This window comes from Emys orbicularis, chromosome 7 (genome assembly GCF_028017835.1).
Source record: "Emys orbicularis isolate rEmyOrb1 chromosome 7, rEmyOrb1.hap1, whole genome shotgun sequence".
In the NCBI taxonomy this organism is placed as follows: Eukaryota; Metazoa; Chordata; order Testudines; family Emydidae; genus Emys; species Emys orbicularis.
In genome coordinates, this window is record NC_088689.1 from 11,831,606 (window position 1) to 11,899,492 (window position 67,887).

Consider the following 67,887-nt stretch of genomic DNA (forward strand, 5'->3'; position numbering starts at 1 on the left):
GGATATATATGTATGTATGTGAGAAAAATTTAAATCTTCCATTATTGTATGTTATTATAGCCATGTTGGTTCCAGAATGTTAGAGAGACAAAGTGAGTGAGGTAATATCTGTTATTGGACTGACTTCTTTTGGTGAGAGAGAGAAATTTTTGAACTTACACAAAGATCTTGTTCAGGTCTGGGAAACTAGTTAGTTTGAAGTCTGAAGAAGAGCTCCATGTAAGCTAGAAAGCTTTTTTCTCTCACCAACAGAAGTTGGTCCAATAAAAGATATTACCTCACCAAACTTGTCTCTAGAAAAAGCAAAAGTGTTATTTTTCAGTTTTCAGGATATCTTCAAATTGGATTATAACTTCAATGGAATAACATAAATATTTTGGTTTCAGATTTTTAGTGCTGCCTTTCCAACATACTGGTTTTGGTCCACATTGACAGGATTACAAAGCATCTTGAAAGCATGGTATGAGGACTTTTCACTAGAAACGTATTTTTATTTTTGATCTTAGCTGCAGTTTATGGACAGATTTTAAAGTCACTTTTTAATAATTACGATAAAAAATGTAACAGCGGTGGTTGAATACATGTAGTATCGGATTGATGCAGGATCCAAAAAACCATAGTTACTGCTAGGGTATGTCTACACTGCCCACCGGGATCGATTTATCGCATCTAGTCTCGGCGCGATAAATCGATCCCCGAGCGCTCTCCCGTCGACTCCTGTACTCCACTGCCGCGAGAGGCGCAGGCAGAGTCGACGGGGGAGTGGCAGCAGTCGACTCACCGCTGAAGTTGCATAATTTAGCTCAATCCCCCCTTTCTCCTGCCCCCCCCCCAGTGTAGACCAGGCCCTAGCCTATGAAACATCATGCAACATAGCAGACTGATAATTAGCCCCAAATGTATTTGGTGTAATGACTGGGGGGTTTATTAGGTTTTTTAGTTACAGAAGTGTTTAAAAAAATGATAGCACTCCTTGAAGGACACTTGTATTCTAGTTCTCTGTTTTATTCTGTGTGCATAGATGGAAGGAAATCAATCCGGTCCTGTGCCCGCACAGAAGGATGAAGACCAAGGTGGAGATCAAGGTGATACGGTGGATGCAAGGCCAGACAGAAGTTTCAGACTCTCCTTGTTTGAAAAGTAAGCTTAGTTTTATTTTATTTTTACATTTCAGTCTATTTGCAATGGAATGAATCCCAGACCATTTATGCCCCAAAAGTGAACAAATACTGCTAGAAAAAATCTTAAATATGCCATAAAAACTTTAAGTCAGGATTTAGAAAATTAAATTCTGTCAGTGCTGCTTATGAATTTATACACCTCATGTCCATTGAAAGTATTTCTCTATCCAGACAGTGCATGACTGTATGGGAAGGAGAAACTGACCACGATGCATGATGCTGATTCTTCACTTTTACTGTACTCCCATGATTTCAAAGATGAAAATCTTGGAAATTCCTAGTTGGCTTAATTTTAGGTTTTATTAAATAATAATAATTCTTTGTGGTTATTTTTCAAACATGGATGGTTACAGTGTTGTTTTTAAATCCATATGTGTCCTGGCTTTCTTTCTTTCTTGAACAGAGAGTCTGATCAAAGGGTTAAAGCACAAGCCTATGAGTCAGATGATCTGAGTTTTCTTCTTGCCACAGACACAGTGTGAGCTTAGGCAAGTCCATTAATTTCTCTGCCTCCATTTTCTTATTTCTAAAATGAGTGTTTTGTGAGGCTCAGTCAATCAGCATAAAGCACTTTGAGGTTCTCTAATGGAAGACCCAATAGAAAGGCTAAGTATTATAATCAATTTCCTAAATATTTTGAGTACAGCATTATTATTATTATAACCACAACCTCACAATTTCTGCAGATATAAAATGGAGGATGTAACATTTCACTTCCAGAACCTGACAAAACTTTTTTTAAAAGGCTTATTCATTTAAAATTAATTAAACTTGTTTTAACAGCATAATAGCTTGTGTGTTCTAAGGGGAAATAGTCGATTTCCATCCTTATGCTAAATTGCTTACAGTTTACCTCTTGTTAATGAAGACCATTGTGTGTTGAGAAATTATCTGAGCAGTCTGACTGGCTACTGTACCAGGCATCCATTCTTTGGGAATACCTTGAATCTACAAATTGAAACTATATCACTCTTTAAAAGTATTTCTGGACATTTGTTGTACCTTAAAGCCAGGGTCTCAAAGTTAAAGGTCACATACAGTAAGTCAGAGCAGGGCATAGAATCCAAGTGTCTTGTCTGCCAGGACCATGCTCTAGTCTACAAGCTAACATTACAACACCTCAGTATGAGATATTTCCTGGTGGCTAATTTTGGTTGTATTTAATGGTCGTTGGCTTTGTTCTTACCATCAACTTTTCCTACCAGGTGGTCAGTACTTTCAAGGAAATATTTGTTATGCACTCAGTTTATTATTGCTAAAGTACATATGTGGGCACGAAAGGAAAACAGTTAACTTGGTGCTGTTAACAAGGCACCTCTTTGTTCTAAAGTAGAAGGGAACAGAACTGTGATACACCATAGAAAGTGAATTGCGAGCCATGCAGAAGGGAAAAGAACTTTGCAGCTCCTGTTAACCCCTCTGTGGCTGCAGCTTGGGGATTCAGTTCCATGCAGCCCTAGAGTCGAGAAAGGAAGTAGTTGAAAATCTATGCCAGTATGGTGTATTTCTCTCAGTGCAGTAAAACGTATGATGCAGACCACAGCATAAATTGTTGCCAATCTGATAAGAAATAATTTCCATTCTGTGGCTTTTCCACAGCAAATCTGTGATGCTGTCAATCCAGTTGTGGACCTCTGCCTTAGACACATGGCCAAGTGGCCCAGGGTCAGCTATTGAATTGCAACATGGCAATTTTTCTCTTCTTTTCTTCCAGTTAGGGGGATTTAATTCTGTATGTTTCATCTCTTTGAAAAGCTTTCTAGATTTATTACCATTTTAGGAAACAAGCTGATTTGTTAAAAATCACCTGCTTTTTTGTTTTGTTTCATTACCACTAGATGGCAGGCTAATATCGTTTTTGTTGGTTAAAAAAAATCACCAGAGTGTGATCACTCTGTCATATAGAGAATCACAGTTGTATGAGCAATTGATATGGTTTTTATTTTGCTGAGCAGAAATCGCAAGGTACTGCATGGCAAGCTTGATGACAATAAAAGTGTGAAAAGTTAATGGTTAAGAGAAAATTTGGCTGATAATTTGAAAAATGTATGTGCATTCTTCATGTGACCTTTGGAAACAAAAATACGTATCACATTTTTCTCATCTGCTTTGTGTGATATTGTAATACTTTTATATGCCTTTATCTCTTTGTAAAAAATTCTCATTTCTCCACAGGATGCTTTAATATCTTATCTTTCATGCACTTAAGCCTCACTTGGAATTTCAAAGATGTTACCCCAAATAGTAACAAGGCATTTTAAAATTTATGTTGTCTTCTTCCGCCCTCCACATAATTGCTCTGTCCGTTGCATGTCATATGAAAATATATGTGTTGTGGGTATTGGAGAAGCACAGGAGCCATCATTTCTTTTAAGCATCCAGAGGCCAGAATTCAACACAAAGGGTAAAATTCTGGCCCCACTGAAGTCAAGCAAGAGTTTAACCATTAACTTCAATGGGGCTAGGATTCCATCCACAATGTATTTTTAAAAACAACAGAATGCCCCTACAGTGTGGCAGAGTAGAGCTTGCTTTGTTAGCATCCGTGGTTGTATTTCTAGTGCACTTGGCTAAAGTGAAGCATTCGCGGGCAGTAGCTGTAAGAATTTGGATACCAGTACAACTATTATTGAATTGTATAGAACTGTTTGTCCTCAGGTTACTTTACCTTTTGCCCACTGCTCTTCTTTATCTCTTTTACACTTAGTATTCCCCTTCTCAGGGCATGTCTATACTATAAACGTAAGTTGACCGGTGTGGGGAGAGGAGAGCCCGGAGGGGGGTGGGGGTCAGCTGGGTTCCAGGCGGGGAGATCCACACCTGGAATCCAGTTGGCTGCCGTGCTCCCGGTGGGGAGCCGAGAGCCCAGGATGGCAACTGGACTCCTGGTGAGGAGATCCGTGTCCAGTGTCTGGTTGGCTGCCACGTTCCTGGCGGGGTCCCGAGAAGCCTGGTGCGGCTGCTGGTGGGAAGCGGGAAGCTGAGAGCTATGGGTCAGCCAGGCTTCCAGTGGGGACATCCACACCCAGAGTCTGGTCAGCTGCCGTGCTCCCAATGGGGAGCTGAGAGCCTGGGTGGCAGCCTGGCTTGGAGCGGAGACCGGGCAGCAGCCCGGCTGGGGAGCCGGCTCCAGGGGAACCATGATATTGACAAGAATGACTGCCAGTAGGTGTAAGTAAGGCAGTGTCTGCAGGGACACTGTGTTGCCCTCGCTACACCAACATAAACCCTATGCCTCTAGTGGTGGTGGAGTTATTATGTCAGTGTAGCAGGGCACTTACATGTGCAGCAACAAGGCTGTAGTGTGTATACTGACATAGTTAGGTCTACCTAAGGCATCTTACACTTTAGTGTAGATCAGACCTCAGTTGGAAAGCGTTATCTAGTATATAAATAAGTATCTATTTAAGAATTCTTAAGTTACTGTAACAGCTTCCAGGCTTAGACCCCCTCAAGTGCACCCCTTAAGTCAGGGCGGGCAAACTACGGCCCACGGGCCGGATCCGGCCCACCAGCCGTTTTAATCCGGCCCTCGAGGTCCTGTTGGGGTGCGAGGTCTGGGGCTTGCTCCACTCCGGCGCTCCAGCCAGGGAGCAGGGTTGGGGGCTGCTCCATGCAGCTCCTGGAAGCAGTAGCATGCCCCCCCCCCCTCCGGCTCCTACGCGGGAACTGCAGCCAATGGGAGCTACAGCGGACAGGGCAGCATGCAGAGCAGCATGCCTGGCTGCGCCTCCGCCTAGGAGCTGGAGAAGAGACATGCCACTGCTTCCGGGAGCCACTTGAGATAAGCACTGCCTGGAGCCTGCACCCCTGAGCCTCGCCCCCTGCCCCAGCCTTGACCCCCCTCCCACCCTCCGAACCCCTCGATCCCAGCCCAGAGCACCCTCCTGCACCCGCAACTCCTCATCCCCAGCCCCACCCCATACCACACCCCTAGCCAGAGCCTGCACCCCTTCCCTCACCCCAGCCCCAGCCCTGATCCCCCTCCCACCTTCTAAACCCCTCGGTCCCAGTCTGGAGCACCCTCCTACACCCCAAACTCCTCATCCCCAGACCTCCCCCCCGCCCCCCCAGCCAGAGCCCTCACTCCCCCCCCCCCGCACCCTACTCCCCTGCCCTAGCCCGGAGCCCCCTCTTGCACCCTGAACTCCTCATTTTTGGCCCCATCCCGGACCCACACCCCCAACCAGAGCCCTCACCCCCACTCGCACCCTAACCCCAATTTTGTGAGCATTCATGGCCCACCATACAATTTCTATTCCCAGATGTGGCCCTCGAGCCAAAAAGTTTGCCCACCCCTGCCTTAGGTGACAGGCCTAGCTTCATGCAATTAACTCTGTATGGAGTTACATGCTTCTACCATCTTAGACAGGTGCTCCAGGCTGCAGCCTCCTGTTTCTCAACCACGTTAACAACACAGGCACAATTCAATTTTGGCACCTGTAAGCTTTTCCCTTTGGGCGCCTGTGACAGTATACGTTTGCTGCGATGTACAAATAGCATCTTTGGAACAAAGCATTATTTATTCATTCCTCAAAGGTGCAAAGGGTAAAAACAATAAAAGGTCCCTAACTTACACCGTAAGTTTTTCTTGAGATGGAGTTAGCTGAGCTGATTGGGTCTCTGTAATATTGCTACAGTATTTCTATAAAGTAGTTAATTTTGCCTTCAATAAGGAATCAAAGCACAAAACTATAACAATTTGAGCGCTCTAATTTTAATTAAACTGAGAACGCTTATTTTAATCAATTTGAAAGTCGCTTTACCAGAAACATCATCCATCTGTGTTTTGCTCTTCAGCGGTTATGACATCCTCAGTTAAATAGAATATACACAAATTTTACATGAGCTTTTTTCTGTTTTGCAAACTGAAATGCAGATGAAAAAGACTTACAAGTATATAGACCTTTTTCATATTTCCTGTTTCTCCTGGGGCTATAGAGCATCAGGTTATGAGAACCATGGACTGAAATTATAGAATGACAGAATTGTAGGACTGGAAGGGACCTCAAGAGTTTATCTAGTCCAGTCCCCTGCACTCATGGCAGGACTAAGCATTATCTAGACCATCCCTGACAGGTAATCTTTCACCACCCATGTCTCTGTGTATCAAATTTTTTAAAAACAAAGAGCCACATCTTTAGCTAGTGCAAAGTCTGCATAGCTTTATTGAAGTGAATGGACCCCAATAAACACCAGCTAAGGATCTACATTAAAATGTCAACAAAAATTCCCTTTTTTTTTTTCTTTTCTTTTTGGAAGCGGCGGTTAGGAGTGGGAATTGTGGCGTTAGTGGTGCTATTTTTTTTTCTTCATGTATTTGCACTGAATACATCTGCTGCGTGACTCTCATGCTGGAACTAGAATGGTAGGTTGGTAGAGCACTTTGTTCAATGAGACCTGAATCATTTGAAGAATATACGTGTACATGGATTAATAACCTGTTACAATGACAGCTTTGGAGATGTAGAGGGATGGGGAATTTAAGGCTGACAAGAGACGCTCTTTTGTTGTTCTCTTTCATCCTCCTGGGAGTTATTTTCCACCCACCTTTGATTACCAGCAGTTTCCTTTTATTTGTTTGACAAGATACATCACAGGTAAGCATTTCAGGATGAATTGTTTCTCAGAGTGCGCACATGTTTGGTTTCCCCTCACTTCCACATACATTTTTATAAGTTGCCCACCCTGTATTGTGCAGGCCACTTGAAATGCTGACCTTTGGGAAAAGAGGCCCCTTAATACGGAACAGCATTGCCTTATTTACAGAAAAGCAAGTAGGGTTGTCGGCAATTGTGAAATTAGTCACTCATGAAGTCTAAGTGCTCCTGCCTTGTCCTAGTGTTGAAATCCTAATGATGAGCTGAATGACACCTCATTTGTTTCAGCAGCACCTTTGTACATTTTTTTACTGCAATGTGTAGTTAAACTGTGAGCTTTGCTGCCACCGAATATTACAGATTATTTAAAAAAAAATAAACATGTATATGAAAAGTATTTCCTGTGTCCTCACAACAGCCAGGATAAAAATTGCCAGGCTGTCAGGCTTCCTGCTACAGTTAATAGCTGATTGATCTCTCACTATCTGGAACCATAGACTGATTGTGTCCAGATACAATGGTGATGGACACAATGTGGGTAGATCAGGAAGATATTTTATCCACATTGTATTGAGAGGAAGGATGGGCTTGTGATTATGGCATTGGACTAGGAACTTGGGAAATCTGGATTCAATTCCCAGTTCTGCCTCAGGCTTCCTTTTTGTCCTTTGGCAAGTCACTTACTATCCCTGTGTCTTAGTACCCTAGCTGTCAAATGAAGATAATGATCCTTCCTTTTCACCCATTCTTTCTCTGTCTTGTCTAGTTCAATTGTAAGCTCCCTCAGGTAGGGGCTCTCTTTCTTTGTGTTTCTAGTGTACCAAGCACAATGAGGGTCTTGCAGGTTTGGGGCTTGCAGGTGCTATTATAATATAAACAGTATGTAACAATGATAAAAATCATATGTGCTTTCTGTCTGAAGCATTTGGCGTTTCATCAGTTTGAGAGAGGATTACTGGACTAGGTGGTTTTTGCTGGTTATGGCAATTCCTGTGTGAATAATAAAAGTATACTTTGGAAGATTTTTTCTAATATAATACACCAGGAATTTTTCACTTCTAATTAGTCTTTATCTTTCTGATTTTGTGTGTGTGTGTGTGTGTGTGTGTGTGTGTGAGAGAGAGAGAGAGAGAGAGAGAGAGAGAATCTAGAACTCAATCACTAGAGAAGGCCTGCAGCCAAGCTGGTGTTGGCATAAAGTTCATTAAACCCAATCGGTACTTGTTCTTTCCTCTTGGAGACATTTGCATATGGTACATGGTGTAAATGCTCAGCTATCTTGGAACTTTATTTTAGCAATCACAGCAGCAGGTAGGATTTGCACCTCTCAGGTACGAAAAACCAGGACATCCAGGATAAAAAACCAGGACATCCATAAAAACCAACACTTGGCAGTGTGTACTGAGCACCCTTACAGATATCTTACAGGACAGCTACTTCCAAAAAGTGATCCTAGGAAAACCTGGATAGGTGGCAAACCTAGCAGCGGATCAAGTATCAGGTTTGCTTTTAATTATAGTAATTTGTCTGTCTCTTTGCAAGGAAGCCAAGATAATAAAAATATTTCAAAGTTTAGGGGAAAGCAAATCACACATGTCATTTATTATTTTTTCCATTTTTACATAACCAACCAACAACAAAAAAATGGAAAAATGCAAACAAAATTAATAGGCTTTGGAATACATAAAGAGTAAATCTATGGGAATTATTTCTAAGATACAGAGTGCTAAGGGTTTGTTGTTCTTTTTTAACTGTCTGTTCGCTTGGGTTAAAAGTTTTCAGAAATGCTCTTTATCCTGCTGTGGTGGGTAAGAGTTTGTTAAAAGGTAAAGTTGTGCTCTTCCACCTCACTTTCCTTTCCTAAACTCCTGCACCAGAGCACTGATAGAATCATAGTGATGAGATGTTTTCTGCCTGTCAGCAAAGGTGGATCAGGCCTGCATGACCTCAGCAGCTTGCTAGGCCATAGCCATGGGGGTTTGAATAGCCCCACAGAAAAGTCCAGCGTAACCCACTGCTGACATAGGCGAACCTTTGGGCCTGAACGCAGAGCATCCTGCTTCACTGTCCATTATAGCCCTGAGCATGGTGGGCTCCTAACATTTCTAAAGAAGATTAAACTTGCTCTTGGACACGAGGGTGAAACTATTTTCAGATGCAGAGTGGAGTGATATTTGATGATGAGCCAAGGTACTGTACAGTGACATATCTCTCCTTCCTCCTCTGTTGCTGCCTTTGTGGGAGTGTCATGAATGAATTCCCTAAAATAATTCAGACATAGTGTTCTCCCCAGCTAAAGGTCACTCTGAGGGCACAGTACTCTCGCCATTTCATATGCAAAGGTATTCTGGAAAAGTGTACTTTTTGCTTTGCTTTGTTTAGTTTTATTATTAGTTTTATTAGGATAATGTTGATATAAAAATGTCTCTTTTTAGTTTATATTAATACCTGTGGTGGTGGTGTTATATAACATAATTAGAAATTATCTGTGTGTATTATGCAGCCGAAAATCTAATCCTGAGGGATCTCAATTTTCACAACTCCGATGGGAGGTTCATACATACAGGACTTGCAGAATGGAACTGTCTCCTGAAAAGTTATCTGTACTCTTTTGTGTTTGTAAAGCCCTTAGTGACTTTTAGGTGGTATATAAATCATATCATATCACACAAAAAATACATGAGTTACCACACAACAGAGTGTCAGGCAGAGTAGCAGAAATGTAAACCAAGGGTCAGAGAATAGAGCTTGCACTTTATTGGCTCTGTTTAATTGTGAATATTACACTGCAGTGCTATCGTGTAAGTGTATGAATAGAGATTTGCAGAAGACAACGTGCTGTGTACAAAAGAACAGGAGACTGCTGCCTGACTTTTTTTTTTATTTTTTAACTGTTGCTAAATGTTTACACAATACTTGTCAGATACAGCCTGTTATGTCCAACATTTGTACTAACATGAAACTGAATGAGCCCCACTATGCTTCCTATAGTGAATAAAACTTCAAAGAAAGAATTAATTTTGAATACTATTGACTGTGACTCAAGCTAATACGTAGTTATAAAAGAACAAGGTATTTGTTATTTAGATTTTATAAACTGCCCATCTCAAACTCTAGGTGCATCTACAAGATGGAAAACATGCCAGAAGTTACACACTAAGGTTCTGATCCTGAAAACAGCTGTACTTGGCAGACCCCTCCATTCCACAGAGAGCCATTGACTTCAGGGGCTTTGCATGTGGGGGAAGCCTTTGTGGAGCAGCTTGCAGGATCAGGGCCTAAGCCATTGGATGGCTTAGGAGAATCTAGGCCCTTTGTTGCTTAACTCCCTCTTTTAATTCAGTCTAGGTGGGTAGCAGAAAGTAACTTCCTTTGAAAACTTTTAAGTGGCCTTTGTGCAGTGAGTTACAGTCACAGTATAGTTCCAAAGTTTTCCTAAAAAACACCACTGGAACTGATTGTCAGTCTTAGCAAAGAAGCTGAGAACTGAATGGTCACTATGGCTAATCCTGCAGACTCTTATGCACAAGCCTAACTTTACGGTCACAAATAGCTCCATTGATTTCAGTGGGCCCCCCACAATACTAAAGTTAAGCACTTGCATAAGTGTTTGCCATATTGGGGCTTAAGCCTGAAGTACACTTGCCCTCTTCTCTCTCCTTCCCACAGTTGACGCTCAAAATTGAGGCACATTGGTGAAGTAGCTTGCAAAGAAGTGGGGCACTGCCTGTGCCTTACTTTTTGTTGATAAATGTTCATTTTGAACTCTGATATTATCAGTTTGGAACTTTTCACCATCATTAAATATTTTTTTTAAACACAGATACACTTCGTTATCAGGAATAATTATTCAGAACTCCTTTTATGTGGTACAGTATTGCTCTCTGACTTGCTGTTCTTAGGTTCAGAATCTCTTATACAAAGCATTCCCTTGCAATGTCTGTGTCAATCTTAATAGTTGCCAGGTGCTTGGGGAGGAATTCAGATGCACAGTGTTGTCAGGACTAGAGCTGAGAGGATTTTTTTTAGCAATTAGTATATTCACCCCAAAATTGTATTTTTTGGTTGAATTAAACTATTTGAGAATGTGTGTAAAATTCAGCTAATAATTTAAGCCAAATAAAAAATGAAAAAAGAAAAGAAAAACTCTAAACAGTTTTTTGTCATTTTTTGAAACAAAACATTTTTAATTTCCTTCAAAACAACAGTTCATTTAGAAATTAAGCTAATTTGTTTTTAAAAAATTTGTAGAAAGTGTAAAACCACCCAAAGATATAATGAAACTAAATGGAAAAAAATATTTCAGATTGAACAAAATGTTTACTTTGACCTAAAACAGTTTTTGGTTGATTTCAGTGAGGAAAAACAAAAAAATTCAGTTTTGATTCAACTGTAAATGACGGGGGTTGGGGGTGGGGGGGCTTGGGTTTTTTTCCCCAGATTTTTTTTCAATTCAGCCACCCAATCAAATAATTATTCACTCAGCTCCAGTCAGGACCTACATTCCCTTTTCTTTTCTCTTCTGGAGGAAGGGTTTCTGTTCTGGTGAAAAGGTTCTTATGGTAATATTTGAAAGTCCCGTCACTTTCTGATCAGAGTAGTTTTCTAAAGCATGGTTTAGAAGTCTTCCAAGGTTGGTTATTTTATTAGTGAAAATCCTTCAACGCTGGTAGTAATTTCAGTTAATTCAGGCAAATAAGCAGGTCCCCCTAGGCAAATTGGTAGTGTAAAACATTTGTTTAAATTCCATTTATCTTCCCTGTGTTTTTAAAGGTTAATTGTTTCTTTGTCATCAGGGGTTGGTTACTTGAATTGTTAAACTACTGGCCAGTTTTTCTTTCAGCCATTTCCTAAAGTGGTATGGCAGTAAAGCCTGACCTCTGTTAAACAAGATGGAACAATGATTAGATTTTATAAATGTTTACAGTTGAACATTTCAGCAGAGTAAAAATACTTAGGGCTTACATAGCATTCTTCAAAGCACTTGAGAGGAAGTTAAGATTCATCCCCATTTTACAGATGAGAAACCTGAGAAACAGAGAGATGAGGTGAATTGTCAAGAACATAGTGACTCAATAGCAGAGATGGGAATGAACCCCAAGCTTCCAATTCCCAGTCCAATGTCTTATCCACAGTACCATCCTGCCTTTCTATAACTAGCAGTTATAGTGATTTCAGTTCCACATTCCAGTGTCTTGACTTCTTACATGAAGAGCCTGACCCTGAATACTTTATGCACAAACTTCATTGTCAATCCCAATGCCAATATTAAAATCTGGTGTTCAAGTCAGTTTCAACCTGTGTAGTTGGGGAAGGCACTCACCAAATATGCCTACTCCTTAACCCACCTAATATATCCTTTCTGTTTAAAGACTAGTAACACAAATGATTCTTTGCACAAATAAAATACTGGGCATTTGGACATTCAAGCATTGGCATGTTCCTTCCACCCCAAAAAAGGTATTTCTCTGCCTACCTAATATAGAGTTCAGGGGAAAAGGGGACAGCATAATTATCTATTATTTGTAGGCTGCTCTGAGTGTACGTGCCACTTTACTCAAGTAGATGTATCAAAGAACAAAGTCTCTGCTTCAGAGAATTTATAACCTAAAAAGTACCAGTCAGGTACAAACAAAGAGTGGCTTGTGTCTGTTATTGCAGATAGGCTTCCAGTACAGGTACTTGTAAGACATGATTTGAAATAGGAGAGAGAAGGGTAACTGGGGGTGTTAGATTAGGAAATCTGAAGAAGAGGAAGGAGTAAAAGAGAGCGGTTAGGAGTGAATCTTGAGTAGAATGTAGGAATGCCATGAAAACCCTATAATAACAAACCAAAGCATGGTCATAAGAACGCAACAGATAGAAACTGACCACGAAAATTGTATCACTTAAGTTGATGCTTAAAAACAAATATGATACCAGAGACAGCTATTTTTAGAAGTGCTTTGATAATGAACATTTCCTCCAGACCACTTCAGAGGCATAGAGCAACACATTTTCCATGCTGAGGAAAGCTCCAAAGTCCTTACAAGGTTCTGTTGAGATTTTAAACTAATACTGTTTCTGGCTCACCCATCCAACTTACAATATTGTGACATAATGGGCAATATTCTCAAACACAGGTTAGTAGTTAGATGTCAGGATCACATCACTATTATTCATCCATCCCTTGCTGGCTCTTAGTAGAAAGGCTAAGATGTGACGGGTTGGGTCACAGAAACTCCCTTTGGGCCTTCCACCTGATGTGCTGGGACTACCTCTGAGCCCGTTTTCCCTGCCAGCTTGGGACTTCAGTATCTTGTCTTGTTTGAGTCAGACACGTTTGCCTGCTGCAAACACAGATCCAAGTCTGAACCATGTCCCCCACAAGTTGCAGGCTTAACTGAAAACAGCTTAAGAAGTGCTCCTGTCTCCAGCACTCAGATACCCAGCTCCCAATGGGATCCAAACCCCAAATAAATCCGTTTTACTCTGTATAAAGCTTATACAGGGTAAACTCATAAATTGTTCGCCCTCTATAACATTGATAGAGAGATATGCATAGCTGTTTGCCCCCTCCAGGTATTAATACTTACTCTGGGTTAATTAATAAGTAAAAAGCGATTTTATTAAATACAAAAAGTAAGATTTAAGTGGTTCCAAGTAATAACAGACAGAACAAAGTAAATTACCAAACAAGATAAATAAAACATGCAAGTCTAAGCCTAATACAGTAGAAAACTAAATGCAGGTAAATCTCACCCTCAGAGATGTTCCAATAAGCTTCTTTGACAGACTAGCCGTCTTCTAGTCTGGGCCCAGTCCTTTTGCCTGGTACAGTCCTCGTTCCAGCTCAGGTGGTAGCTAGGGGATTTCTCAGGACTGCAGCCTCCTTTGTTCTGTTCCACCCCCTTATATATCTTTTGCACAAGGCAGGAATCCTTTGTCCCTCTCTGGGTTCCCACCTCTCCTTCTAAATGGAAAAGCCCCAGGTTAAAGATGGATTCCAGTTCAGGTGATGTGATCACATGTCACTGTAAGACTTCATTACCCACTTCCAGCACACAGGTATACAGGAAGACTTACAAGTATACAGAGCCATTTACAACCAGTTGTCCTGGTTAATGGGAGCCATCAAGATTCCAAGCCACCATTAATGGCCCACACTTTGCATAATTACAATAGGACCTCAGAGTTATATTTCAGATTCCTAGTTTCAGATACAAGAGTGGTACATTTATACAAATAGGATGAACACACTCAGTAGATTATAAGCTTTTTAATGATACCTTACAAGAGATCTTTTGCATGAAGCATATTCCAGTTACATTATGATCACACTCATTAGCATATTTTCATAACATCATATGGAGTGCACCGTCACAATTCTCAAACACAGATTAGTAGTTGGTAGATGGATGTCAGCATCACATCACTACTATTCATCCATCCCTTGCTGGCTCTTAGTAGAAAGGCAAAGACTGAATGGGCCATAGCAGAATTGGCTTCTGACACTTAGGAGCATGAGATAATCATGATCAGAAGTATAGGATAGTTTATACTCTATAAATAGAAGTCTTCAGTTTCTAGAACAGGCAATAAATTCTCTTCAATAGAATTTTATGATCAGTCATACAAATGAATGACTGTCCTTGCAAAGCATATGAAGGCAGCAGTGCCCAAACTTTTCCTGTCATGCCCCCACCCCCTTACCAGTAATGGAATCTGTCCATGCCCCCCCTCCCATTACCGCACAGTTGTCTCAGCAGTGGCTGAAAGCAGAACTGGGGGCAGAACGGGGGATGAGGGAGGAGCTGGGACTAGAGGAGGAACTTGCCTGGGGTGGAGAGGGAATGAGGGCAGAGTTGGGCTGGAGCTGGGCTGGGGACAGAGTAGAGCTGGGTGGCACTCCTTCCCCCCCTCTCCATCCATCAATAAATCCCCCAAAGCCCCTAACCTTGTGGGGGGAGGGGACTTTCTAAGCCTCCTCCCTGCTTTCAAAACCAAAGTGTAGTTTACTGCATAGTGTCACTTTACAATTCATTTTTGATTAAGGGCATCCAGTTTCCTCTTTAAAAAAAATTCCCTTTCACACAAGAGTGGAACCTTGCAATTTGTAATTTTGTCTTTATTCTCCTACTTCTCTGTATAGCCAGACTGACTATTCTCTTCCAGGCAGAGATGTTGTTTCCTTTATATATAAATCACCACTGAGCTTATTCCTCACAAGGGAAAGAAGCGCATGGTTTTCAAAAGATCCCAAATGGAAATGGATCATTGTCAGACTTTTTTTTTAATCCCCGCTAACTTTCAGCAGCAGTAATGGGATTGGTTTAGCTACAGGTTGCGTGGGTGAGATCACATTTTTTTCCTGCCGATACTTATCGTCTCTTCTTGCTCTAGAATTTCCCGGTTTATGTTGCTTTTCCAAGAAGTGGCCTTGCTTACCTGAACAAAGTGCTATTACAGACTCTGGCCTCTCGGGCACAATGTTCAACATTGCTGGAAGCTGCGGAGTTAAATCGCTTTTGCAATGTGCTGGATATCCTTATTAATAAGGTCCACCACTCATTGGGTCCAGTTTGATAATCATGTTGAGATGGCAATATCTTTTGTGGAAATATACACTGCTACAGTTACAGAGTCTGATCTGATGTCTTACATGCACGGAGCTCCCACAAAATCAACTGGAGTTCAATGCACAGAGGCTTGTAGAATCAAGCCTACAGTATGGATTGGAGTAAATAAATGAGCTGGGGTTACAAAAGGAAAGACTAGAGCACTCAAGGGGGATAACAGTCCATGCACTGAGCTTATTGCACATCTTGTGGATTCTGAGAATGGTAAATGTAGTGCAGTGGAAGTGGGGGAAGGGGGCAGTGAGCTCCCAAGGAAAGAAGCCCTCCAACCCGAAGAGAAGAAGACAGGAATGCTGAGAGACTCCATTCTCAGCAAAAGAGCTTTTCCCCCTTAAAAGCAGTCTTTAAACATGTTTAACTATTAAATGGTAAAAATGTTTTCTAGCGGTTTAAACCCATGGGCTCAAATCCCCAGGTCTTTACTCACTGGAGTAAGAATTTGATCCACAGTGAAGCAAGATGGAAATTACTTTATGTCCTCTCCGTGAATCTCTAGGGTCACAAAGTTCAGCAACAGGGTGGTGAATAGGATGAGACAGGCAAGCAGAAATACTAATTGTTTTTATCAACGTTGCGCTCATTTCAAAAATAGTAATCATTATCCCAGGGTAGACAGAGAGTAAGTCCAGCCTTTGTAAGGTAAGACTCTCAGACACAATACTACTGTCAAGCCTAAGCCAGGACTTAGTGTGCACATTCTGGTTTTCATTCTGTGGACAAACTGATGTTGCCAAAGGGGAATTCAATTTTGCTGGACTCTTGATCTGACCAAAAGGAGGAGGAGGAGCTCAGTGCCTGAGAGGACAGAGAGGCACAGTAATATTCCTGTCTAATATTCCACACTAATATTCCTGTGGGACTGGGCTGACTGACCAATGGAGGGTGACCAATAGTGGCGCAACACAGAAGAATTATGGCATAATTTAGATGTAAAAGCTGAGACCACAACCGTAAAATACCGTTGATCTTTTAATCCAGACAAAGTTGAATCAAAAAAATGGGGAAATTGGAGATTTTGGATTTCAATGATGCAATATGAAAAATAGAAACTGAAACTGAATGTTCCTATTCAATCTTTTTTGCAATAGGAAAATGAGGAGACATCCATTGAAACTGACAGGCAAACAATATAAAAGTAGTAAAAAGAAACGCATATTTACACAACTGATAATTAACCTGCCGAATGCCTGACGCAATAAATTATTGTGACCAGGGAGGTTAGTAAAAACAAACAACAAAAAAGACATTTATATGGCTAATGAGAACATCCTCAGTTAAACAAGTTAAAGGATAAAAATGTTTATACATTTATAAAGCTTCATGCTTCCAGTCATAAACCAACTTCTTACTTACTAGTTTTAGGTAGGAACGTCCCCTATGGGCAAATTCTTATATAATTGTCCATTATGTGCATTTTCTTCTACCTTTTTCTTATATATCTGGTATTGGGCTCTCTAAGATAGTAGATTTTTATCTTCTGCTGCTAGAAAGACCATTGATCTAGTCCAGTATGGCAATTTGTATTTTCCATTTGGGCATGCGGAGACATAGGGTGATCCAAAAGTTGGAGTCAAATAACAGATTGCGTGCTATCTGGGTTGAAGATCCAATATGTACATACACCACAAGTTTGCTTCCTTAGTGATTTGTCAGGCATTGGCTTGGACCATTACCAGGAGAAATTTGCTAGAATTACTTTGTTGACTGCCAGTAAGTACACTGTGGGTCTGATCCTGAGAGGTACTGAGTGGCTGTCTCGTCCCTGCAGTTTCCATTGAAGTCAACAGAACTTGCAGGTCCTGCGCTCTTCATGTCACACAGGAACAACAGAGAAATAGAATAGATTCTTGCGTGCCTGGAGAAGGTCTCATACTATGATAGGGATCAGCTAAAATATTTGATGGGGACTATATAGCTGGGTTTCGGGAAGAGTACAGGTTTTTATATGCAGTTGGGAAGACAATGGGTTACTGGATGCCGTGAGAAAGTGTGTCAAGGAATGTTCATGGGATGGGTGCATCCTGTAAATTAACAATAATTGTGTGCTGATACCACTCAAGGATGTTGTATTGCGTGTAGCAACAATGCTTCTTTATTTAGGAAACCAGTTAAAATATTTTTTCTGCTAAAACCGAAAGTTGCATAAGCCTGAAACCATTATGGGTTGAGGAAGCTGTATACTGTGCATTTACCTGGATATTAATTTTTAAATGCTCTGTTCTTATTTTGAAATTCCCTTTCCTTGCATCTTTGCCAGATCTTGTGTATTACTGCAGGATCAGATTACAGATGGGAAAGATAATTTTAGAATAAAATAAAAATTGAAGCCGTACTTGAAAGTCCAATTTAATAGTACTATATTGTGGAGCTAAATGTGGATAACTCTTTCTGTAACCTCCACTTAGGGCAAAGTTGAATAATTGCCTTGAGTGTTCTGATTGCTTCCAAAGCCCACAAACAATCTGAAGGGATGAGAGTATCAAGCAGGTAAATGGCTGACTACCAGAAAGTTTAATATTAAATGCTTTTGAGAGTCTCCATAACTAGAGACTATTCAGGAGCCTTAGTAATCTAAGCAAAAGAGGAAATATGATGTAAGTACAGTACCATAATAAATGGTGCAGACAGGGCCAGCTCTAGGATTTTTGCCGCCCCAAGCAAAAAAATTTTTGGCCGCCCCCCCTTTTTTTTGGTGGCCTCCTGGCCCCAACCCCGCCCCAACTCCACCCCTTCCGAACCCCTTCCCCAAATCCCCAGCCCCGCCTCCTCCCCTGGCGTGCCGCATTCCCCCCCCCCTTGCTTCCTGCAGGCCCTCCCGCCCTAGCTCACCTCTGCTCCGCCTGCTCCCCCGGGCGCGCCACTGCTCTGCTTCTCCCCCCTCCCTCTCAGGCGAGGGAGGGGGGAGAAGCGGAGCGGCGGCGCGTTCAGGGGAGCAGGTGGAGCAGAGGTGAGCTAGGGTGGGGGGCGCAGGAAGTAAGGGGGGGTAGATGAACTGCTCCCTGCTCCAGCTCACCTCTGCTCCACTACCGCCGCCTCTCCCGAGCGCCCGCTGCTCGGCTTCTCCTCCCTCCCAGCCTTGCTGCGCGAAACAGCTGTTTCGCGCGCGGCAAGCCTGGGAGGGAGGGGGGAGAAGCAGAGCGGCGGCTGCGCGCTCAGGGGAGCAGGCAGAGCGGAGGCGAGCTGGGGCGGCGGGGGCACTTTTTCCCTATGCCCCGGAGTCAGCGCCTATGATGTCTGGCGCCAGAATGCCGCCCCTAGAAATGTGCCTCCCCAAGCACCTGCTTGTTTTGCTGGTGCCTGGAGCCGGCCCTGGGTGCAGAGAACATCTCCTAGGTGCACCTATTTACTTTGGCCCTTATCAGCAGAACAAGAGGACACTTAAAGTTAAAAGACAACCATTTAAAAATGGAAAAGATATTGCTTATAAAAATGACAAATAGCATTGAGAAGAGCAGCCTGGTCTCTTGCTTAGCCTGTCCCTAATAGTAGAGCAAGAGGGTACTCAAAGCTAAAATTGGGAGGGGAAAGAAAATCAATTTTTTATAGACAACAATTAATCAACTTGAGCTCTCACTGCTGCAGGATATGGTTGAGGCAAATAACTTAGTAATTTTCTACAACGGCTTAGATATAGGAATAAGAATAGCAATAGTAGTTAGGTTAATTAGGCTAAAATTGCAAGGATATAGGCCCATCATCCACTTGTATTAAAAAGAAATTTCCCCCTATAATATAGTGTTATATTGTTACTTGTGTTGAGGACAGGAGATATCCCTTCCTCTGGGGCATCCAGCAACAGACACTGTTGGAGACAGGATACTGGACTAGATAAACCCAAGAGATCTGCTGATTCTCTGCCCCCGTCCTGACCATCGCTTCAGATGTTGCATATGATCCAAAGTTCATTGAAGTCACTGGAAAGACTCCTATTGGCCTCCAGAGGGGGTTAAATCAGGCTCTTTGTGGACTGTTGTCATCTGACTTTTGTTTTATAAGCAGAGTAGAGGCTATAGGTAGTTTGCATTGCTGCAGTCCCTGTGTAGGAGACCTTGCCAGCACCAGATGCCTACTGCCAGGGCCCTGCCAGCAGACTGATCAGGCCCCATTGTCTCTACCTATAGTAAAATCAGGGCCTGAAATAGCAGCTAACTTCCCATACATTTCCCCCACCTAAAATTAGCTAGAGGAACAACATTACTGCCGTGTTTTTGTTTGTTTTAAAACTTCACTTACAGTAAAAACTGTGAGTAATCTTCCTGTCATCTCTCTATAGAAAAGGTCCTTTTGACTCTAATGCAATTGAAGTCTCTCATAACGCAGGAGGAAGCACAGTATGTAATTACATGAAAGAAGTGTATTTTTATCTTTCTAAAATTTTGTTGCATTATAAGAAAATCATAAAAAGAGTGCTGTGTAGTGCAGTGTAGTGCTCTAGCTCAGGTTAAAGATACAGGTGTTTAAACCAAAAAATGAAGTCACATTCACTTTCTATAATAGGAATTTGATACTTCATTGGCAGACAAATTTTACATATGTCACTAGGTCATACGTTACTTTTAGGAGTGGAAACATTTTCATCCTGCGTTCTTACTCCCAGGGCTTGTAGAGCAAAGGGGCCTGTTGGGTCAGTCCATTGGCCTCTGCCAGGTCATGAGGTCAGCTCAAAACCCTCTGGCTGATTTTGGGGAGCAGCAGTGGATAGCTGCAAAGAAATCCCGATCATTTCTTCCTTGAACTGTTTGCAGTGAAGTAGGCTGGTAGGTTGTGACTGGGACCATAGGCTGCAGGATTGTACTTCCAACTGGACTCCCAAACCAAAGGAGGATGATTGTGACATGCAGGGTCAGAGTTTTTGTATGGAGAAATATGGGATGATCTTTACGGGTCTAGCTAGAATATAGAGGACTCTGTAGGTAAAAGAAGAAGAAAAAAGGTGGTGTGGCAGTGATTCTGGAATAAGATAAGGGACTACAGAGCATGTGATTTCTGTCATTCAACATCCCTTCTGGTTTTGTTCTCACAGAAAAAAGAAGAATGGACTGGAACAGCAGCCAGAGGTCCCTGTCAGTAACCAGTGCCGAATTGTTAACCCAACATTCAAGTATAATATGGACTACAAGAAAGTTGGCAAATGTATTATTATAAACAACAAAAATTTTGAGGACCAAACAGGTATTTCTTGTGCTTGTCTCATACTTTAATTTGTTTCCCACCCTTTGCATTAACATTCTTTAGAATGACTTTAACATCAGTTGATCAACAAGCTCTCCCCCTCCCTCCCACACACACACTTTTTTTTTTTTTTTAAGACATGGAACTTTGATCAATATTTTTTCTTGCTTTGGAAATTGCTATAACCATTTCTTTGCCTACTCACTCTGCCTATTTAACATTTATCCACTATAGCAGTGCCCAGAGGCCGCCTTTTGCTAGATATGTTTTTCAGGTCTCAAAGAATTTACCAGCTTGCTTTGCCAAGTTATCCTGTGCACCCAGCTTCCATGCTATGTTGGTAAAATTTGAACTTTTTCCATGTCCTCCAGCCTGAATTATAACTTTCCGAAGCTGTCATATGGGCCAATGCTGTCATAGGCTGAAAATCCAAATTGAGCAGTATGTAGGTCTTCCCAATATACTCTGGAGATTTCCCCTCCCACTTACCTGGTTTATGCCGCAGAGTGGGTTTCATATCTTCACAGAACAAAACCAAATTGCCTTATTAATGCACACAAGAGGGCAGGTGATATTATATAACATTTGTATTGTTGTAGTGCCCAGCAGCCTCATCCGGATCAGAACCCCTTTTTCCTAAGCACTGTACAGACATAGTAAATGGAAGTGCCTGCCTCAAAGAACTTATATCCATTTCCTTTGTATGGGAGTTGTTGGGGATTTCTGGCCTGTAAGTGAGGGAGGTTGAGGACATGGGACTAAATTAAGGTTGAAATCTTAACTACAATTTTTCTGACTTAAAAGCATTTTGTAGTTTGTGGTTTTGTTTGTGTTTAAATATAACAAGTTTTTTTTTTTTAAAAAGACTCTCAATACACTCTCATTGTTCTTATCTTGGAATGCTGTACACATGAGTTGTACTGCCTAACCACAACAGAGATAGATGAGGCCACGGGGCCCTACTCTGCAAGACGCTGAGGATATGAAGCACTTTGCAGGCCCAGGCCCATTTTAACATTGAACCTTGCATTATTTTAAATGAAAGCCAAAAATCTTGCAGGTTGATCTGAAGGTAGTGGGGTTATTTGTGAATGTTTGTTTCAAAATCACATCACCATATTATTTTCTAAGCTAGCCAGTAAATTATAAACCTAGAAAGTCACCTGTGAACATTCGAGTTATTTGCTTTGCTTTGTGTGTAGCCAGCTGTATTCCTCTTCATTTTCTGTCAGGTATGGGTAAACGCAGTGGCACCGATAAAGATGCTGAAGCGCTTTTTAAATGTTTTAAAAGCTTAGGATTTGAGGTTGATATATACAACGATCAATGCCGTGATGATATGAAGAAATTACTCAAACAAGGTAACAGTTCACATTCCTCGTGTTGATGTACTTTTCCATATAATAAAAGATGTGGTACCAGAACAGACTGAAGCTTTCATGTTTTTCCCCTTAATTCAGAGCTATTTTATTCTCTTGTTTTACTCAACTGAGAAAGTGGCCTATGCCCAGTTGCTCTGCCTGCCCGGATCTTGGGTCTGGTACCGAGCTCAGTTCCTGCTGCTCGGATACTCTCCCAATTATCCAAAAGTGGTTTCTGTCTCCCCTCATCTGCAATCTGTATTACTGAAAAATCCCCACTTCACTTCCCCTGTTGGAGTTGCATAGAGGGTCCCACTGTACAGCTAGCGCTGCAAAGAGATGCTGTTTATAGTTCTTTCATTTATATTAAGTTTAATGTAATTTCCTTTGTGCTGAGAAAATGTTATTTGATTTGCAGCTGCGGATGAGAACCACAATGATGCTGCCTGCTTTGCCTGTATCTTTTTAAGCCATGGGGAAGAGGGCCACATTTATGGCACTGATGGAATGTTGGAAATCAAGGATCTGACCACATTCTTCAGAGGAGACAAGTGTAGAACTCTGATAGGCAAACCCAAATTATTTTTCATCCAGGTAACAACCTTACAAAGTAGATACTGCTGGGAGGAAAAATGTTACCAGTGGTTTCCTACTGTATGGTGGCCCTGTAGGTTAACTTACTGAATTTTACAAAGATGTTTGACCAGCAAATCATAGATTGGAGGGTAGCTGGCTATAGGTATTGTGCATTTGACAATATATCATACATATATAATACAAATGTGTAAAAATGTATATATTTTCATTGTAATTCTCTCCTCCCACCTCTTGTATGTTGCTTCTCTTCCTAGATGCTAATACAAGCTCTTCAAGCGGAAGGATTATCTTTCTGGGTGTGTAGGCAGAGCTGTGAATGTAGGCTGTCCCTATAGACTATTGCATTCTGTCAGGAGAAATCTGTGCATGCGATTATTATAGTGTATTATTACATCATACATATAATTAATAACATTTTACTGAAACTAGTCAATAACCTGCTGTGCTGGTGAAAGATGCCCAGTTGACAGCCCAGGGGACTGAAGCCCCCTATTTGTCTGTTTAGTATGTACATTTTGGGGTGACAGCAGGAGTGAAACTTCCCCTAAGCCACTCCACCATCTTCCCTCAACCCTGTTGTGGAGGATGAGAAGTACGGCATTTCAGACTCTTGGCCCTCTGTAGATTGCCAGCAAGAGTGTCAGAGTGACACTTGTGATGTGTACAGTTTCCCATTGCAAACAACCAATTCCTCGCACATAGTCCCACCAAACAGCCATCAGATGGTAACAGCTTTCAGTCAGAGGTGAGCTTTCATCAAGAGGTGAAACATACTTGTCTGGAGTTCGTTCCAAGGTGTCAACTCACCAAGCAGCATAGCTAAAGGGAAAGTGAGGATTGAAGGAGGGGAATGGAGGACAACATTAAAAAAGAAGGGATTTGGGATATGTAATTGTATAAATGTTAAAAATGTAAAGTACTTGAACTACAATGGCATGGCAGTGAATGACTTTGGTACTAAGGAGAATATATAATTCTGTACTTCATTGTTACAAGAAATTTAAACGTTACTATACAGTGTAACTTATGGACATAATTGATCATCCACTCAAACTAATAAACTAGTAGACTAGCAAAATTGGTCGTGGTTTAAAATGTTAGCGAACACGTTTTAACTAACCCAGTTTTAAACAGGATTTTGTACTTTGTGTAGATATAAGGATATATCATGTTTAAAAATGCATCACTAGTTGTGGTCAACCCTAGATTCCCCCTAAGGTTCAGTATGATCAACTAACACATTTTCCAACAAGACTTTCCTTGTCTATACTAGGTGCAAAGTCCTGTTTTAAATTTTCAGTTAAATCATACTAACCAATAGTTTTCAAAACATGACCAATTTTCCCATTTTAGACAAGCTCTTCTTGTCTTTACCATGTTTTCAGGCATGTAGAGGATCTACATTTGATGACGGGATACAAACAGATTCTGGACTTGCAGATGACACAGAGGTAACAGATGCCAATCCCAGATACAAGATTCCAGTAGAAGCAGATTTCCTGTTTGCTTATTCCACAGTGCCAGGTAAGTAATGGGAAAGACAGGCTGACATCCGTATGCAATTGGATGCATTGGCAATTGGGCATGCATTTTTGCATCTGAACTTTAGAAATTCAGCCCCTAAGTATGGATAAGTAAATGTAAAAGAAATTGAATATTTTGGGACAAAATCATTTGCCTGTTTTAAGTGTATTTTCTTGTAATTTTACTGAGTGACATTTTATCCATTTTATTGTGGAAAGAATAATAAATAGAAGTGCCAGACTAGCTTTCTTTGCCTTTCAGTACTTCATTTACCTCTGTGTTCTACTTTTCTTTTTTAACAAAAAGTGTAATTAAAGAAAAAATATTCTGTATATCTATAGTGCTCTGGGAATACAAATTATGATTTTTGGTGGTGGTAGGCATTAAATATAAAGTCCACAGAATAAAGAATACAAAGTTGAAAATGAAGTTCTGGCCATGAAAACTTCTTTAAAGGAACAGAAATAAGTTGCCTTAAAATACGTGTGGAAGTATAGTGGACTGAACATGGGCATCGGAGTCAATAACTCCTGAATTCTAGACCAAGCTTTGTTGATGACACATTGGCAAATCATAAACTCCTCAGGTCATAAACTGCCCCATTTACACTGGATCAGAGGGCTGGAATATCATAAAGGGGGCTCTGAAAGCTCCAGATGCAGTCAGGGGAAAATTCCCTGACACTGGTAGTCTGGAAGACAGCTGAAAGGCTGAGTTCTGAGGCCCCTTTGAATGTCCTGGCGTAGTGGGCATGCGCTGGAAAGGCTGCAGTACACAACATATCCTCAGATGCACAGCACAGAATTTCACCCCTTAAATCAGTTTCCCCATTGGTGAAATTGTAATAGTGATACCTCATATGGGTATTGTGAGGCTTAATTAATTATAGACACTACCTTGATATAGAATGTGCTGTATAAGGGCTAAGAATTATTAGCTTCTTTTCTAAATTGCTTCAAAAGTGAGTCATAACATAAGAATATAAAAATGGCCGTAGTGGGTCTGATCAGTGGTCCATCTAGCCCAGTATCCTGTCTTCCAACAGTGGCGATGCCAGATGCTTCAGAGGGAATAAACAGAACAGGGCAGTTTATCAAGTGATCCATCCTCTGTCCAGTCCCAGCTTCTGGCAGTCAGAGGTTTAGGGACAGCCAGAGCATTAGGTTGCATCTCTAATCATCTTGGCTAATAGCCATTGATGGACCTATCCTCCATGAACTCATCTAATTCTTTTTTGAATGCAGAGTCCCATTCCCCTCTATATGCCAATAAGGGAGGAAAGATAATCCATGTGCTTTCTTATCTCTCTCTCTCCTTGTAGGTTATTTTTCCTGGAGGAACCCAGGGAGAGGCTCATGGTTTGTGCAGTCTTTGTGCTCCATACTAAATGATCATGGGAAACAACTTGAGATAATGCAGATCCTCACCAGGGTCAACTACATGGTGGCCACAAACTATGAATCACAGTCGGATGACCCACGCTACAGCGAAAAGAAGCAGATACCCTGTGTGGTCTCCATGCTCACTAAAGAACTTTACTTCTAAAAGTATATTCAAAGGGTTGATGTTAGGGCACACTTTCCCCCCCCCCAAGGAGATTTGATTGTACACTCGATGCATATCTCATGTAATAGCAGATACAGATTTGTACTGGCTTCTTATATTTGGAAAAGGTGATGTATCTGATTGCTGAGCCCTAATCAAGGTTTTATAGGATGTAAAAGCAACTCTGGACCAGACCTTCAGCTGATGTAAAGTCCATAACTCCATTTTCATATATATAGCTATACCGATTTACAGTAACTGAGGATCTCATCCTCCATACTTAGCAGCAGAGAAAGACTGGAAGCTGTTTTCCATATTACTTGCTCTGTACACTCAACTGGATGCTGTTGACTCCTCTCTGGTAACTTTTTTCAATTTTTGTTTCATTTTCTATAGTTTGATTCCCCCCCCCCCCATCTCAGAAGTTTTGGAAAACAAATCTTTTTTTCTATCTAATTTTGTCCCTTCCCTTTGATTGCTGATATTTTTTACTTTACATTGTTTCTAGTACTGCATCACTAAAAAGGTGGAAGCCTTTCTACTTATTTCTTCATGTTTAAGAAGAGCTGTACAATTATACATAGTTCTAGGAACCAATGTTAGTTAGCAGTTAGAAGGCAGCATAGGGAGAGTACAGCTTGCATTGGGGTGTGACTAATGCAAATTTTGTGGATGATTATTTATTTTTGCTTCTTAATCTCTCATTAATTAAATGGTGGATTTACAGACATTGATATTTAAAATCCAGAGAACAGTTTCCTCTAGCAGCTCAAAATTAGTCTGAGTTGGATCTAAATAAGTTGGCAGTGTCCCTTTCTAGCTTGCTTCCATTAGAAATCTGGTGATTGTATATAAAAGTGTCTTTTTGCAAATCTTCCAATTCTACCTCCTTTAAAAAAAAAAAGTGTTTTTGTAAAACTTAGGAAATACTTGAGCTATATCTTTTTCCAAGATGGAAAAACTGCAGTGTATCAACATTCAGATTCTTGCTGAGTAATAGTTATTTCTCTTGACTTGTGGTTACCTTTCTTGCATTCTGTTCAATGCTAAATAACTGGATAGTGAAGATGCATCATAACTCAACAGTTATACCAAAAAAATTGTTTTGTCAGTCCAGAGAAGTTAAACAATTATGGAAAGCAGTATGTAAAACTTCTACATTAAATACTAGCAAAATAAATTCTGTGAATCTTCCCTTTAAATTACTTCTCCCATAACAACAGCTCCTTCCCGAAATCTTCCTAGAGCAGCACCATTATACATCACTTCTTATTATGGTTTGTGTCCTTAAAAATCTAACCCATAGTTGGGGTGGGGTTTCTGATCTCATACATAAACCTCTTTCTCTAAGAAAAATAAAGAATAGTGACAGATATCCTTGGTTTACAGTGCTCTAAAATTTACTTAGTTATAAGTCAAAAACAAGGCAGGTAAATAAAGAGAACATCTATAGAGAGTTTGCTAAATAGAAATGTAATGTTAATGTGGCAAAGATTTTCATCCAATTTTCTTATCACACAAGTAGATTTTTACTTTGCAAACTACATATAAAATGTAAAAGCAACCTGAAACAGTGAAATTACTGATTTTTGCTTGCAGGTTATTCAGATTAGAAAGTGTCTTGTTCAGAAATAGTTTTAAAAATCAACAAAATCAATTAGTAGGTTTTATTTTAAAACATAATTTTATTGTTGACTAGAAACAATGACATTCTTCAGTAATAAGTGTGATTATTTAGGTTGAGTTTGTCTGTTTGTTCCATTATGCACACACTGAAAGTACTGCATAGCAAGGTAAACATTAATCAGGTAGCAGAACAGCCTTTAACTACTGTGCTGTCTTTCTTTTTTTCCTTTGGATCTGAGCTAGCAAATGCTGGAGTTCCTCTTTAATATGATCTCTCATGAATATTCAGTAGCTATCCCAAAAATGTGAGGCTAACCAGTTGTTCACTTAACTAGTAATGGGTGAAGTATTCTTCCTTTTCCTAATCAAAATGTACAGAAGGGTTCCTTGAAAACTTCTAAAAATATACATATTAGTGCCAAATTACCAAATTTGTAAGTTTAAATATATTTTCTTACTGTTGTGACAAAATGAGGCACTTTTTCTTAAATCAAATCTACATGTCTGTGAATTTCATAAATAAATATTTTATGGAAAACTTGATCAATAAAGAATTTAAATTTCCTGCGAACATCTACTTGAGTGTCATTTCAGGTGGTAATGCAGAATGCAACCTAAATGCATCCAAAAGCTCTGTTCAGAAGAAATGATGGGTCCTTTATGCCCTTGCCTACATGAGCTTTTCAGCCATGCCATGGAAGTATTTTTGGAAGAGTTGGCTGCTCTCCATGGTTTTGATTTCATGGGCCAGATCCTCAGTTGGAATAAAACAGCATAGCTCAAGTTACTCCTATAGAATTATTCTCATTTACACCAACTGAAGGTCTGGCCTTTACTCAGCAGACAAACCAGTTTCATAACCTGGTGATTAATCCAGCTAAAAGTTGAATTAATCATTTTATGGAACTAGTTGGCAAGCGTTTCTATTTAAATCCCATTACCTAGCTTCCTGACACTAGGGACTTGCCTCTGTTTGATCAAGAGAAACAGTATTTATTTTTCCAGAGTTTTTCACGCTCATCATGGCTTGTTAGTAGCTGGTTTACTGGGATTTCGCCTGCCTATAGAGTAAAGTTCCCCTAAAAATGTTCTGCTGTCTCAAAGGCTCCTGAATTGGATAAACTATGGGTGCAGAGCCACAAAATGCTGTGAAACCTCTACAAGCAACTCTGCTCAAAGCACGGCCAATCCCCAACTGGCCCCCTCAAGGATTGAACTCACAGCCCTGGGTTTAGCAGGCCAATGCTCAAACCACTAAGCTATCCCTCCTCCCTTTCTTCTGCATATGCCCTTGGGAACTACAAAAAGGCACCAAGAGACACGGCTAGCTTTGAAGATTTAAAGCTTTTAAAATGATGCTGAGAATTGTAATACTTTTACTTAACATCCTTTTAAGCAGCAGTTCTCTCTTCTGCTCCAGTCGTGCTCTTGGTTAAGAGTGGTAGAAAATTATATTTAAATAAAAGAGAACAACTGTGGCAAACTTATTTCAAGCAATATTAGTTACTGGGGTAAAATTACCTTGTGATGAGGAGGGATGTGCAAGGCCCTTTTTACTACCCTTTGTGCATCCCCAACATGCTGTGGAGTTGGTCTCCAGACCAACCCGTGTGGGGCTGGTGAGGAAGGCCAGTTTGGAGTTAGGTTGGGTGAGGATTCTGCATCAGCTGGTTCCATATGAGAGCAACTAAATCTGCTAGCCATACTTTGCCAACAGAGTGATCTGAAGTTAGAGGACAGTTTGGGAATTCCTGGTGAGTAGAGGAAATGGCAGCTGTTCATCTAAGGACGAAAGCGACCTAGCTGTGCTGTTCTGAGAGGGGTTGAATCACTCCTCTGTTCTCTCCCAGAACTGTTAACCTGGCACTCTCAACATTAGTGAGACGGCTTTGCTGCTAATCCAAGTGTGTGCTGGAAAAGGATGATGCAACCAAATTCCTCTCTCATTTAGGCCCTGATCCAAAGGTCATTGAAGTCAATGCCTTTGCTTCAAACCATACTATAAACACATTAATAGCTTTATTTCCCCCACCCCCTTTAAAGAAGGACTGGACATTTTTCTGTAAGAACTTGGTATCTTCCTCTAGGGGAAACCCAGGTTTGAGAGGAAACCCAGAGACAATTTTTTGGACAGGAGATGGGACAATTTCCTGAATTAAAATCTTTGTGTTACACTCCTCTGAAAACCCCTTCATGTATATTTCTTGTGATATTTCAGGGGCTGCATGTATGCTTCTGTGTGGGAGGTTTGTTACTATCCTGTCTGCTCTATTCGGTACTTGTGTCTCCCGCCTCCATAGCATTAGCAAGCATAGCAAGTGTAGGTGCTGCTTTAGAAAGAAAGAAAAAGACAAAGGCTCAGCCCCAATCATCTTTCACTCCAATTCCAGCAAATACAATATACAGATCAAAGATCAAACCTACAGTGTGTGCAGATAATGCCAGAGAGGAGGTCGACTTTGGAAAGTTATCCAAAACAAAAGGGTTTTGTGGAGGAATTTGAAGAAAGAGAGAGAGGCTTCTTGACTTATAGGAAAAAAACTGTTCCAAGTATAGGGACCAATTTCTGTGTGTAGATGGAGTATTACTTGAAATTATTTCTGCAAATATTCTTTTTGAATGATTTCTACAAACACAAATAGTCTCCCACCAGGGGAATTCTAAGCTGACCACCTATGTTCACATTCTAGCTCCTTCACTCTGTCTGAACAGTGCAAAGTAACCAATCAGGAGAAAAGAATCTGACACAATATCTTTGACTGGATGGCTGAGTCGTAACGAGCCAGAGAGCATTTTGGTAGAGATATTCCATTTAACAGGCCTTTTGGTGACCTATGTGACATGGGTTGTTGGACAACCTGGTTCTAAGTGGGCAAGTATCAGAGTGACTAAACTCATTACAACTAGCACCCCTATTGGATATCTCAACAGAGAAGCCAATGAACAGGCATGGGACACCTCTAAGGTAGTGTCTCCATACCAGGCTGGAAGTGCATTGACAGGGTAGTGTGGGGAAGGCTGCCCTATCTTTCAAGGGCTGTACATTCAGTTCTAAATTATAATTTCAGACTCCTAAATGTTTGCTGGATTGTAAAATATCATCTACAAAGAATGATAGAGTAAGCAAAATGTCAGGCTCGTGCTGAGCTAAAATATGGACCAACGGGAAAGCTGAAACAAGATTGTCATTGTTTTTCTCTTGGCTGGGAGACATTTATGGCTAAATCAAGCATGTTTTTTTTTTTAATTAATGTATATTACTCTCCTGGATTTCCCCTTTTTGAACAATTTGTCATTCAACTAACCTGCTCTGGTAAAATGTGCCATACCGTGGAAGCTTGGGAATTTCCTTGTGGGTCATATTTCACATTGTTTGTGTTTAGCTGACTGGTATAAGTAGGTAGTAGCAGTGCAGGGCAGCAACACAGAACAGTGTGGTTGGGAGACCAGTACAGTGGATCTGTGAACATATAAAGGTGCATGTTTCTAAGATCATCTACACAGTAGACATCTGTTGCCTGTAAGTACTAATACAGCTTGTTTGTCTTTCACAGGGTTATGTTTGAAGTTTAAGATTAACCTCCATCTTAATTCATTTGCAGGACTTAATTTGCATTTTTAAAGGCTGAAAGAAATCAAATCTCTTAATACAAAAGCCTGAGGAAGTAGAATCATGAAATTGCCATTGTCTATCCTGAATGAGATCTTCTCTGTTTAAAAAAGGTCCTTCCCCCCCCCCCATTTAAAGAAAATGATTAAACTCAATGATTAAACTGTGATTTACAAAATATCAATTGAGATAATGTGGATTACTAAGAGCCCTATTGTAATTTAGTTTCTTTTGTCTTTCTACTGACGTATCTTGACCTTTCCTCAAATTTAGACGAGTCTTTTTTTCCGCTCCCTTTGTAAACTCATGGAATGTTGCTTTTATGAATGTTATAGCATTTGCGAGTTCTGAAGACTTTGTTAATCAGGTTTTAAAGAGCTTTCCTGAGCCATCCATTGAAACAAAAGGGGCGTCAAAGTAATATTAAAACGAAGAGGTAGAATGCAAGTGGCTACACCTTTTTTTTTTTTTTTTCCAATGCTCCAACATTTGTATTTGTAGTTTTAAAGGGCAATGGATGAAAATCATATTCAGTAAATTTGATAACAGATATTCTGCCATAGCATTTAACTACAAAGCCCCCTCTCACAAGGCAAAAAACACGTTTCCAAAAAGAAAAGAAAAAAAGTACAAATTCTCTATCGAGGTCTGTAATGACACTAGGTTTGCAGTGGGTTGTCTGCCCATCTGAAACAGCAGCCACTTGAGTTAACTGCTTCGATCTGGGACAAGGGAATGGTTGGGGTCACCCAAAAAGTTAATGGCAGGAGACTGAGGCCAGAAAATAAAGAACAATCTCTTACCACCCACGTCTCTGTCACACAGTGTCTGATAAAATTGGAGCAAAAGAAGCCACCTGAATCCCTCAGTCTGGAAGGGAACCTGGCTGAGCATTAGAGGAGGAAATTGCAACACTTACCGATTTTCCTGGCAAGGGGAAGGATTGCAACTACATGTGGCAGATTAATTAGTTATTGGTGCTATAACTGAGGTCAAATCAAAGTTGTTATGAGAAGCAGATCTGAATTTACAAGTAACAGTGGATCTTTTTAGGGCTATTGAGAACTGCTTCCCAAGTGAAAGAACCAAACGGTATCTAACTGAGCGTGTCACCTACAAAAGGTAAACAAATGAAAGAGACCAGATTTGTTTTTCCAATAAATGTGGAAGTACTTGCACTCCCATACACTGCTACAGACTAGGGACTGAGTGGCTAGGCAGCAGTTCTGCAGAAAAGGACCTAAGGGGTACAGTGGATGAGAAGCTGGATATGAGTCAACAGTGTGCCCTTGTTGCCAAGAAGGCTAACGGCATTTTGGGCTGTATAAGTAGGAGCATTGCCAACAGATCGAGGGAAGTGATCATTAACTCTCTATTCGGCATTGGTGAGACCTCATCTGGCAGGGCCGGCTTTAGCAAGAGCGGGGCCCGATTCCTGGGGGTGGGGCTTGCGGCAAGCCCCACCCCCAGGAATCGAGCCGCGCTCCGGCCGGGGTCGCCGGGCTTGGGTCCGGCCCAGAGCCGCTCGGCGTCCGGAGCCGAGCCGAGCCGTGGGGGCCGGGCCGGGCCAGACCCGAGCCACGCTGCGCCGCGGGGGCCGGGCCGGGCCAGACCCGAGCCGGAGCCGCGGGGGCCGGCGCGCTCAGCCAGAACCGGGGCCGGACTGGGCCGCGCCTCCCCGGAGCCCTTCTCGCGCCCCCCACCACCCCAGCTTACCTGGTGCTGCCTGCCCGCCCCTGCTTCTTTTCAGACTTCCCGTGAACCTCTGATTCGCGGGAAGCAGGGGAGGGGGAGGAGCAGGGGGCGGAGCGTTCAGGGGAGGGGAGGAGGGGGAAGTGAGCTGGGGGCGGGGTGGAGAGCTGCGGCGCGGGGCCCTCTTAGCGCGTTGCCCAATTCAGCCGAATCGGCTGAATCGGCCTAAAGCCGGCCCTGTCATCTGGAGTACTGTGTCCAGTTTTGAGCCGCACACTACAAGGATGTGGAAAAATTGGAAAAAGTCCAGCGGAGGGCAACAAAAATGATTAGGGGGCTGGAGCACATGACTTATGAGGAGAGGCTGAGGGAACTGGGATTGTTTAGTCTGCAGAAGAGAAGAATGAGGGGGGATTTGATAGCTGCTTTCAACTACCTGAAAGGGGGTTCCAAAGAGGATGGATCTAGGCTGTTCTCAGCAGTAGCAGATGACAGAACAAGGAGTAATGGTCTCAAGTTGCAGTGGGGGAGGTTTAGGTTGGATATTAGGAAAAACTTTCACTGGGAGAGTGGTGAAGCACTGGAATGGGTTACCTAGGGAGGTGGTGGAATCTCCTTCCTTAGGAGTTTTTAAGGGCAGGCTTGGCAAAGCCCTGGCTGGGATGATTTAGTTGGGGATTGGTCCTGGTTTGAGCAGGGATGACCTGCTCAAACCAGGACTAGATGGACTAGATGACCTCCTGAGGTCCCTCCCAACCCTGATATTCTATGATTAATTGTAACATAATGCAAAGGCATCCAGCACATGGAGGATGGTGACATACACACAACAAAGTAACCAGTTGGCACAAGTTCGTTGCTCTCAACCCAAACTGCAAAGAAATAGGAAGGCAAAGTATAGCTGGAAGACAAAGCTGTGATTGTGATGATGCAGAAACGGAGTTCTTAGTGGGATAAAAGTGTTGAAAGGCAAGATACCTAAAGCAACAACAAAAATACAGCAAATGGAGTATTCATCTAAAATCACTTCCTACCACCAAACTTCTTCCGGGTTCAGCTCCACATTAGGATTCTGATGTAGGTCTGGTCCTCCTAAAAACTTATTTATACCAAGATAACTGAGAACAGATGTTCTCCTTCAAATACCCAGTCTATAAAATACATACCTACCTTTGTGGTGTGTCATGGGCCCAGATCTTCTTAACTCCCATTGAAAGTCATTCTGTTTTTCAGTGCCAATCACACTGAAAAACAAATACTCATAATAAACGTTTCATGGTTACAGTTGCTGTTTATTTGTGAAAGGGACAGAAAGTTAAGCTCTTTGGGCAGGTTTCCTTGGTGGCAAGCGAATCCCGTTGGTCTATATAAAAAGAGACTTGTGATCATTTTCGGGAAAGTTTGTGAAGTGTTTTCTTTATTAAGTGCTAGATTCTGCCAGTGGGGATCCTTGCCAACAAAGGCACTGCTCGGCTCGTGTCAAGGTGAAAGAATCTAGCCCTAAATTTCTGCTTGTTTTGATTTTCCAGGTTGAAGCAATCGGAATGGCTTTCAAATCTACAAAAAACTCCACAGGTACGAATTAGAATCTACTGAGATTTGTCAAATGAAAATTATTTGCTCCAGCTTTCAAATTATTACAGTTATGTAACATCCCCACCAATGAGGTGCTAGGCATCTCACAGAGATGGAATGAGGCAAGTCTCTTTCCTAAAGACATTTCAACGGACAACATTGAACACACAGGAAAGGAATGCAGCATACAAAAAACTGAGAGGTTAAATTGGCATATACCATATGTTAATGCCATAATTCCACCCCTCCGTGGCTTCTCCCAGTAACCACATGCCCCGATGCAGCCTTCTCCCCTAAAAAACAGCATCTTTCCCCATCCCTGTCAGACTTGGTTTGGACTGAGTTTGAGATGGATACAGTGTAAAGCAGTGGTCCCCAAACTGTTTATGTTGCACCCCCTTACCTCTGTCTGCGCCCACCTCACTCCCTCCCCCCCTCCGAGAACTGCAGTCGCTAGCTGGGGCTCTGGTCGGGGCTCGGGCCAGAACTGCAGCCGTGGTTGGGGGCCAGGGACCAAGGCTGAGACTGAAGCCACGGCTGGGCCAAGGGCCGGGTGCGGGAGTGGAGTTGCTGCCGGGCCACGGAGCCACTGCCGGGCCATGGTCAGGGTCAGCAGCCGGGTGCAGGAGCAGGGCTGGGGCCATGGCTGGGGCTGGGGCCGGAGCAGAGCTGGGGCAGAGCAAGGCCCAGGGGCACTCCCGCCTCGCCCTCCTGGGGACTGGCCTGGACCCCTCCCCCAAACATTCCTCCATGCCCCCCAGTTTGGGGACCACTAGTGTAAAGGAACTAAACCAAACAAGTAGGAGACATGTTCAGTAGTTCCAAGACATTCATGGCTTTTCTTAAGGCAAAACTCCCATTGGCAAAACTCCCCGTGACTTCAGTGTGTGTGCGCGTGTTTATATATATTGTGACAAAGTTCCTCCTCTATCTTGGTGAGTACTGCGCTTATTGGCGGATTTTCTTGCCTCAGAGATTCACCATGTGGGTTGGGGAACAGCCCAGAGACCTTCCCCTCTGGAAGAACCCACAGTCCAGGTCAATTGGGAGGTTTGGGGGGAACCCGGGCCCGCCCTCTACTCTGGGTTCCAGCCCAGGGCCCTGTGGAATGCAGCTGTCTATAGTGCCTCCTGTAACAGCTGCATGACACGACAACTCCCTGGGCTACTGCCCCATGGCCTCCTCCAAACACCTTCCTTATTCTCACCACAGGACCTTCCTCCTGGTGTCTGATAACGCTTGTGCTCCTCAGTCCTCTCAGCTCCTTGCACCTCTTGCTCCCAGCTCCTCACACTCACACCACAAACTGAAGTGAGCTCCTTTTAAAACCCAGGTGCCCTGATTAGCCTGCCTTAATTGATTCTAGCAGCGTCTTCTTAATTGGCTCCAGGTGTCCTAATTAGCCTGCCTGCCTTAACTGGTTCTAGCAGGTTCCTGATTACTCTAGTGCAGCCCCTTCTCTGGTCACTCAGGGAACAGAAAACTACTCATCCAGTGACCAGTATATTTGCCCTCTACCAGACTCCTGTACCCCACTGGTCTGGGTCTGTCACAATATATATATATATATTTAGATAGGTCCAAGATGGGGTTTGCTGTGGGTGAAGGCATGACCTTTATAGGCTCTCCAGCTGCCTCCACATAGTCCTTGGGCACCTTAAAAATAAATCTACATCTTAAAGACTGGTTTCCAGGTTATAAAGAGTTAAGACTAGAACTTGCTTATCTATTTTGAGGAATTGCAAATCACATTCAATAGGAAGGAGTTAGCTTTTGATTAGTCAATTCCACCCAGTGATCACAAACTGAGCTAGCTTGCCACGCCGTGCTGGGTCATGAGTCTATGCATTTGGATTTGTTTTGCCCAGAAGCATTAGCTTGCGTTTTCCCCATTTTACTTTCTGTCCACGTTGCTCCTCTTGTTAGATCCTGCCTTGCACCAAAGTATTTTCTGTCCTCTCTGGTGTTTGTCACTCTTCCAAATTAAATGCCATCTGCAAATTTCATTAGTGTGCTATTTACTCCCTCTTTCAAATCACTGATGAAGAAATTAAATTAGACCAGACCTAACACAGACCCTTGCACCTCCTCAATGCAATACATTATCCGTAATCACTACCCTGTGTTTACAATTTTGGGGCAGTCGGCAGCAATAAAATCAACAGAAATGGGAATGTGGTCGGACCCTGCGTTTTATAGCCGTTATTTGTGCTTGTCTTCTCACCGACCAGGTTTCATGGCCTCTTAAGCACGGAAGCCCAGTGCTCAGCAGCACTTTGCAAGCAGGCCCATGTAGGAGATTAACGAACAACAAATTGAGTGATGGTGCCATTCATTTCTCTTTGTCTGGTAGGAAATCAAGTCACATTTTTTCAGGAGGATGAAGTCTGCAAGCACGCTGACTTTATCAAATCCCCACCGCCTCAGCTTTTCACTACACAGGTACAGTAAACCCAAATTAGTCATCCTCCAGCAATCCCTTAACAAACCTCTGTTATTTCTGCTGTTCTGAGGTTTATCGAGGCAAACTTTCCTTTCTGCAGAGTTCTTGGAAAAAGCGAGGTTTCACCTTGTGCAAGTCTAGCGAGAGATGCTACACCCTGAAGTACCTTAAAGGCCAAAAGATAAAGGGTTTCATTGCAATTGACCAGTAGGTATCTGAAGTTCATCACTTTTTCTCTTAAACCACACTTCAGCAGTCTGAAATGAGATCACAGATTTCACCTTTTGCTGCTGATTTAGGGTCTGATCCATAGTCCTTGCAAGTCAATGGAAAGACTCCCACTGACTTCAGTAGGCTTTGGAAGGGCTTAAGAGTGTTGTATTATTTGATAGACTTAATAGGATTTATATATACAAAAACCAAGCTACGGCTGTGTAAAGGATCCTGGTATTGTATCAGCTGCACACACCGCTAAAACAAAGGCTTCTATTACCTACAGTCATAGGTCCCTTATCTTCTCCAAGAACAACACCAAGTACTCCTACATGCAAAGGGATTCTGCCACACTGATGTTGACTAGCACCTTTCTCCACATTGGGACTTTACATGGAAGGATCTCTTCAGCTTTGGGAGGGCTTTCAGAAACTGGCCCGAGGCTGGTGCATTTCAGCTGAATACACACTGTAGGCCTGATCCCACTCTCCTTGTGCACTCCAGATACCTACCTAGTCCTAGCAAGGCCTAATTTTGTCAATTAGGCAGTGGCCCCTTGTGGGGGGCTCAGGGAGGGATTATATGGGGGATGGCACAGGCTGCCCTGCCTCTTCCCACCAGCACTGAGATAGCATGCGACCATGGCACTGCACAAAGAGATTAGGCACTGCACAGCGCTGGGCACAGTTCTTTGGGCGGGCTACGGAAAGGTTGGGAGGTTCATTGGGCACTCACCCCGGCCCTTGGGCTGCATGTACAAGAAACGATCACACTCTAGCCCTGGGTGTTTGGGATATATAAGAAATGCAGGATCGGGCCCAGAAACAATAAGGCTTGTCCAATGTTTTCTGCACCTTGGGCCTGATCCAAAGCCCACTGAAGTGCACAAGAGTCTTTACATTGGCTTCAAAGAACTTTGGATGGGCCCTTCTCCCTCCCCCATAGTCCTCATATTTCTGTTGTGCTTCTTCCATTATCAGAAAGCAAACAGTGCAGTTCTCTTTAAGGAATTCTTTATGACTGAAAACTTTCCAGCTGGCTGAATCAAAAGTGTTATTTTTAATTATGTAACAGTCTAATGCCACCCAGAAAGCTGTGGGGTTGTTGTTTTTTCTTTTAAGAATATAAAAATAGCCTTTTTCCCCTCCAGTTGATAAATATTTTTTGTTTCTTTTAAAATTTTCTGATTTAAAAAAAAAAAAAAAAGGAAGGAAGGAAGGAAGGAAGGAAGGAAGGAAGGAAGAAGTAGTTTCAGGGTCAAAAAATTGAATTTTTTCCATTTTCAAAAAATAAACATTTTGGGAGTTTTTCCATTGAAAACTCAGCACATTTTTATTTTATGTATTTATTGACTTTTGTGTAACCTTTCTGTGGAAAGGCCTTACATTTCTCAACCAGCTCTATTATTAATGTTGGCTGTGTCTCAAAAAATGCTGTAATCATTACAACAGTGCCTACCACAATGGGGCCCCATTCTTGGCCGGCCCTGAGGTACCACTGTAGTAAACATGATTAATTAATCTCAGAGGAAGAGTTATTTAAGCAATAGCACAGAAATGATCTAGCAAGTCCTTGATCCTCATGGCTTTTATGGATGATCATTTCACAGTGTGCATGAATGTATGGGATAAGCCTTATATAAGTAAATGTTTCATATGCATGTCCAACAGGATTTCAAATATTGAGATTGGCATAAGTAATTATGAGAAGATGACAGCAGTAAGGAAGATGTTCAAATGCCACCCTGAGGAAGTGCTATCCATCAACACAGAGAGCAGGGATTACTACCTCATTGGGAAGGACAGGTACTCGTGGCGAGGAGGGGAGATGGCAGAGGGCATAGCCACCAAAACAAGTGGCTCTTGGGATCCATGGGGAAAGAAATTCTTAGCCCTGCTCATAGGGAATCAACTGTAGGGGACACACCTGCCCTGGGGGAAATAGGGCAGGATCATCGTCTACAGTCCAGAGGGAGAATAGACTGTAGGGGAATGAATCAGGGGTTAACCCCTAGCTGCCTGGCTCCCGCACATGTCCCCACTGCACCTAGAACCTACTACCACTCCACAGGTGGAAAACAGAGAAAGAACCTGTGGAATTCTTTGCCAGAGGATGTTGTGAAGGCCAAGACTATAACATGGTTCAAAAAAGAACTAGATAAATTCATGGAGGATAGGTCCATCAATGGCTATTAGCCAGGATAGGCAGGGATGGTGTCCCTAGCCTCTGTTTGCCAGAAGCTGGGAATGGGCGACAGGGGATGGATCACTTGATGATTCCCTGTTCTGTTCATTCCCTCTAGGGCACCTGGCATTGGCCACTGTCGGAAGACAGGAACTGGGCTAGATGGACCTTTGGTCTGACCCAGTATGGCCGTTCTTATGTTCTTAAAGAACAGGAATTAATGCTGCGTCAACAGCCAATAGAAATTTGGTCAGGAGAGAGCATGCTTTGTAGAGGGGCTCCCAGCTGCTTTGCCCCAGCTTTTCTCCCTTTTCTTCCCCTCCTGCAGCTGTGTCAATGAGAGTGTTTTTCATCAAAGTAAGTACTGCAGGATGTACACTGTACTCCTAACCGAAGCAGGAAGAACATACCTGAGCCCAAAGAGAAAAAACGCCAAATACCTAGTTATCATTCAAGCATGCATTCACACAGTGCATTGTTCCCTTAAGTCATCTAGTGGGAAAAGTTCCAGAGCCCATCAAATTAGTCCTACTTGTGAACAAAATGCAGCATCTCCTTCTTAGTTGTCTTACAATGCGACCATATGTTAGTCTTTTCTGTCTGCCTGTTTAAACGTATTTCTGAAAGTCACAGGCCATCTTCTATGGACTGCTGTGCATTCCTGTGAATCACATGGTGTGGAGCCTGAGAAGCACCTCACAGGAATTCTCCACACATGAGCTTTTAGAGACCATCTTTCCGCTGTGTAATCTCACTGGCCTTTATTAGCCAATGCTCTGTGTAATTTTTTTTTATTTTTTAATGGAGATATCCTATCTCCTAGAACTGGAAGGGACCTTGAAAGGTCATCAAGTCCAGCCACCTGCCTTCACTAGCAGGACCAAGTACCAATTTTGCCCCAGATCCCTAAGTGGCCCCCTCAAGGATTGAACTCATAACCCTGCGTTTAACAGGCCAATGCTCAAACCATTGAGCTATCCTTCCCCCCGAGCCAAGTACTGATTTTGCCCTAGATCCCTAAGTTGCCCCCTGAAGGATTGAACTCATAACGCTGGTTTAGCAAGCCAATGCACAAACCACTGAGCTATCCCTTCATCATATGCGCCTATGCATAGCCCAAACTTGGTTTTGAATGGGCTACAGAAACAGAAGCCTCCTCACAGCACCCATCTATCAGGGGACGTTTTGGCCAGTGGGACTGCATAGTTGTTTAATCTGCTGGCCACACTCCTACAATTCCCTAAGGCCACCGCACTACAGCAGAGTGAACTCCCCTAAGGCAGGGCTCTAGCGTTGTAAGGAAGAGACAGCTTTTCCCTGCTTGGCCTTTTTGGGGCCTGATCCAAGGCCCACCGTAGTCAATGGAAAGACTCCCATTGACGTCAGTGGATGTAGGGTTAGGCCATTAGGAAGACACAGATGCACCATTTATTTTTTCTTGTGCATGATAATAATGGACTTTTCCTTGCGTCATTCCAACCCACAGGGAACAAGTTGAGGACTGGTTCACTTCCCTATCTTCAGCCCACATGGAGGCAAAAGAAGATGGATGCTCTGCTCAGGTGATGTTATAGTGCAAAAAAAGTCAGCTGTTAAATGCACAAATCAGCCTCTTTAAAGAGAGCGGTTTGTAATTTCATTAGTAACTTATGAAGAGAGGGAATCTATACATTGATATTTGCTGGTATAGACCCTAAGTATATTAAGTGCACTTTCCCTATAACACCAGTTTCGTCATGAAAAAGAGATTCCTTTACGGTGAAATCTACCCCTGTGCAGAGGACCCGCACAATGCCTGCTCACCACTTAAGACCCACTTAAACATTAAAGAATCTCTTGTTCATTAGGAAACATGTACTTGTAGAAGTAAAGTGCACAGGACTTAAAGAGTACATGGGCCTTGTGCAGGGGTGAATTTCACCCGTCATCTCACAGAATGACAATGTATCCCTAATTCTCATTTCTTGAGCCTTGGAGCTAAAATTCTGCATCATTGGGAACCACATGGGCTTCTTAGAGCAGACTTTTGTCCAAGGACCCATCGGTCCTCATACTGCTGTCACTGAATTCCTAGAACCAGAATCCTTCAGCTCAGAGAAGCAAAGGTCGGTCCCTCTCTTCGCCACCAGCCTTCGATGAAACAGTTTTGAGCACCCACGAGGAGATTCCGAGAGTCTGCGGTGAAGTAAGGGGCTGTTGCTAATGATTCTGCTGCTAGGGCTACATGTGATAGTTGATTTGTAGAATTGAACCTCTCCATGAAAAGGAAGTTCTCCTGAGCTCGGGGCAGCATGCACTCAGGCCAGTGGAGGGACAGGAACATTTTGCTTTCTCTTGGGATTGGAAAGTAGATGTTGAGGCTCAAATGTGAGAGAATTCCTGTAAAAGGCTCACGCTGTCAGGTTTGTTTCCTGGCCTATATGCATTTAAGAAAGGTGGGGGTTTTGGATGGTGATGGCCTCAGCTGGAAACCTCACTGGCCATTTCAGCAAATGGGCCAAGGATGATGGGCTTGGAGACTGAACGACCCTCCCATCCCTAAAGGAGGTCCCTGCACATCAGGGTTGACACATCTTACCAAAGCCAAGTGCAGGATGCTTCCGCTGCTGCCACCGGTGAAATTCCTGATTGTAGGATTTAAGGTCTGAAGAGATAATCAAAGGCACAAATGGGAGGTAGGTGTCTGACTTCCATTGACTTCCTATGGGAGTTGGGCACCTAACTGTCCTTTGTCAATCCCCCTCCCCCCTCAATATTTAAATAGAACGGAAAAAAGTACTGCTGCTTTCCTGGTGTGCCTGTAGATTTGTCTAGAGAAAGTAAATGAAGAGCAGCCGGGAAAGCAGTGCTTAGTATAGTCACAAAGTACCACACAAACAGGGAGCGTAACAATGGTCTGGAGGGAGCATAACACAGACTGTGCTCTGTTACCAACCGACCATGCCAATAAAACACCTGCAATACTTCTGCCCAGGTTGTTAATGTTTTTCCTTTGATGTGCAGGTGGAAGATCCCGCAGACGACAAGAAAAGGCCTCACTCAGATCCTGGCTCTCGTGGTCTCCCTGAACAGCGGCCTCGCCACAGTTTACCAACACCTCTTCTTCCAAGTCTGGTGAGCATAGCTAGCGGGGCCTGGAACGCCTCTTATATATGTAAATGTTGCAGGAATGCTCATTAATGTAGGGCACTAGAGAGTTTACTGTGCCACTGTAAGTTCTCTCATGTAACTGCTCTGAGCCAACAGGAGAGAGCTCTCCCATTGGCCAGCCCCCGCGAGCAGTGGTAGCTATGTCAGTGGGAGAAGCTCTCCCGCCAACGTAACGCTGTCCACGCCAGCCTTATGTCAGTGTAACTTCTGTCACTCAGGGAGGTGATTTAAGCTGCAGTGTAGACCTAGCTTTATTGTCAAGCCTCATCTACCCTGAATATCTGTATGAACGGTGACTCAACCACCTCCCTAGCAAGTCTAACTGACTCCAACTGTTAACCTTTTCTAACTGGCTGTAATTATTTCTTGTGTAGCTCTAACAGTTGCTCCTTCCCCTTCTGAGAGCATGACTGAGATTTCCCTCACAGTGGGGGCAAGTTGTCCCAGCTCCATTGACTTCAATGGAGCTACAACAATTTACACAAGCCGAGGCTCTGTCCTTGCTAACGTATTTGTAGACTGTGCCCATGTTCTTCCTGAATCGTCTTTCTAGCATCTCTCAGGGGTTGTCTACACACAAAAATTGCACTGGTTTAACTCAAATTGATTCAAAACCTCTTTAGTTAAACTGGGTGCCCAGCCCTGAATGAATAATCTTGAATCAGCATAAACCTGGTTTAGGGTTAGCATGGCTTAGTTTACACCTGTAACTGATTTCAGCCAGGCTTAAAATAGGAGTGTTTACACAGACAGTGGCACCAGTTTAACTAAATCAGATTAAAATTACACCACTCATTAAACCGGTGCTATTTTGTGTGTAGACCAGACCTCTGGCTCACCCGCTTCTCTTTTACCTGCTAATCCTTCTCAGGTTTGTATTGCCTTGGAGCCAAATGCTGTGCCCATGTTGTGCAGCAGGCAGCGCAGAAGTCCCTTTCTGCTGCGGATGCCAGTTCTGGGCTGACTGACTGTGGACGGGAGGGGTGGGGCGCACAGGGACTTCACATGGCCTTCAGTTTGGATTGGGGGAGTATGGCAGGGAGCTCTGTTTTCTGTTCGAGACTATGAGGAAAGTACAATTTATAGCCTTGCCCAACAGCTAATAAGAGAGAATAAATTTCTTAGTACAATATTATCAGCTCCAGATCATTCCTGCATGTATTGCTACTTGGACAGCCGTCTCCTGGCTTGTACCTTTGTGTTTATTTCCTTTTCTAGAGGTATGACTCTACATTTACTGGTATTAGATTGCATTGAATTACTAGTGACTCACTATTGTAGGCCTCGATCATGCAAATTCTTCCTCGGGTAATTAATCCTGACTCTCACAAATAGACATGAATGAGTCTACTTGTGTAAGGACTCATTCACCTGAGTGAGGGGTTGCAGGCTCTAGTCCCTAATCTATCCAAGTCACTCCACACTTTGAGGCCAGGGACCCATATCTTTGTTGTCCCTCTGGTTCCCATGACAACTAATTCCAAGTTGAATTTACATACTCTAAATAATGAATATGTTAAAAGGAACCCGGGTCCTGACTCCCACTCCCCGCTACTAACTCCTTGTATTAAGCTATTTATTAAGATTTTATTACTTGTATTGCAGTAGCAGCTAAAGGCCCCACTCAGGATGGGTGCCTTACTGTACTAGGCACTGCACACACACATAATGAAAAGGACTCCCAAAGGGCTTATATTCTTGGCAGAACTCCTGATAGGCACTCCAGGTGGGGGAACACTAACAGTAACAATTCCCCACAGATCACTATTCAGCCAGTTTCACATCCCTCTTTATGCTATTTTTAATCTGTGTGGTACTTATCCAATTTCTTCCTAGTTTTATGATGTGCCACTATGGTCTGGATTCAACAAGGTACTGTATTCAAGTCATGCCCAGCTTTAAGAATACTCTCACTGAAGTTAAATGACACTACTCAAGTGCTTAAAGTTAGGCGTGTGCTTAAGCATGTGGCTGAATCAGGGCCTATATCAAATGCCTTTTGAAATCCAGCACTGCTGCAGTATATCCTCTGCATTCCATTTTTGTCCTGAATCTGTGATAATGCCAAATAAGATTATTCCATTTGTTTCGCAAGAGAGAATTTAGATATGCATGTGTTGGTGTAATTTAGGGCTCAAACCTGGAAGGAGTAGAGCTAGGAAGGAAATAGTTTTCCCATCCCAGAAAAATTTGAGATTTCAAAAGAGATTCCCATTCCAAATCAGGGCAAAAAGTAAAAAAAAAAAAAAAAAAAAGAACCACCTTAATTTTTCATGAATCAACGATCCCCAGAAGATTCTGTTTAGCTCAATCAAACTGTTTCATTTAGACTTTTTTTAAAATGTTCCATTTTGTGATGGTTTTTAAAAAAGAGTTAAACTATAATTAGCTTAAATTTTGAAACAAAAAGTTGTTTTGAACCAAAAAAAATGGAATTTTTCACTTAAAAAATGTCAAAAATACAACTGACAGTTTCAAAACTGTTGTTTTTTTTTTCCAAAAAATATTTTGAACTCAGAAATTGGTCAAAAATGACCCATTTTGCATGACTTTCAGGTTTGACAAATCAGCATTTGACGAAAAAAACAGTTAGTTGAAAAATTCCCAGCCAGCTCTAGTGACAAGCACTCAACTCTCACTGAAGTCAGCAGGAGCTGAGAGACCTCAGCATCTCACGGGAATGTTCAACACCCTACAGAATCAAGCCCTTAGACATCTTGTTCATGTAGGGCCTCATTGAAAGTCCACTGAAGTCAAGGGGGCATCTGTCTCCACTGACTTCAGTGAACCTTGGATCAGGAGCATAGAGTCCCATCTTTGCTCCCATTGGCTTTTATGGGAACATTCTTGGACCTGTGTTGAGTCTAGGCTCCAATAAGTGCCACCCTTTGTTTTGTAATCAGTGACTACCCACAAGGCACACAAAAAATCGATTGGTCATTCCTCATTTCTATTCAATGCCAGTCTCCTCCTTTTCCCTGTAAGAAAGAGGGTAATTAGTTTACTTTATCTTGAAAACAATAATATATTCAGTGGCACATTTAGTAGCTTTAAAATTTATTGCCATGGAAGAAGTAAGAGAGAGATAAAGAAGGAATGCATCAAACATGGCATGGAGAGGTTTACTGAGAAGAAGCTAAATACTAATTATACTCTGCAGGACAATCAAATCAATGAGTGAGAGGGAACGAAAGAATGGCAAATTTAGCTTGAAGAAGTGACTTGTTCTTCCAAGACTTGTCAAATACTCCTGGTCTTTATGAAGGACCATTCTGTGCTAGCTCTTACTGAGGGTAAAGCAAAACACCCAGCATATACTGGGCTCAATTTCTACTCTCAGATAGTCAGGCATAGCTTCCAGCCCACTGAACTTTGCAAGTCAATAGCTCAAACTGCTGTCTAGCCAATAATTCACTCTTTATTCAGACAAGACTCCCATTGCTTTTAATAGTGGGGATCAAAAATGAATAATTTCTCCTTTTCATTGAAAAAAGTTGACATTTTCCAGCCAGTTCTAGATTTCAATGAGGGGGTTTGTTTAAGTGAGGACATCAGGACTGGGTCTGTAGCAAAGAACCCTGATACAGATCCTCAAAGATTGTTGTCAAGGGCGTTAAGCATCTGAATAACTTTGAGGATTTGGACCCTGGTGTGCACAAGTGACACAACATCATGTGTAAATTTTTGACCATTGGACCTGATTTTTGAACACAGCAGCTATTTTTGCATCTGCAGTCAATGGCAGGTACAAACATTGCATCCACGAATCAGCTATTTAGATATCTACAGTAAATGATGTTAATACTCACACCTTTGCACATGCAGCTGATTGAGTGTATAACTGAGCACAAAGACAGAAGCCTTGTTTAGAAGTCAGATGTATGGTGATATTATTTCTGCCTTTGAAGAGCAAATCTTCCCACAACCCTTCCCAATGGATTTTTCCAAGTAAATGGAAAGAAGGTGTCAGATGTAGAGAATGTAATGTCCTATTAAACATGGAAGCTTTTTTTTTTTAAATACAGAATAACAATTCTGAAAAGACCAGCATAAGTCAGCTGCTGTTGGACTCAGATGAGAACACCGGAGAGGAGGGGGAAGAATATTATGCTTCTCCAAGCAGTGTTCTAGCACAGGTAAGCCACATCAGGTAGGTTTCTCTGTTGATCCTGCTCCAAGAGAATATTCAGTTGTCCAAACCCAATCGTAGCAAGGTTGCTCGAGTACCAAACTCCCAAATCATTGGCAAGCAGGAAATTACAATGGGAGAGAAGAATAACGTAGTGCACACTGGTTTGGGAAAGAATGCATCTAAACTTGGATTAGCTGGGTATTTTGGTTAATTGAGGTTTGGCTGAGCTGCATTAGCACAATACAGCACAAATGGACACTACATAAAGAAGCCAAGGGGACTCCTTGGTGGATGTAGAGAGAAAATGTTTACCTCCCATGTTGTTTTTCGTTTTCAACAGCTGGAAAGTGAGCTATCAAAGTCTGATCCCCCAGTTCAATCACACAACCCAATGGAGAATGAGGATCCTCTCAGCAGGAAGTTGTACGTGTCGATGAAACCTCTGTAGGTAGCACTTTCTTTTAGTATTTAAAAAAAATCAATGCAATGTAACGATACAGCCAGAGCTGCATTCCTGCTGTCTATATGAGGAAATCTACAGAGCGCAGGCTGTTTGGGAGAGGCCTTTCTGGGGCTATGGGGGGAGTTTACCACAGTGAAATTCAAGGTCATTTCACAAATTCATCCATTAGGACATCCTGACAGGCTTACACAGAATAAAATGTGGCTCTGTAAGAAGTTGACTGATGTTTTTTCTGGGCTAAACAATGTAACATCTGCAGCCACGTACATTCACAGACACCCAAGCCAGACACTCATTAGAGCAGGCAGTGTTGCGTAGTTGTTAAGAAAGAACTGTTTCCTGGTATGCCACTATCTCGCTGGGTAATCTTAGACAAGTCCCCTCTCTGTACCTCAATTTTCCTACCTATAAAACAGGTCTAATACTACTTACTTTATAGATGTGCTCTATGGCTTGATGTTTGCAATATGCATCAGTATTGTCACATGAAAGACAGTACAGAAGTGCAGAGTATGAATCCATGGTCACATAGAAACTTCACAGCTTTCACTATGCACCAGAGAGTGGCTACTAAGAACTTGCAGTGACAACAGCAAAGAAGTCAGATCCTCCAGTTCCAAAATATTATTCTCCTAACTCTTGAGTTATAGGAGAATTTCCATTGGCTGTTAGTCATTAATACTTGTGACACACAGATGAACAATTCTGATTCTAGCCAATGGAAGACAGTAGTACGTACTCATGCACATATACACCAGTTCATTACAATATTATTTAATTGCACGTTATATTAATGTTATATGTGGAACTGGGAATAGAACTCAAGACCTTGCACTCCAAGTCACAAGACTGTCCCATTTGAGTTAAAGGATCTCTCCATTAACTGTTGGTACTAATTACACCTCTTTTCGGGCCTCCAGCCACTAGAAGGCGCAACAAATAATCTGACAAGCATTTGAGCAGGTCTGACACATTCTATCCAGTAGAGGTCAATTATGCATTCTCACACAAGCCAGTATATTGCAGTGCCAACAATCTATACTCCTTTTCCTTGTTAAACCATGTTGCTTGGAATGGTTTTTATTTTTAATAAATATTCTTTCAATATTGTAAGTGTTTTGGTTTTTATGTTCCATTTTTAGGAGGCCAGTTTAGTTGATTTAGCTGTAATTTTGGCCATTCGATTCACTACAAGAACTTGTTATTCTTTGCCTCACTGACATCTATTTGACACAACTTCAAACACAACAAGAGTAACCGTGACTTGACATGCCAACCCAGTGCATTTTTTATTAGCATTCTTATTCATTAGGTTGCCTGAAGAGAAACCCCAGCCCACATGCAGAAGTGATGAATTCCTGACCCTTCCCAGAAGTCAAGAAAATAGCATAGATTTAAGAAACTGCGAGGCAGATGGAAACCAACAACAGCTCACGCAAAGCAGTACTAATAAGCAGCTAACCCAGGAGAGAAAGCCAAATATATCGTCACTATCAGTCGTTCAGTTATCTATAATAATCAAGTAAGGATGTTTTGGGCTGAAATATGTAATGTAATTACTTTTAAAGAGGATTCTATTAGACCCGGATCTTTGAGATAGCAGCATTCTTCCTTGTTCTAATCAATATCACACAAACCAGAAATGGATGAATGTAAGAATTGTGAGCTTTGAATTTGCGATGGCCAGATCAAAACCAAACACACCGCATAACACCTTTAAGAATAGGTGCTGTTGCTCTTTAAGGTCTGTTTTGGGATGAGAAAGGGGATTAAGGCCCTGATCGTGTTTGGAAAGAGTTTACTAGTGGTGTATTTATTTTTTAATATGCACAATTAGAAGTTTTCTATCTACTTCCTTGTCTCTTGCAAGATAGTGAAGAGTGTGATTTCTAGCACAAAACAGCAGTAAAAGCATTAGAAGGTGTTTAAGCATTGAAATCAATGGGAGTTAAGCATTTAAATGCCTTTCAGGATCAGGGCCAGAAGAGTCTGCCTATTAAACCCCCTATTTTAACCTATCTCATCCAAGCAGAAAGGTGGTTACTGTGTTAGAAATAAAAAATGGCCACAGCTTCCCCATCATCTAGACCTTGGGCAAGCTTCTTAATGGTGAGATCTGATGGAGCAGAATGTTCTCCAAGAGAAATGCTGGCAAATCCAGCACCTGCAATATTTAACAGCAGGCTGGATAATGCCCTGAAGGACAGATTGTAGGAAACAATAATGAACTCTACTTCCTATCATTAGTGAGTATGTGCTTCAGTTGTCTGATTGGTAGAGTCTGACTTGTCTACAACATCCTCTCTTACAGTAAAGTCACAGATGACAGCCAACTACAAGAGGTGGATATTTGCATCCCTCATGCTGATGTCACCAGTAATCTAACGCTTATTGAAGCAGCAGGACAAATATGGTAGGGCCTTTAACTCTTATGGTGGTGGGTACTTGTCCAGATGTAAATGCCTGTCAAACACTATATAAGAGCTAGGTAGTTCTTGTGTGTCAGGCAGGGTGTAGTAACCATTGGGAAAGCATTAGCCTAAAAGGCTATTCTTCTAATATCAGCATGAATGGCATAATTGTCAGTTGTCCTTCATGCATATGGTAAATTGACTTGTGTTTATGTGACTGTCAGTGGAACAAGGGCAGAGAAAGGCTACTAGGAGGGTCAGAGGAATGGAAAACCTACCTTACAAGAGGAGACTCAAGGAGCTTGGCTTGTTTAGCCTAACCAAAAGAAGGCTGAGGGGAGATATGATCGCTCTCTATAAATACATCAGAGGGATAAATACCAGAGAGGGAGTGGAGTTATTTAAGTTAAGTGCCAAAGCTAACACAAGAACAAATGGATATAAACTGGCCATCAACAAGTGTAGGCTTGAAATTAGATGAAGGTTTCTAACCATCAGAGGAATGACGTTCTGGAACAGACTTCCAAGGGGAGCAGATTAGGCAAAAAAAAATTGACTAGTTTCAAGACTGAGGAGATAGTATGATGAGATTGCCTACAATGGCATGTGGCCCATCTGCAACTGCTAGCAGCAAAAATCCCCAATGTCTGAAGATGAGGCAGACTCTGACTTACTACAGAGAATTTTTTCCCAGGTATCTGGCTTGTGGATCTTGCCCATGTGTTCAGGGTCTAACTCATTGCCATATTTGGGGCCAGGAAGGAATTTTCCCCTGAGTCAGATTGGCAGAGACCCTTGAGGGTTTTCACCTTCCTCTGTAGGTCACTTGCTGGTTTAAACTAGAGTAAATGGTGGATTCTCTGTAAACTGAAGTATTTAAACCATGATTTGAGGACTTCAGTAACTCAGCCAGAGGTTACAGGTCTGTTACAGGAGGGGGGTAGGTGAGATTCTGTAGCCTGTGATGTGCAGGAGGTCAGACTAGTTTATCACCATGGTCCGTTCGGTCCTTAAAATCTATGAGTCCATATGGCCAGAGGGAGTGTGTCTTTTAAACTGGTTAAATACCAATAAATAAGGCTTTTCTACCAAAAATCTCCCAGCATTTTGTACAGTTGGACACGTTATCATCCACATATTATGAATGGGGAAGCTGCAACCCAGGAAAATTCAGTGGCATGCACTAAGTGTCCGATTCTGACCCCAGGCTACCACTAATCAAGAGGCGGTTTTGTGCGAAGATGTGATAATCTTTGGGGGGGGGGGGGGGGGAGTGTGCTTTGATTGTTCAAAGCATCAAAAAGATTATGGGCTCGTATTTGGAGCAAGGGCCTAGGAGGCAGGACTCTTGGATTCTACTCCCAGATGAATCGCTGGTTCGCTCTGGGTCTTAAAGCAAATCACTTCAGCTCTCTGCACCGCAGGTTAATATTACTATGCACAGATGAGCAAACTATCTCACATGGCTGTGGTGTGGTTTAAATAAGAAGCGTCGGCAGAGAGCTTCGGGTTAAATGCAGACTGTAAGTGCAAAGTGCTACTGAGTTGTTTCAGACAGGCTGACCTGAGTGGGAGTCCCAGCATAGACCTGCTGGCCGCCAGGGATTTGCTAACCATTTTCAGCACTGGGAATAGTCCATCCAGCAGCCAGACATTGTCACTCTTGGATGTTGGGGGCTGGAGGGTATCAGTTCTCCCAGCAGCGGAGCAGTGTAAGTAGGCAGTGTGGAAGTCAGTCCTCTCCCTAGATCTTCAGTATCAATAAAGTAGGAGAAAGGAAAGAGGAGAGGGGTAAAGGACAGACTGCGTGGAAGATTAGTTCAGTGTCTCATCCTTGCCCCCTGCTGTGCCGCCTCTTGCTCTTTCACTGCTGCTCAGCGGTAGGACTGGCTCTCGCCGCGGCTTTGATGTACCACACTTATCAGCGGCACTGCGGGTCTGGAGGAAATAGCTTTTTCAGCCCCTATCAGCGAGAGCAGGAAACACCACAAAAGAATCCGAGATGGGGCCCAGCTGCAAAACTTGGATCTGGAGCTAAACACCCAGGGCAACCCTAGAGGGATTTCATACTGAAAGGATTTGGCTGGTTTCAGCTGGCAACAGTTTTGGAACAGAGCATCAGATCGAGGGGTCAGTGGGCTCCCAGGCTGCTAATCCTCCAGGAGAAGCCAGGAGAGATCAGCAGCAAAGAGAGGCCAGCTGAAGGATTCTAAGGGAGTCTACTGAAATTGTCACTGGGGTAGTTGGAGGCAGAGTTTTGATGCATCCCTTTACAGGGGCAGCCACAAAGCTCTGATCCTGCTGTTCAGATGCCCGAGTTTTAGTTCAGTCTGGACCGCAAATTTGGCCTGGAAAGAGCCACTCAGGTAAATGAAGGGCTAACTTCTGTGCATCAGAGGCAGTGTAGTTACATCAGCAGAGTGTTTGTCCCCACACTGTACAGAACCAAACAGGGTAAATCCCCTCACTGCCTGGTGACCCTCCCCAACCCAGACCTGTTAGATTAAGGGATGACAGTGCTGCATGACCTGTAATCAGATCCCCTTTGGAAGTACTGGTTGGAATGGATGAAGCAGTTTGTTTAAAACCAAGAATCAGACCAAAAAGCAATTATCCCTTTTAATCTGTCTACCGCTTCCTATTTTGTGCAGGGCCAGGCAGCACAGCTGGAGTGAAACAGACCTGTCATTTGTGTTTGGACAGTGGGCCCAAACAATCCCATTCATGCTCTTTGTCTCTTCTTCCGCCTCTCTAGTGTCTCGTATTGGAAGGGTCCCTACCGCTTAGGCTGTATATTTCACCACGGGGATCACATAGTGGCTGTGAATGACCTGCGCACACAAAGCATTGATGAGGTTTCCTTGTTTGTCAGCAGGTCCATGAGAAAGGAGGTAAGCCCCAATGGTGATTGGTCAGGGAAGAAGAGACATAGCTTTGGCGGTCAGATCATAGCTTTGGGGGTCAGATCAGCACTGGAATGGGTTACCTAGGGAGGTGGTGGAATCTCCTTCCTTAGAGGTTTTTAAGGTCAGGCTTGACAAAGCCCTGGCTGGGATGATTTAGTTGGGGATTGGTCCTGCTTTGAGCAGGGGGTTGGACTAGATGACCTCCTGAGGTCCCTTCCAACCCTGATATTCTATGGTTCTCTGATTATGATCTCACAAGGGCTTCTGCCAATCCAAGCCTCAAAGTTTCAGGAGCTCACTCTTGTCCTGAGGAACTATGGAGAGTAGCTGAGACTAGCCGTGTTCCCTTACATCTCTTGCCCCCAAGCAATATCTAAATGGATACTGATCACCATCATATGACTGGGGGATTAGCCTGGGGCAGGATTCCAAAGGTTGTGACTCTGGCCAGGAAGAGATCCAAATGCATGACACAGCAGTGCTGTCTTAGCTCCAGGCATAGGAGGAAATCATCAGTAGCATCAACACCAAAATCCCACTCTGTACCGATTTGCAATAACACGCCAGACTCCCATGGAATGGAAGGGCCAGAGTGTCCACACGGTGATTCTTGAGATGCTGAGCAGCTATAAATCTCATGCAGTCAGTCAATGGATGTTACAGGTGCTCAGTATCTTTTGGTTTCAAGCCTTTAGGCTGTTGGCTTCTCGGGTTAAGGAAATACCTGTTTATTGTGTATGTAGGAGGTTGCTTGAAGTGTTCAATCCATAGGATGTTTTTACTCACTCTCAGAATGTTGGGAAGAGAACCTAGGAGTCTTGACTCCCCTTCTCTAACCACTGGGCGTAACTCCCTGTTCAACACTCATCACCTTCTGGTACAGGGCTGGAAGTCTGAGTAGGCCCTCACAGTACATAGCGTTGGGTCCCATGTGGAGAGCTACATTTCTCTCAGCTAGGGTGACCAGACAGCAAGTGTGAAAAACCAGGACGGGGGTGGGGGGTAATAGGCGCCTATATAAGACAAAGCCCCAAATATTGGGACTGTCCCTATAAAATCAGGACCTCTGGTCACCCTACTCTCAGCTGGGCACTCTTGACACTCGTGATCTCCGTCCCCCCTACGGGCACCTTTATGTTTGGATCTGCTGAGGTCACCCAATGCCAGTGTAGCCTGAGCAATAGAAAGCCTGTCTCAGATACCAAGAGACAATACAAATAACACGGTTAATAGATGAGGGTATTTAGGTGGGGGTTGGGGGGAGGGAGGCTGGGGGGAGCAGTGATATTTTATCAGATGTGGATTTACTGAGCTATAACAAGGTGACCCTTGTGTGTGTGTGTGCATTTTGGTTTGTTTTTTTAAAGGTGAAACTTACTGTCCGTCGGATCCCAGATTCAGACATTTTCCATATTAAAGGATGCTCATGTTCCTAGGTAAGTGCCACCATTTTAATGGCACCTATTGACACAAAAGAGGTTGTTTCTTCTCACCCTATCAGTAATGTAATTCACTGTGCTCAAAGAAATGCACGTTTATTCTACACGAGGTGAGGCTTGAGTTCGTGTAGGGAGGGGGAAAAAAATCTATGTTTTTATTAATCCCATTTATTGCAGTAGTGCATAGGGACCCCATTGTGCAGGGATTGTACAAACAGTTGTATAGTCCCTGCTCCAAAGTGCTTAAATAGACATGCAGACAAAGGGTAGGGGAAAGGGATAACATGTGATAAAGAAATCGTGCTTTCATATTCAGTACCACACAAACCTTCCAAATAGCCTTCCCCAGTCAGAGCTGTCGCTGTTATGTGCAGTTCTACAAAGAGTAAGAACTGACTGTTTGGATTTGATTTGCCATTTAAAGTCCCAGTTAAATATTTTGGGCAGATGACTGTTAACTGTGAAATCAAACAGAATAGCTGTAGCAAACTTGAAAGTCAAATCCTGATATCTAAGCCTGTGTACTGCATAATCTGGACTCACCTTTGTTTGCCCATTAAACTCATTCATCAGTTATGAGCATGGGAGGGAAGTGGGAGAGGGGGGGAAATTACCTTTGGAACACAGCCACGTTTTCCCTTGGGTCCTGCTCTGGGAAGGCAGGAGGCCAGCTTAGTGGAGCATAATTTAAGAGCTGTGGCACTGGACAGGTGCCTGGGCAGTAGAATGCTCTGTGGATGCAGGGTTTTAATTGGGGCCCCTCATGTTACAGCCACAAAAAAGGCATCAGGAGGTCCTGGACAGTAGACTTGGTTGGGGGATGGGAGCCTGATCCAACCTATTGGGCTTCAGTACGAGCAGTACCAGGCTCTAGATGAATACGGGGGGGTTGGGGACAGATGTTTGGCCTACACTGGATGAGTCACTGCTCAGAACAGAAAACACACTGATCAGGAAAGCAGTGAGGGTTCCTGCGAGTTGCCATGCAATGCAGCATAAGGAGCCATGAACAATTGGCTCGTGTGTGAACAGATTTTAATCTGAGGGCTTCCCCAGGTTGCCAAGCTGTCTGAGAGAGACAGACTTTTCATTACTACATCACAAGAGTCACCATCACAATTGCTTGACACCTGAGTTAGCAGTGAGGGCAGAGGAGTGAAGGATGAATGGCAGTGGAGTATGAACTAAGCCAGGTCAGGATTCAAGCTGGGAAAACTGGAGCGGCTCTCAGTTCTATAGCTAAGCAGTAGCAGCCTGTTGCCTTCACAAAGTCCTATGTTCACTTCAGTATAAAGGAAAAGAGGGCACATCATAGTGGAATTTCCAGAGATTTATCTGTTTCCCCAACAAAGGATATCTCACATCAATATTCCTGGCTACGTGCAGCTGCAGTACAAGAGATTGAAGTTATACAAACTCCTGCTATCTTGCAAATATGCCTGATTTGCAATGCTCTCCACACAAAAGTATCTCTCTTCTTGATATGGAAACCTCTGTAGCGGTGCCCTCTAATGTGTGCTAAAAGCCGACCTTGTCCTATGCTGTAGGGACTTCTGCTTACCGAAACAAGGGTGATCATGTTCTGTTGTAACATATACGGATTCAAAAGAGTCTTATAACAAAGCAGGGAACACCTTGCTTTCCAATGTCTCCTTGAGAGTAGGTCAAATTTATTATGCCAACTAGAACAAGATGGCAACAGAATCAGTGAAGCCAATCATAATGATTAATAATGTTTATACAATGAATTCACTTCATTTCTGCTCAGAAGGTCAATTTCTGAAGGTTTTCAAGTCTCTCTCTCTTCTGTTTTGTAGATAAGTGGTTGCCATGTGCATATTCCTGAAGATGGAAGGATCATCATTTAATATTTCTATTCCAGTTGAACTCCGATGCCTCATTGTGTTGTGCTCCATATAAACCCATAGGGAGATATGGGTCCTATTTAGAAGGCATCAACTGTGACACTGAAGGTAGAAGGGAAAGGACAACATCTGCCTGAAGAACTTCCATTCATTCAAAGTGGTTGTGGGGCCGCTTCTCTTTAAATTGTCTTTTTTGACCAACATCACTGGTGCCGCAACAACTCCGTTACTTGATCAGAGGACTAGTTTTTTCATGGCTAAGATGGCTTTGGATGTGATCACTTTCTACCAAATTGGGATTGGAGCCTTCTCTGGTTTTGCAGATAAATCAGCCTTCAGGACAATCTTCCAGCCTTGAAAATGGCCACGTGCCACTGAATTGCAGTACAAAGAACTAACTTCCTTTCCCCGATTAGGGAGGAACAAAGGAGGTAGAAATGGTGTTAGAAGTAATTTCCTGCCACTTCCCGGAGCAAATGTTTGTGAAGTGAGGCATTAACGGGTATATGATCTGTCTGTAGTTGTCATTGGAAAAACACTACTGCAGAGAAGTTTGCATATATCCGTTGAAGCAGAAAATGAACCATGCACTCTGTATCTCTCTGTTACAGCTCTCACTATTATGGCAATAGTGTTGTTCCTATGGCAACATGAAGTTTTGGTAGATTTGTCTAGCACTGCATGTTCATTTGTATTTCAGAAAATTTGGGATTTATTTCCCGCTTTTGCGAGTCAGAACCAAGGTGCTACCAAGCGATTGTCAGCTGCTGCTTGCTTTTATATCAGATTGTATACAGTGTAGATGTGCATTACAGTGAATGTTACATGGTGTGATTTTATTTGTGATGCAGATTGTATTCCAGCTATGAAACATGGAGGTGAGAGCCATGTGATCAATTAGAGGGACATGGGCTATGTTCCACAGGGATGTGATGCAATTTAACACATTCCTATGACTGCATCACCTGCCCAAAATTATCCCAGTGGGACTCGCTCTAACATTCCAAACCTTTCTGGGGTTTCAAACACACACACCCCTTTAAACAAAAATGGACTTGCCACAGAAGTATTGCTTTCTTCCCCCCAAGTATATCATTTCCCAGAATTACACCTGCCCAAAGCCCTGGATGGGCAATATACAACCCGGGTCCAATAACAACTTTTCTAGACCTACAAGCATCATGGCTTAAATATTCAATATCTCATGGCCCTTCTGGGCTTTATACTAATGGGAATGGGAGATACCCACCCACCTCCCATTATGACCCCAATACTCCCTTCTAGCAATGGAAGGCCCCAAAGGCAATGACTTTAGACTTGTGCTATTCTTAGGTCTAGAGGTGTTATTTTTAGATCACTTTTAGGTGTTTTACCTTTAATTTTAAAGTTCTCTGAGCTGTTCACAGCTGAACCATGGTCCTTCTCTTTTAATCTAAGAAGTGTTATATAAAATATAATATGTTGTATGAATGATGTATGTGCCTTTGTAGCCATTACGTTCTACTGTGTGTTGTCCTAGCCAGCCTGGTGTAAGTTTAGAGCTACCTTAGGTGGGTTTTTTTAAAAGCAGTGAACTTCTGATGCAGTGCTTAAAGCCACATGACACCAGAAACTGAGGTAGTTAGCAGCAGATGCTCTGCCGGCTTTAAGAAGGTTGCCTGCCTAAATCCATGGCAATCCTGCAGGAGTGCGGAAACCGGCTCACATTGCTGATGCCTTAAGCTAACCCACTCGGTGCCTGGGGCCAGTGTCTGCCATAATATCTAGCAACTCTCTAGGTGTGTCAGCATCTGCAAAACTGGGCTCACCGGCTACGGCAGCAAGGAGGAAGGGAGGTTGGAGCGTTAATTGACGTGATTAGTTAAAACATTAACAGGCTGCACATTTATTGTACTGTGATTTCCTGTAATCTAATGCAACAGATGCCTGTAAGAGGGTGAATAACTGACAGTTAATTTCCATGTTCCCATGGCACACACTTTCATTACTGGCCATTTCTTTTTTTAAAATCTCAAATATTGACTGTGACCTTTGTATCACTCCACATTTTTTATGGTAAAGTCACTGTCGGGGGCAGGGGAGAATCCACAATTTCTCAGAGAGAAGAGGGGCTCACCGAAGAGAGGACAGTTGTGGGAAGGGACTTCTCCAAATTGACACGCCTGTATTGTGAAGGGGGGGGGAGGGGGAAAGGAAGGCACAAAGTCTAATGTATAAAACAGACCATGGCTCATAACTGTTCTTGGCACTTCCCGTGCCGTGAGACACACCCAGGGCCGGCTCCAGGCACCAGGCAACCAAGCTGGTGCTTGGGGCGGCACCTGGAGGGGGGCGGCGCGGCGCGGCGCTCGGGCCGCCGGGGAGAGTGGGGCCACAGCCGGGCTCGCCGCCCTCCCCCCGGCGCTCTGGCCGCCCTCCCCCCCCCCCCGCGCCCTCCCCCCGGCGGCCGGGGGGAGAGCCAAGCCCCAGCTGGGGCTCGCCGCCCTCCCCCCCGGCGCCCTGCCCCCCGGCCGCCGGGGGGAGAGCGGAGCCCCCGCCGGGGGGAGACCACCCTTGCCCCGGGGCTCCGGCCGCCCTCCCCCCCGGCGGGAGAGCGGAGCCCCCGCCGGGGCTTGCCGCCCCCCCCCCCCCCGGGCTCCGCGGGGGGGGGGGGGGGCGGGCGGCCGGAGGCTTTTTTGCCTGGGGCGGCAAAAAAGCCAGAGCCGGCCCTGGACACACCAGCTGGGAACACCTCCTAATGGCTTGTCCCAGAGGACACAGAGGTCTTGATCAGTTGGCCAGATGTGGGCCTGTGCAGCAGATACAGCAGCACGAGTCCAGCCATTGGACAGGGTCTCTGCTAAGTAGCTAAGCCCACTCCCCTATCTAGTTACTGATTAACAGATGCAATGGTACAGCATGTAGCCAAGATTTTGTAAAGTGACTAGTGATTTTTAGTGTCCAACTCGATACCTTAAAGGGGCCTGATTTTTAGCGGGCAGGTGCTCAGCACTTCCTGAAGAAAAAAAAAAAAATCAGGCCTATGAAGGTGTTTCAGGCTGGGCACACCTTGGGCAAGACACTAAGGCTAGATCCTCAACAGCTGATTAAGCTACTTTGCCTCCTGCTCTCAGCTGCACTGACAGTGACCTCAGTACCACTGAGTTCGCTACAATCATATCCCGCTGTATGAAACAAAAGGGGGTGTCTCCCCCTGAGTTTCAGATCAGTCTATCAGGCCAGGACAAGACAGGACCGAGAGAGATTCACCAGTGGCTCTCTCCTGCAGTGGTGAAAAATGGACACACCCACCTGATTCTGACGGATGATTAATGCTCTAGAGGAAAGTGACTTTACCCTCCCTTCTCCCCATTAACCCTGCCAATATGCCCTGGGGAAAGTGTATTCATGGCTGCAAATTAGATGACGCATCCACTTCTGTGCATGGGAGTGAGTCACCCTGGTTAAGTGCCTCATCCCACTTATAGGCAGTTGTACCACTAGACTAAGAAATTAATCTCAACCAGGGCTGGCTCCAGGCACCAGCAAACCAAGCATGTGCTTGGGTGGCACATTTTCAGGGGCGGCATTCCAGCCAGCCTCTTTTTTTTTTTTTTTTTTTTGAGGGGGGCGGCAAAAGCATAGAGCCGGCCCTGGCAGCAGCAGTACGTCCTGCACGGGGGGCACCCTGGGGCCGCTGCAGTTCGCGTCGGGAGCAGCACCCACACCTTATGGCCGGGTGGGCTCCGAGCGGGGGACACTTGGGCTGGGGGCCGCCCCGCCGGGCGCACGGAGCTGCCTGCAAGTGCCGCAGGGCGGCCGCCCCCCAGCACCGCAGCTGGGACTGGGCAAAGCAGCTCGAGCCGCCCAGGGACTGCGGCAGGGTGGCCAGGAGCAGCAGTAGCAGCAGAGGGACCATAGTGGGGACCGGTGCCCGGGGCGCTGCCATGCGGGGCCCGCGTCCCGCTCTCTGGGGCTCCACTCCCTCTGGGGCTGCCCTGCCCCGGCTCCTCAGCCCTCTGCTGGGGCGGGCCCCCAGCTCTGCCCTCCCGGGTCCCGGACGGTCCTGGAGGCGGGAGCCCTGGCTGGAGGGACCCTGGGCTGAGGCGCAGCCCGGGAGCCCCACTGCTTACCCCGACACTGCCAGCGTCGGAGCGGCTGGAGGCGAGTCAGTGGAGTCAGCACTGGTGGGGGGAAGCCCAGGGCTGGAGCAGCAGGGAGTGCAGGTGGGGAGGTGGGGGGGAGAGCCCAGGGTTGGGGTGGTAGGGGGTGCGGGTGGAGTGGGGGGGAGAGCCCAGCACTGGGGAGGCAAAGGGGGGCGGGGGGAGCCCAGGGCTGGGGTGGGGGGCAGCCAAAATTTTTTTTGCTTGGGGCGGCAAAAACCTAGAGCCGGCCCTGATCTCACCACAATGGATCCTGCCACTGCTTCACTCCCACTGTTGACCCAAATACGGTCACTTAAACTTAGCCAGGCCTTTGCCTGTGCCTCTGCTGTCAACACAGGGGATGCAGAGCCAGGAACTGAAGCCCGATCTCCCAAGTGCTAATATAGCACCTTCATCATGAGCCCACTGTTAAGGCTAGGATTTAGTCACGGGTATTTTTAGTAAAAGTCCTGGACGGGTCACAGGCAATAAACCCAAATTCACGGCCCGTGACCTGTCCATGACTTTTACTAAAAATACCTGTGTTTAAATCTTGGGGGGGGGGCCACTGGGGGTGTTTGTGGGGGCTGCTGCTGGGGGGGGGCATTGGTGGGGTGGTGCCCAGAGCCAGCGGCATCAGCTGCTGCCTGGGGCCGTGGACTGCGGCTGCTCCGGCTGTTCTCATGGCCGCTCCAGCAGTGGCTGGTGTGGCTGTCCTGGGGGGCCACGTGAGGAGCTGGCCCCGGAGCCAGCTGCTTCGGAGGCCCTGAGATCAGCCACACTGGTCCCTGCAGAAGTCATGGAAAGTCACGGAATCTGTGACTTCCAAGACAGACACGGAGCCCTACCCGTGGTCCTTCTACTTTCTGCTGAGTATTTTTCCCCAGGGACTAGCAGCCACCCCACATGTGCAGCTCTAGTAGCCTGAATTCCCTTTTGCACACGCTGTTGTTTTGGCCAGAGGATCGCTATAAGGAACTTGTAACTTGTGAGGCAGTTCCTAGAAACGGCACTAGAATTTCAAATGCTGCCTTTAGACCTTGATTCCGATCTAAATTATTGCAACACTTCAAGAAAAGGAGAGGTTGGCTGAGGTTAATGAGAATCTACATGTTCTTTCGTTTAACAGAAAATGAAAGCCAGCCCATTTCCGCATTCTCCAGTTATAAAGACAGTCATCAGCCTAGGGCTATTCACTACGCTTTATGACTTCATGGCCCTCATCCTCCAGTTAGAAATCACATGGAGGTCAGATCCTCAGCTGGTGTAAATCTACCTGATCCCTTGAAGTCAGTGGATCTATGCCAGTTTATACCAGCTGCGGACCTGGCCTCTGTTCTCTCAGTTCTAAAGTGGCTGGATGATTCTTAGAGTTAAGTACAGTTAAAGTCACTCTTCTGTTTGGAGTCTATTTTCTTTTAAGTCATACTGGTAGAAGGTCAGAAGGGTAAGCAGTCGGCTTTAGTGCTTAAACACCCGAGTCTATATGGACATGGATCTCAGATTTGAAAAGTCTATTTTTTATATTCCAGTAGGGCCCAGAATCCTGTTATGGAGCAGGACCCTACTGTGCAAGGTGCAGAACAAAAACCTGGTCCCTGCCCCACGGAGCTTACAAGCTAAGTGGCAGCTATTCATTTCTGACTGTTCTTGACCAAAAACTATGAATCACCGGGCTATGGAGTGGCATTTAGGCCTGGAGAAGTCTGTGGATCAAGGAGAAAACCTTAGATTGCCCCTCTGAATCCAGCTTGTTTCCTCAGACCCTGACATAGTGGGACAGAGGGGGTTGACAGGGCCCGTGGAGCAATCAGGCACGTGAGTCCAGCTGCTCACACATCCACAATGCACAGCAGTGCGATTGCCCTGGTGGGAATAGTGAGGCAATGGCCATTTGGAGATTGCATGCAACTCAGGAGTACTGGAGACAGAAGAGAGCATATGTCAGTTAGTCAGGCTGAAGCAAGCACGGACTGAACCGAAAGCATATTGTGTCGGCCGTTCAAGAGGTGAACCCAGATGCATTTCCAAAGAAGCAGGTGAGAAAAGAACCCCAATTTCAGAAATGCAACACAGATGTCAAAACGCCGAGAGCATTCTCAGTGATTGCTGCCATCCTGTTACCATGGCCTTCAAGAGCAGCAAGTCTGTTTTCTTTCCATATGTGCGTTTACATAACCTGTTTTCCTTTTCCTATTTGCACCTGGGATTTGTTGTTTCAGTGTATGTTGTATGTCCCCCCTCTAGTGGCCAGTTCACAGGACAGCCTCCTGCGGTCCCTGCTAACGGTGTCAGTCTTTTAGCTTAAGTGACAGAGACCCATGCTTGTAGTGAGGGCACACCTGGGTTCTGTCCCCATTGATCACCCACAGGGAGGTTGTTACACACAGTTTACTCAAAATATTTGTCATTCTGTGTTTTTCAATGTGCCCTTGAAGCTACTAAGAGACACCATGAAGGATCATGGGCCCCCACTATTTGACCCACCTTTAGTTTCTTTTAGCTACAAGGTCCATCTCATTCTTTGTAGCTGCCAGTTTGCTTCAGAGCAAACGTACCTATGTGGTCTTTTCTAAAAAAGAAGAAGAGTGAGTGCCAGCCTCCCACAATAACAAATCATTGCTAAGGTGCAGGAATCAGGAAGGAAAGACATTTGAGTTCAAGGGGCTGCATTAAATAAAAGAGGGAAAATGAAGGCATAGCCCGTAGAACTGGAATTATTTGCTGTAAATTCATTTTTTTCCCTATATTTGAAAAAAATCAGCTGACAGTACCTAGCAACAGGCAAGGGGCAGCACCTGCTTGCAGAGACCATCTGAAGCATCAAAATAATTCAGCGTAAATGCGCCCAGCTGCTCTTGCACTAAAATGCTGCAGTCAACAGTCCCTGGTTGCAGCTCCCTGAGGAAGGATCTTGCAGCCATTTCCAAAACTTAAAGTAAAAAGAACTGGTTGCTGAGGAAGATCTATGATTCTATGGAGAAGCTAGGAATAGCTCAGGAATGTTTGGGGATTACATCATTGAGATACAAGGACAATAGAACAGAAAGTGCCTAGGAGGCCTGAGGGTTTAAAAAAAAAAAAATTCACCCTACAAGGGCTATTGGGCACCATGAGTGCTGGCGTAGAACATTCCTTGGCCTGTACCCCGTTTCTGGGCATGAACCTCCTGATAGCTACTTGAGTCATGCTACTAGGACTGGGTCTATTGTGCTGAGAGCTCTAGCAAACACAGGGTGCCTCACACACCCACACAAGGGAGTGAGGGTATAGGGTACCCACCTATGCAGTGCGTCGTTGGTCTGTAAATGGGGGGCAAGGGAGGGAGAGTGATTGTCACAGGGCTGCTAGCACCCTTCCCCCCGCAGGTGGGCAGGAGCAGGCTGATCTTTGGCTCCACCCCATTAACATCCTGGTCAGCACAGCTATCCTGGTATAGAGGAGGCAGTAGACTACATCACCTTAAGGTTTCCTCATGGTACAGCATAACTATGGGCTGCCACCTATACAGGGCTTGTGTCAAAGTCACAATTCAGCCCGTTGAGTGTGGGGGGGGGGAAGAGAAAACTGAAATGGGTTTCCTCTCCATACATATCTTGGGGGCACAATCTGTGTCAGAGTCCTGCACCTAAGAGGGACCTAATTTCAAAGTGCTGAGCCAGGTCCCATTGGCTTTCAAGTGTTTTTAAGCCACGTACTGGTACAGTGCTTTATAAACAACTCACAGCTTCATCCAGTGTCCACTGAAGGCAATGGAAAGATTCCTTTGGACTACAACAGGCTTTGGATCAGGCTTCTTGCATAAGATGAATGGGGTGGGAACAGACTGGGCTGACAACAGTGAAAGGCACCGTACCAGAAAACAAGATGCTCCAAACATCTGCTAACTTGGATTGAAAAGTCAATGAGCATTCTGTTTGTTGCCCTGTACACCTTGAAATTTAACTAATTGCTTCAACATGTCAGTGCAATGCTCAACCCTTTCAAATCCTCGTGTGCTTTAGACAGGGCTGCTGTCATATTCATGACAGATGCGCATAGAGTCCTCGGTTTCTTTTTCCGGACTCTCTTCTGTGCATTCAGCTGCTTCTTAAAACACCATCTGCCTTTGGACGGGGCTCTGGTTTGCACGTAACACTCTACTGGTGCAGTAAGTACTGCTCAGAAGATTTAAGAAAAATGAGCTAGCAATAGAAAGAAGCAACTTGGTTTGGATTGTTCGCTGGCTACATTCGTTTCAGAGCTCAGCAAACATGCTGCGATCACCCAAGATGTTCCAGGCTCCTTTTGATTTCATTCGGGAATGAGAGAGAGCGCTCTGCTGCAGGTTGATATACGACACAGGGGAGATAAATCAAGCGGCGAATGGCTATCGCGGAAATAGATCGGAGCACAGCTGTCCATTTATTTGGCGGCATGCTGGCTTTGAATGTGTTTGGTGTGTAAATCAGGGACTGTTAACATATTCAGCCGGATTTCACAAGCCTGCCACGTTCAGTGCCCACGCAAAGCAAATAATAGTAAGAGTCATTGAAAAGCCTTGGGCAGTCAGTCTCCCCGAAACAGCTGTTTCACTGCAGATTCCCCTTTGGTGCTACTGAGAGGCTGAAGCATATTTTACAGATACCTTACTTTTGCCCAGGGCACTCTCAGTTCATGGTGATTGACAATAGGTTTAGAAACACAATCAACATTTATTAACGGAAAATAAATGCAAGACGGGTAGAAAGCAGACAAGCATATGGGTGGGTCTACAGATGATTTACATATTTAAGGGCCTGAGGTGCTGAGAACTCACAGCTACCATAGGTGGGAACTTCATTTGTATCCATGCCTGAACTGTTAACAGCACTCAGACTGGCCAAGACACGGCTGCAGGCGTCTATGGGGGTGAGCGTGCTCCTTTGCAAAATTACTGCAGGCACTACAAAATACAGCAGTAACTCTCAGTTAGATTCTGCCTCAGCTAAACTGCAGGGCTATTTCAGTGACGGCCTTTGAAGAAAACCTGCCTATGACTTTGGAGAAGCCCAAGGCTGTCCAGGCCTCATAGGTGCTGGAACTAGAGGTGCAGCCCCACACACCCTCCCCCCCCTGCTGCCTTGACATAGTAATAACCCAAATACGTGGTTTCTGCCTTCAGCACCCCAGAACCTCTGCCATGACTCGGTGAGAACGGTGGGTTCTGTGCATGTGCTTGGAAGCCCTGCTCAGTGGAATATTCTTTCCCCCCACCGCTGAGGCGGTTTCCTCTTTGTGTTTAACGAAGCAATATTTTTCAGTACATTGCAGTGTGCTTTCGGTTTCCTAAACACAACATCACACTCTCTAGTTGTGCTCCGGGCACTCATTGTAAAGAAGGCAGAGCAGATGGGAATTGACTTGGAGACTGGCCTTACCCTAGCTCACCTTAGAGGAGCACATGAGTGTTTTCAAACAGGGCTTTATTTCCAGGCCGGCGGTATGGATTTTTTCAGGCAGGGTAATGCTCTGAAGGATTGCCTGAATGGACTGCAAGAGACAAAGAGTCCTATACATTTCCACGATGGATACTCTCAGTCCAGGCATTCCTAACTTGGCCCTAAGAATGGCCTCCCAGATGAAACATGGCAGGTGCACTCTGTCCCTTAGCCTACACTGGCTAGATCCTTAGCCAGTGTAAATCAGCAAGGCTTTGATACCAACTCAGGATCTAGCCCAGCAGGCTAGTTCCTGGGGAATTGTGCCCCAGGGCACTAAATCCCATCAGCGAGTCTCATCTCAAAAGCTAGACGTGACCAATTCATGTCAATGCGAGACGTTGCACTGGAAGGGTCGCTGCATTGAGCCTGCGCTGCTACTGGGGGAGCTGCTCTTTGGAAAGCGCCTGCTAGGAGATGACGAGGGAGGGGAGCGATTTAAAAAATGAGAACGATTAAATTGTACTTCCCACAACTCAGCTCCTTTAAATCACTGTTTTCACTGCGTGCAGACAGGCAGGTGGGCGGCTGGGAAGGACGGGAGGCAGCAGGAGTCCATGTGTGCTGCGCCTAATTGCCAGCTAAAGCCTCACTCAACCCATGAGGCAGGCACTTCTTGCGCACTTCAAGCATCCCACTGGCACCAAACACCTGCCCTGAATTATCCCCCCGCTCCAGATGACTAGGAAATGGCAAGTCCCAGGGAGAACAGTCCAGAGAAATCAAACGTGGTCCACACCGATCCACGGCAATACTGTAACCGACTGGATTCCGACTTTGGAAGGCTTTTACGAGTCAGATCAGCTGATTTAGGGACCAATTGTGACACTCTTACTCGGCAAGTTGTCTCACTGATTTCAATGGGAGTTAGGGACCTAGGCAATTTTGAAAATCATCTGGGATGCCTGGCTGCATCTTCAGGCACCTATAAATACCTTTACAAATCTGGCCCTCACAGCATTCTGCTGAAATCAATAGAAGCGGAGGATATTTAGTGTCTTTGAGGACTGGGCTCCATGGCAGGGCAATAGCCAATTTAGCATTGGACTATGCCCCAGTCTCGGTTTTCTCTAAAAACTGCATCCAGACGCTTGCAAGAGAAATAACATTCCTTCTTGGGGCCTGGTTTATTGAAACAACATCACTGTTCAAACGTCAATGGAAATCAAAACAAGTCTTTCTCCACCTCCACTTTCTGTAGCCACTTGCTCAGCTCAACAGGTCTTTCCAAAACCCCAGGTTCTGCTAGCTGATGTTTCTATTTCCTCCTCCCTTTGTGACGTAATGGTTATGTAAGCACCAACAAAAGATATCAAAAGGGGGGGAGGGATAGCTCAGTGGTTTGAACATTGGCCTGCTAAACCCAGGGTTGTGAGTTCAGTCCTTGAGGGGGCCACTTAGGGATCTGGGGCAAAATCAGTACTTGGTCCTGCTAGTGAAGGCAGGGGGCTGGACTCAATGACCTTTCAAGGTCCCTTCCAGTTCTAGGAGATAGGATATCTCCATTAATTATTATTATTTATTATATCAAACCCATCACCTGGGAGGCAATTAATTAGTCACAGGTGCGACTAAGTCCAATTCTCTTAAAGGGCCATTCCACCCTACGACGGGTTCTTTAAGGGTAGTCTAAGGTGCCGATCCTAGGTTTGGATGAATAAGAGTTGTAGGAGTGGGCTCTATTTTATTCTGGGCTTTGCCATTGATTGACATAGGATAACTCCCTTCACCTCTCTGCCTCTCCATTTCCCCATCTGTATAATGAGTTAATAATGCAAAACCTACCTTTGTAAAGCCCTTTGACATCTATGCATTAAAAGAACTAAGTACTAACTTGTGGATCCCCTGCACTGGAATAATTTTCTCTCTTGCATCCTTACCACCCATGCTGCACGTAGGGAAAAACCAAGTTCAATCCAAAAGCCAAAGAGGAAAAGCACCTTGGGTTTTTTAAAAAAAATTATTTGTTTTACGTAAGTGCCTATTAGAAACTGGCACAAACAAGCTTCTATCAGCTCCATGATACTACAACGTATGCAGATGTGACTGAGTGGAAAAGCATCTTGGCTGCCAAAGTACTCACCAGAGGCTCGATAACAAGGTGCCATTGTGTAACACCGGGTAAAGGCTCCGAGAATAACAGGCAGTAGAAACAGAAAAGGCATTCGAGGTCACCTAGCCCAGCAGTTCTCAACTAGGGGTCCGGGTCTCCCTGGGGGGCCATGAGCAAGTTTCAGGGGGTCCGTGAAAATAAACCGGAGAGCAGGGCCAGCATTAGACTTCCTGGAGCTCAGGGCAGAAAACTGAAGCCCAAGCAGGGCGTCCTGTGGTGTGGGACCACAGGCAGTTGGCCTGCTTGCTACCCCCTAATGCCAGCCCTGCCTTTTAATCTACTGGATATGAAGAAAAACAGTTGTTGTGGCACAGGTGGGCCATGGAGGCCTTTACAGCTGCTGGGGGGGGGGGGGGGGGGGAAGACTGGGAAAGAAAAAGGTTAAGAACCCCTGACCTAGCCCACCCTTCTGCCATTGCAGGATCACTCCCAACCGTCTTTCTTCAGTGAAATACCTGTAAACAGCTCAAGCATTACAGTGTCTATCCTCGTCATTGAAAAACGGTTCCACTCTAACAGCAATTACAGCTCAGCCTTCTTCTTGAAAGGAAGGATGGTGTTGTGGGTAAGCCATTGGCTGGAGATTGAGCTCTTGATGCTGTCAGACTCCCTGTATGACTAATCTCTCTGTGCCTCAGCGCCCTATCCTTAAAATGGGGATGAGGATACTTCTTTCTCATTTATCTTATTTATTTAGAATGTTAAGGGCAGGAGTCTCTCTTATTTTGGGTGCTTATGGTACCTAGGTCAATGAGGCTCTGACCTTCATTGGGCCTGTAGGCACTATCATACTAATTATTCAACCTAAATCAGGGGTTCTCAAATTGTGGGTCGGGACCCCAAAGTGGGACACAACCCCATTTTACTGGGGTCACCAAGGCTGG

The 67,887-nt window shown here is 44.0% G+C and overlaps 2 protein-coding genes across 2 annotated transcripts; both read left to right on the plus strand.

The window, feature by feature from the left end:
* Positions 1-437: 437 nt before the first annotated feature.
* On the plus strand, positions 438-25,598 carry CASP7 (caspase 7). The gene is made up of 8 exons (XM_065407998.1): positions 438-460; positions 1,022-1,140; positions 8,078-8,282; positions 20,423-20,571; positions 21,804-21,932; positions 22,351-22,526; positions 23,915-24,053; positions 25,375-25,598. Exons 2-8 carry the CDS (start codon positions 1,062-1,064, stop codon positions 25,596-25,598), a joined length of 1,101 nt encoding a protein of 366 aa, XP_065264070.1. The 5' UTR covers positions 438-460; positions 1,022-1,061.
* Positions 25,599-34,070: 8,472 nt separating this feature from the next.
* On the plus strand, positions 34,071-53,439 carry PLEKHS1 (pleckstrin homology domain containing S1). Its single transcript, XM_065407319.1, has 13 exons — positions 34,071-34,101; positions 36,455-36,543; positions 36,645-36,751; positions 38,428-38,562; positions 40,428-40,503; positions 41,016-41,126; positions 41,945-42,055; positions 46,117-46,227; positions 46,564-46,667; positions 47,999-48,208; positions 48,998-49,099; positions 51,853-51,988; positions 53,371-53,439. The coding sequence occupies exons 1-13, from the start codon at positions 34,071-34,073 to the stop codon at positions 53,437-53,439; spliced, it is 1,392 nt and encodes a 463-aa protein (XP_065263391.1).
* Positions 53,440-67,887: the final 14,448 nt, after the last annotated feature.

Excerpts from the sequence above, each read along its gene's own strand:
- CASP7 (XM_065407998.1), top strand. The coding sequence starts at position 1,062 with ATGAAGACCAAGGTGGAGATCAAGGTGATACGGTGGATGCAAGGCCAG. Across the intron at positions 1,141-8,077 it reads AGACTCTCCTTGTTTGAAAA|CAATCACAGCAGCAGGTAGG; the intron begins GTAAGCTTAGTT and ends ACTTTATTTTAG. Across the intron at positions 8,283-20,422 it reads AGCAGCGGATCAAGTATCAG|AAAAAAGAAGAATGGACTGG; the intron begins GTTTGCTTTTAA and ends TTGTTCTCACAG.
- PLEKHS1 (XM_065407319.1), top strand. The coding sequence starts at position 34,071 with ATGGCTTTCAAATCTACAAAAAACTCCACAG. Across the intron at positions 36,544-36,644 it reads CTCAGCTTTTCACTACACAG|AGTTCTTGGAAAAAGCGAGG; the intron begins GTACAGTAAACC and ends TCCTTTCTGCAG. Across the intron at positions 41,127-41,944 it reads TTCCGAGAGTCTGCGGTGAA|GTGGAAGATCCCGCAGACGA; the intron begins GTAAGGGGCTGT and ends TTTGATGTGCAG.